At 34.0% G+C, this 72089-nt stretch overlaps 3 protein-coding genes, 1 long non-coding RNA gene, 2 other non-coding genes and 1 pseudogene across 7 annotated transcripts; 4 read left to right on the top strand and 3 right to left on the bottom strand.

The window, feature by feature from the left end:
• The first annotated feature begins 31555 nt into the window (after positions 1-31555).
• LD (Homeodomain-like superfamily protein) lies at positions 31556-43784 on the top strand. 2 transcript variants are annotated; one of them, XM_039020826.2, is made up of 13 exons: positions 31556-31902; positions 32903-32930; positions 33020-33150; positions 33507-33955; positions 34073-34166; positions 34597-34690; positions 35439-35568; positions 35650-35701; positions 35790-35830; positions 35911-35999; positions 37452-37883; positions 41380-41909; positions 42412-43784. In XM_039020826.2, the coding sequence occupies exons 1-13, from the start codon at positions 31729-31731 to the stop codon at positions 43363-43365; spliced, it is 3198 nt and encodes a 1065-aa protein (XP_038876754.1). In that variant the 5' UTR covers positions 31556-31728; the 3' UTR covers positions 43366-43784. The 2 variants fall into 2 exon arrangements, with proteins under 2 accessions (XP_038876754.1, XP_090174421.1); XM_090318295.1 differs by having other exon boundaries at positions 31650-31902; positions 33006-33150.
• A 1300-nt stretch (positions 43785-45084) lies between these two features.
• On the top strand, positions 45085-50470 carry LOC120069124 (Cation efflux family protein). Its single transcript, XM_039020810.2, has 12 exons — positions 45085-45687; positions 45845-45914; positions 46571-46668; positions 46899-47059; positions 47455-47570; positions 48191-48287; positions 48678-48762; positions 48979-49041; positions 49133-49238; positions 49360-49505; positions 49641-49732; positions 50089-50470. Exons 1-12 carry the CDS (start codon positions 45319-45321, stop codon positions 50204-50206), a joined length of 1521 nt encoding a protein of 506 aa, XP_038876738.1. The 5' UTR covers positions 45085-45318; the 3' UTR covers positions 50207-50470.
• Positions 50471-51569: 1099 nt separating this feature from the next.
• Positions 51570-51645, bottom strand: LOC120069150 (small nucleolar RNA Z155). Its single transcript, XR_005479456.1, has one exon. It is a non-coding gene; the product is annotated as a small nucleolar RNA Z155 (small nucleolar RNA).
• Positions 51646-51708: 63 nt separating this feature from the next.
• LOC120069149 (small nucleolar RNA R41) lies at positions 51709-51802 on the bottom strand. The gene has a single exon (XR_005479455.1). It is a non-coding gene; the product is annotated as a small nucleolar RNA R41 (small nucleolar RNA).
• Positions 51803-53116: 1314 nt separating this feature from the next.
• Positions 53117-54901, top strand: LOC120069144 (uncharacterized). Its single transcript, XR_005479454.2, has 4 exons — positions 53117-53521; positions 53625-53696; positions 53785-53850; positions 54658-54901. It is a non-coding gene; the product is annotated as an uncharacterized LOC120069144 (long non-coding RNA).
• A 1775-nt stretch (positions 54902-56676) lies between these two features.
• On the bottom strand, positions 56677-59379 carry LOC120069139 (uncharacterized). The gene is made up of 3 exons (XM_039020823.2): positions 58987-59379; positions 57981-58368; positions 56677-57140 (listed from the first exon to the last, which is right to left on the bottom strand). Exons 1-3 carry the CDS (start codon positions 59340-59342, stop codon positions 56679-56681), a joined length of 1206 nt encoding a protein of 401 aa, XP_038876751.2. The 5' UTR covers positions 59343-59379; the 3' UTR covers positions 56677-56678.
• A 10897-nt stretch (positions 59380-70276) lies between these two features.
• On the top strand, positions 70277-71152 carry LOC150033685 (uncharacterized; annotated as a pseudogene).
• Positions 71153-72089: the final 937 nt, after the last annotated feature.

Raw genomic sequence — 72089 nt, 5'->3', positions numbered from 1 at the left:
TTAAGAATATTTAGATGAAAAATATGTATGTAATTGAAAAGTATGTAACATATAACAAAAAAAAAAAACATAAATGAAGATTTTTTTTCCTGGAACATTTTTTAGCAAAAATCTGTGAAAAATGAAGATTTGTTCTCTGATGATTCTCCAAATTTGGAGGACTCGAAAGTGAAATTATTGAAAAATTTGTTGACATTTCATTGGTTGCTAAGATGATGGGGGAGATTCAATTGAAAAAATTGATGACAGAGTAAAAATATAGAGCAACAATAGAAAGAAGAAGAAAAAGAAGAAGATGATCATGAAATTCATGGGAAAAAATTAGGAATAAGAAATTTGGGCAATTGCAGCTTTAATAGAAAAAATAAAAATTGAGTGTGTGTCCCTAGGTTTTGCTTTTTTGCAAATATGTAAAAAAATTTCTGCTTGAAGTTTGATTGCTATCTGATTTCTATGTGATTGTCACACTTGCAATTACAAAAAAAAAAAAAAAAAAAAAAAAAAGCAAAAAAAAAAAAGAAAAAAAGAAAAGTTGAAGTCATGATTTTGATTTCTTAAAATGTATTTGACATACAATGCAATTTTCCTAAAAAAAAATTGATTGTTCTTTGGTTTTTCATTTTATTTAACCGTGTTTCTTCAAGAAATGTAACAAGTTAATTGTTGTTCATTACCCAAAAAAGAAAGAAAGAAAGAAAAGCTTTGAAAATTAAAAGAAAAAATTGCAACCCATATTTTATTCAAACAAAGATTGGTAGAATTATTGAATAAAAAACTTTCAAAACAAAAATAGTAATCATGAAAGCAGATTATTTAGAGTTTAGAAAACTACACCAGATACCCCAGACATATGAACTAACTCTGTACCCCAAACACAGACATGAACTCAAATCAAATAACTCTACACCCCAAACACAGATATATAAACTCTATAGATATATGAATTCCAAACATCCTATCACAACTCAGCACCTAAAACAGGTCCTAAGTAAGACTAGAATCAAGAATTTAAGATTCAAGATTCATGGAATTATACGAGATAAACAAAGAAAAGGCAAATAACTAGACAAAATCGATAACAAAGAAGCAAAGAAATATGAATCAATAATATAAAGCCTAATTTGTTTCAAACTCTAAATTGAGAAGATTTAACATTTTTAGAACCCAAGAAATTGAGTTTTAAAACTTGAACATGAAATTTGAAGCAAAGAAATTTGGAAAAATCTACCACTTTTTTGGAAAACTCTACCACTTTATGATTCACAAGGTGATTGCTTCAATCTAATTGGATCCACTAACAAAGTTCAATGCCTTCCGCTATCCAATCCCACCGACTACAAGATTCCAAAAAAAAAAAAAAAAATCATCTTTTTTTCTAAGCGGCCACACTTTCCAAAAAAATTTCTTTCCTCAATTTTACTGCAATCAAACTTCATGCTCACCACCAATTCTCTTTTTTTTTTCCCCCAAAATTTTCTTTTCAATTTTTCTTTTCTATTGCTTAAAATCGATTTATTCCTCTCTTTTTTAACAAAAAAAAAAAAAAAGACGTTCTCTGTCAGTCCGAATTAATTTTTTTCAATCTCCAACATACAGTTTTTCAATTGTTTTTCTCAACAAAAATCAAAACAGAACAAGGATTCAAAAAATCAATTAAACAAAATTTTCAATGTAATTTTCCCCCAAAACAATAAAAATAAAAAGCAAAATTTAAAATGAAATTTCTAAACTCAATCAAATAAAAAAAAAAATACTCATAACAATATATTCGATTGAGAGTACCTAGACTCTAATACTAAATGATACGAAAACCCTAGCGAGTTGGATTTAGGAACTCTTTGGTTATTTGAACTAATAACAAATTCTAAAACTTCTAGAATCAATCAGCACAATCCAAAGAGAGTTAGAAAAAAGTTACCTTGTGATCGAAGACCATGAAGCAAGAAGAACTACTTTCCTACCCACAGTTTGAACACTCCACAGGAAAATTGATCAATCTTACCTAAATGCTCAATCATGCTGTAGGAATTGAATTCCTCGTGGAAGTATGTAAACACCATACAATTTGAAATTCAATTTGACAATAGTAAAATGTAGAGAAGTTACAAATTAAATTGTCACAGAACAAACATCTTTAACCTAAGCATGCAATCTAAAGAGAGTTTAGAGAAGAGAAGATTAACACTTAATGGAAAACCTCTTCACGCAATTCCTCTCTCAAGATCACGAACTCCAATGCTTTTGTACTCGAACAAAGTAGGTTGCAACCCAATCTTGATAACACAACCACTCAATCACCTCGTTATTCTTTGGAACAAGGAATTGGATGTGTGAGCTCCAAAATGTTTTGGTAGAGGGAATTTTTATAGGAAAGAGTTCTTGGAATTTTTATATGAGAGAGTTCTTGGAATTTTTCAGAGGGATCTTTTTTTTTTTTTCACAATGTGTTCCTCTTTTTCTGCGTTTTCCAAAAGGAAGATAAAGGAGAAGAGTGAGGGACAAGGAATCACAATAACTTCCTTTCATATCCTGCAGAATAACCCCCTTGTCATGGGGAGTTATAACTATATTATTAAAATATTAATAATATAATATTTATATTATATGGTTAGATAATGATTAAAAAAATCATATAATATGCATTATAATCAAATTAAAATGCAACTCTCTCTTATAATCAATAGCTTTAATACGAATCATATTCACATTAAATTTTAACCTATAGTATTTATATAAATCATATTTAAATCTCGCTCAAATATTTATCTCTCGCATATTATATAGTTTTACTTATAAATCATATTTTTAATTAACTAAACTATTTCCATATTTTTTGTAGGGAGATGCTGAAGCATGGCTTGACTTGTTACCTCCCGACTCCACTACCACATTGGATAACCTTGTGGATGAGTTTCTAGGAAAATACTTCCTGCCTGACAAGAATGCCAAATACAGAGGCGATATCATAGCCTTCAGGCAATCTCCATCTAAGTACGTCGATGGAGCATGGATTAGATTCCAATAGTTGACGAAAATACCCACATCATGAACTTTCAACATGCATTGTGATGGAGCAATTCTACAATGGGTTGAACCAAGCCTAAAAAACAATGGTGAACACATCCGTGGGAAGATCTTTGCTTAAAAAGTCCGTAAACGAAGCTCAATAAATTATGGATATGATGGCGAACAATAACTAGGATTGGGGAGATACAGAACACACTCCAACCACAAAAACAGTAGCTGAAATACAAGAAGTTGATACACTCGCATCCATGAGCCAACAATTGACAGCCATAGGAAATATGATTCAAAATTTTGTGTTGGGACCATATAAAAATGGCAGTTGTTCAAGCAGAACCTTAAGCTCAAACTTTTGAATTATGTACTGTTAATCATTTATCCAGTGACTATATGTCTAACCCTCATTCGGTGTGTTAAGTAGGTTATCAAAAGGTGCAAGAACATTGTGGTCCTTATTCCAATACTTATAACCCAAGGTGGAGATCACACTCAAACTTTGTTTGGGCAAATCCTGGTAACAGTGCAAGTACATCTCAGCAAAACACGAGAATAACTCCATTAGGATTCCTTAAAGCACCGCGACAATAGTAATGGGCACAACCTCTAACATCTCCTCCTGAGAAAAGCCTTGCAATGGTAGATCTACTAAAAGAGGTATATGGTGAGAAATGATGCTGCTCTTTGTAACTTGGAGATGAAAGTCAGGAAACTGGCCAAGAAGATCCAACGTATACCTTCGAGGGCTTTTCCTAGTAGCATAGAAGCTCCAAAAATGAAAAAGTACAGTGCAAGGCTGTCACACCTAGAAGTGGACTAGAATATGAAGGACAAAAAATGCCTGGTGAGCAACAATAGAGCTGTGAGAAAGGATCAACAAGTGTCAAATCTAAGGAAGAGATGATCCCAAAAGTTACTGATAAGAAGAAAATATATGAAAAAGACAAAAAGAAAGATGAAAGCAAAACATTGGCAGTTGTAAAAGAAAAGGATACAGTACCACTATATAAATCATCGATACCCTTCCCTTACAAACTTTGGAAGGTAAACCAAGACACTCAGTTCAAGAAGTTCTTGGATATACTGAAGCAATTACATATCAACATTCCATTAGTTGAAGTATTAGAGGAAATGCCCAACTACGTGAAATTTCTAAAGGACATCCTATCCAAGAAGAGAAAACTTCCAGGGCACGAAATAGTTGCAACCGAGTATTATAATTGGTCAATAGAAAGATCCCGCCAAAGCTAAAAGATCTTAAAAGCTTTACCACCATGTGTGGAGGGCAAAGTTTAGGTAAAGCCTGTGTGATTTGGGAGCAAGTATAATTTGATGCCTTATTCAATTTTTGCTCAACTAAGAATTGAGGAAGTAAAACCGACTAGTGTGACCTTTCAGTTAGCTGAAAGATTAACTACCAAAACCAATCGGGAAGATTGAAGACATATTGGTTAAAGTAGATAAGTATGGGTTTCTCGAATGCTCCATAATTTTGGATTGCAACGCTGATAAAGAAGTACCAATAATTTTGGGATGACCATTTTTAGCGATAGGAAGAACTCTGATTGATGTGTAGAAAGGAGAACTGACTATACAAGTCAACGATCAGAACATCACATTTAATGTGTTGAATGCATTAAAATTTCCAGGGATATGGATGAGTGTTCATTTATCGAGGATATTGTCGTTCTGTTTTCAGATGTGCAGGATTTATTACTTGAGAAGTTCTGAAGAAACTGAAGAGAAGATAGAATAGGTTGTTGTGGTAGCAGTAACACCTAGCATAACAGCAAAGCACGAAGGATCAAAGCCATTGAAGCCATCGATAATTGAACCATTCAAGCTCGAGTTAAAACCATTGTCGTCACAAAAATATACATATCTTGGTCAGAACAACACATTGAAAGTAATCATTGCTACAGAGTTGACAGAACAAAATGAGCAGTTATTGCTGTAAATTCTAGGAAGACATAAGCAAGCAATTGGCTAGAAAATCGCTAACATGAGGGAAATTAACCCTACATGTTGCATGCATCCTATCAACCTTAAAGAAAGAACAAATAACTTAGTTGAAACTCAAAGGTGATTGAGTCCAAAAATATGAAAGAAGTTACGCGTAAGAAGATCATCAAATGGTTAGATGCCGAAGTAATCTTCCCCATTGCTGACAGCTCATGGGTTAGTCCAGTCTAGTGTGTGCTTAAGAAAGGGGGTATGACAATAGTAACTAACGAGAAGAATGAATTGATCCTGACAATTACAGTGACTAGATGGTGCATTTTCATGGATTGTCAAAAGCTCAATAAAGCCACAAAGAAGGATCACTTCCCATTACCGTTTATTGATTAGATATTTGACAGATTGGCAGGAAAGAAGTATTACTACTTCTAGATGGATACTCGGGTTACAACCAAATCACTATTGTACCAAAGATCAAAGCAAATCAACATTCACATGCCCCTGCAACACTTTGGTTTCCAGGCAAATGCCATTTGGGTTGTGCAATGCTCCAGCCACATTTCGAAGGTGTATGATGGAAATATTTTCAGATCTGGTAGAGCGAACAGTAGAAATATTCATGGACGACTTCTCAGTGGATGGAGTGTTAGGGTTGATGCCCTAAACTCTCGTAGGGTCCTGTAGTTTGTAAACACATGTATGAACAAACACTTGTGATGTAATAATATGAGATTTTTCGTCACTATTGTCTATGAAATATGAGATATTTTATTTGCATTTACCACAAACCAATAAACTAAGATTCCTGGTTGTCGTTGTAACTTAAGCATGTATGTGGAGACATACAAGTGGATCATGCCTTAAGTGATAACCTAAATGGTCTGTAGTATATGGATATAGGAGGAAAACTTTATCTTGGTGACACTACGGATACGACCCGCTTTGTAGATAGTTACAAGTGTTATGACGTGTTACAGATGGTCTGATCCTGATCATTCATGTGGAGACATGCGAGCGAGGGTGTCCTATACAAAGGAATTTGTATAAGACCGGACCATGAAGTGTTTAGTCTCGTTATATAACGCCTAGAAAGCACTGATACTTCTAATTATGCAGAGAATCGGTATCAGATACGTCCAGATATGTGGTAGATACGTGTCTGATACGTGATTTGAAGTATTTGATTTTTTTATTTTTATTTTTAATTTTCAGATATGCGTATCTGCTTCCAGATACGTGAAGGGGATATATGGGTCAATTTTTTTTTCATATTTAAGCCCAACCCACGACCCATTTTATTTTTATGCATGTTTAGGAATGATATTAAAATCGTCAAATATCACTTTTTTCATTTTTAAAATCATTCGAAAACACACTTTTAATTACTCAAGATTAATTTAGTTTTCAATTTTACACTTTTAAATGCAATTTTCATAACATCAAAATTAGTTTTGAAGAATTAACATGTTTCACGGTGATTTTGAAAATGAAAAAAGTGATTTCAACCATTTTAAAATCACTTCCAAACATAAAAGTCCACTTAAATTGAGCAATCTAAAACAAAATAAATTAAAATTGATAAAACATAATTTTCTTTAAAAAAAAAAAACGAAACGTAATTAAATTTTCATTCTTCCTTTCTCTCTCACTATTTAAATCATGATTTACATCCCCTTCATCCTCAACTTCATTCTCCAATCTTCATCTTCTACTTCTTTCCTACCATCTACTATAGTCGCTCAACAAACACTCGATGTTACTAGATTTTTTTTAAGTTTTCACTCTCTTCTTGAATCTATTTTAATCTAACTTAAAATAAGTATTATAGCAATTAATTAGACGTTATATATACATATAACGTATCTTCAACGTATCCGTATCTTAGTTTTTTAAAAATTAACGTATCGTCGTATCATATCATATCCATATCATGTATCTCTATCTGTGTTTATGCTTCTTAGTATAACGTCGTTCATGACAAAGACTTCATTTCACTAAGATGACCATAGGTAACATGACCTTAATCCTGAGTGAGTTGGAAACTCCTGCCTGTGAGGGCGGTCCTTTGATTTGCATGGCTGCGAGTGGTCGGATTGCTGATTCAAACCTACCACTTTGGGGATCCGTCTGATTTAGGAGTTAGGAGCTCAGCTACACAAGATGGAATTCACTCCTTCCCTGAAGATGGGGTAAGTAGATAGATTGCTCCCTTAAGGTCTAATTCCAAGGCTTGAACGATGTGGCATCACACATCTTCTCATGGCCCGAGAGGTGTCCACTCATAGTAAGACTATGATGTATTATTCATTAGAGGGATCAGTGGTACTTAAGGAGTTAGATGTAACTACAGGGGCAAAACGTAAATTTGCTCAACTGTACTTACGAGCATTTGTGAAGGGTTATCGTACTGTTAACTGGTTATATTCGATGGACACAGAAATATATCTGTAGTGAGAAGAGTGTAGCTATCGATCTTTAGTGGAGTGCCCGACAGTTAAAGAATGGTGGATCTCGTGACAAAAGAGTTTATAGTCAGCTATTCACGTACTATTGGAGCCTCAAGCTACATGTTCATAATTGACAATAGGGAGTTTGATTATATATGATATGATTAAAATGGTTCAATTATATGTGATATAATTGATATGATGTATGAGATACATTAATAGGAGGAATTTGATATAAATATGATTTATATCAAGTAAAGGAGAAAAGGACTATGGTCTAAATGCTACATATGATGTGATATTATATAGGTTATAAATATAATATGATAAGTTAGTTATTATATTTATTTATAATTAAACAATTATGAGATAATTTTGGGTGGTTTCTCCTTTAACCAAGCGTGAAAGTGGGAGGTTGTATTCAGTTTTCATAACTCAAGGATAAAATGAAAAATATTTTCATTTTGAAAAGAATCGCTTCATTAAGTACACTGCTAATCGTTTAACTCACGAGAGACTACACGAAAACCTTCAAATGTTTTTCTAAACGATCGTGTACACGTGTCATTCTCTAAATGATCGTGTAGCATTTTTCTAAATGATCGCGTGGTAAGCGAAATTCACTAAATGATCGTGTAAACAATCAACCTTGTTTTTCTAAACGATCGTGTAGTTGCTGAGATTTACGAAACGATCAAGCACACAAAGTCTATACGATAGGCAGTTCATTCTCTCATTTGCTTGGTTGTATAATGTGATCGTAGTTTTCTCCAACCCTCTACCAAATTCAAAACAAAGCCCACACCTCCTAGATTCTCACTCTGAGAATACCAAGGTTACTGAATGGTGGTGTCTGAGAGGTTGCCTGTTCGTGATCTAAGCGCCAGCGAGAGATTTGGGTAGACGATTGCAGCGACAACAATAAGTCGTTGTTCTAGACTTCATGAGAGCGAGAGAAATTCAGAAGCAGAGTTCTTCAAACGTATGTCTCTCGTTCCTTTTATTTTGTATTTCTAAAGCATGTCATAATTTGTTAGAAAATGCGTAACTAGTTTGTATGTTTGTGAATGCTTGTAATTCTGTTATAATGAATTTTGATTGATCGTGCTTCTGCTCATGGGTTCTTTTTTTATAAAGGTTCCTTCCATTGGTATTAGAGTCAGGTTCTGATATTCCAAATCCATTGTTGTATAGAATAGCATTTACTGTTTTAGTGGGTGTAAGCATGTCTACATTCTGTTTAAGTGTTATATAAGTTTGTGGATGTGGATAAATGGAATTTATGGGATGGTTGTCTCTGGTTATTAAGTTCTTTTACATTCAAAGTTAATTATAAGGGCCCCTGTGTTTTTGGGCATATTAACTTGCTATCGAGTCTGTAATTCAAAGTGTTTGAGTTAGTTTGAGTCGCTCGTGATGAAGCTTCGAGGCATGGTGATGCGCATTACTTTGAGGAAAAAGAACACCAAGTGTTGGTCAGATCGTGTAAACGATGGGGTAAGTGATCGTTGAGTATGGGATACTCAGCAGCAAGATGGACACGCACGCACTAAACGATCGTGTAGCTTAGCAATCTTCATCTCTTAGTCACTAACTACACGATCACATGGTAAAAGTTACTTAGCGCTTGTTCTATGGTCGTCTAGACGATCGGGCTTCACAGCAACGTAGTCGTCTAACTGATCGTTTAGACTTGTGTTGTTTTTAATTAGTGCGCTAAACGATTGAAGGGCCTCTGCTTCATTGCATTGTAAATGGTACTCGATCGTAGCTAAGCGATCGTGGTTACTCGTCCAATTTACTAAACGATCAGGGAAGACTTCGGCTGGGCAGTTCAAGACTCGGTTCGCTTATGAACCAGTTAGCTCGATGGTTTTATGTAATAGATAGAATTTATTTTCGATTTTTTAGGCTAATCATCCCAATCCATTAGTTTTATGAATCTACATAAGATGCATGTTTTATTATATGTCATATGGTATGCCATATAGTTGAAATCCCATCTTAGGTTATGCATTGGTCATGCATCATCTCTATATTGTAAGTGTTATGATATAGTAGTTTGCATGATTTAAATTACTTCAAGAGCATGCTCATACATCATATAATATACGAGTTATATTTATGCATGCATTAAGCATATTCATGTATCATCTTTATATTATAAGTGATATAGTATAAGAGTGTATGGAAACATATGTGCTTAGCTCATTACTAGGTATATAAGATTTATAGATAATAATGAATGGACATTGCCTAAAGCATGACACATAGGTTAAATTTATAAAAGTTATAAATACCTAGTTATGCATAGCAATGTGAATGGTTTTGGTTGTTTTTTTTTTTTGCAGGTGTTATAAGGGAAATTAGAATTAAAATCAATAAGAAAAACATGCATGCGAACTTAGGCTTGAATCATGTTTTCAAAAGAATTTTAAAACTTGATGGAGATAGACCTAAGATCACGGTTCTAATGAGATTAGCAACCTAATGTTTAATCTTTTAATCAGTTTAATAGGATTAAATTGACTAATAAAAGATTAAATATGTAGTAAATCTATCATATAAGGGAACTTTTGTCTAAGGCGGGTTCTGTCTAGGTTGGGGTACTTAAGCTGACGGAAACGTAACACCCCTACCTGGGAACCTATAACGACCCGACCCCCTAGGACTCAAGTTAGGCTATTACTAAATACATACATGCATGGAACTTAAAACGACACCCTTTTATAATGAAATAAATGTTAAATAAATAAGGTAAATTCAAAAGTCCTTCATTAAATTTAAATATTAAAACAAACAATGGGGTACCCATAAATCATAAATGGTAATAAATAAGTCTAAAAACAATTCTTAATAATAAGTTTGAAACATAAAAACTGAAAGTTGAAAAAAAAAAACATGAAAAGAAATCTAAATATCATGAGCGGAAGCATAAAACTGGTCCTAGTGGCTCGATCACGGATTCCACTTGTCAATCCCGGTGCATCTCCACCTTTACCTGAAACAACAACATGAGAAAAGGGTGAGTATAAAATACTCAGTAAGTAACTCCACTACTGGGTCAGGCTAGGCATCTATATCCTCTAGATGTCTACCTCTAGTTGAATATATAAACTTCTCTAGTCCTCATGGAACACATACATACATGAAAAGCTGATTTTTATCCTACTATAGTTAAGTAGCCCACTACCTCTGGTGAATCTCAAAGGAAACACAACCCTTGGAGAAAACAAAATATCTGGTGAATCCAGAAGGAAACACAATATATGGTGAATCCCGAAGGAGGCACAATATCTGGTGAATCCCAAAGGAAACACAATATCTGGTGAATCCCGAAGGAAACACAATATCTGGTGAATCCCGAAGGAAACACGATATCTAGTGAATCCCGAAGGCAACATAATCTGGTGAATCTTGAAGGAAACACAATATCTAATGGGCATCTAACTAATCATGAACAAGCCAAATCATAAATCGAAATTCAATAGTTTTCAGAACCTCCAAGAAACACATAAAAAGTAGCATAACCTTACCTAAGGCCCAAAATTCTGGCAACTGGCCATGGGTTCCGGTTGTTGTGATGGGTTGAAGAAGAGATCGTCAGTCGAACGTGATGAGCGAAGCGAGGACGGCTAGATGGCGGTGTGCTTCGGCAGAGACGGCGAAGACTGACAACGTCGCGCGGTGAGGTGGGGATTGCGTGGCTGGGGCTGGAGCAGATCTGGGCAGCGGCTTCGGTGGTCGATCAACAAGTGCGAACGGACGACCCAGTCGGTGGTTAGATCTCGCAAGGACAGACAAGCGTCGAAGGTCTCTTGCGCGACGTGACTAGATAGATGAAACGGCGCGGACGTGAGCGATTCGGTGTCACGGTTATGCAGACGCGAGCGGCTGTGTTTCTGAAGAGGCGCGGTGCGTGGAGAACTTCGGCTTCTGATTTGGGCGACAGATAGGGTCTCGATTGGAGGGAAAACACAAGGGGGAGATCAGGGAACACGAAACATACGTAGCGGAATAAGGATCTAATTACACTCTAATTGCTTTTAATTAAAAGAAAATTAGCATGCAAATGAAGGAAAAAACAGTAAATTAATAGGGATAGAACATATCCTTTGTGGCTCCCAAAAAGCGCTTTTCCTCCTTGAATCTCGATCCGAACTCTTCCGAACCACCACAAGAGCTGACCTACTATCCTCTGAACTCAGAACCGGGTTGTAGGACCTGATGGATGAAGAAACCGAGAAAGAGAAAGAGATGGAATTTTTGGTTTTTGGGTTTTTATTTTTCCAGCAAAATTTTGAAAACTAAAATTGGCAAATAGTCAAAAAATTTTAATCCAAATTGAAAGCCCATATTTATAGAAAAGTACCATGCAAAAATTGCATGAAACCAATTCATAAAAACCCAACACCTAGAATCCACTATCTAAGTGGGTTTAATATTTCCACTATAAGCCAACACCTAGTCCACTATCTTGTTAGTGGAATTATCCAACAAAAATTTGGATTTTTCCACTAACTTTAGTTAAAAGGCAAAATAGTCATTTTGTCAAAGTCAAACTTTGACCTAAAAGTCAACATTTTGACTTTTTATGATTTTTTCCGTGTTGACTAATATTGACATCTCGAGCTTGAATCCGCATTTATTTTCTCGATATTCAAATCACATTTGAATATAAGGTCGGTCAAAGTTTGACTTTTCAAAGTCAAAAGTCAACTCTTTGACTTTTTACATCTTTGACCATTTTCATTATTTTCGAGCTGCCGAATATGAACGTATTCATATTCTTGATATTCAAATCATATTTAAATATTAAAGCTGTATCTCTAAACTGAAAAACCGACCACTATATCACATATACTGGTTTCTCTCTCTTCACCTAATTCAAACAATTCGAATTATTCTATCATACTATTCTAAGTTTATTCCATATGAGCTAGTAGGGGAACCTAATTAACCTATAGATCATTGGCTCCAATGATTCGAGTTAGCTGGCTAAACTCTTTAGACGGAGCTAATCAACATTCGTTAACTCACGGGTCATTCCACTATAGTCCCATAGTTGCACTCCCCTCACTATAGATATATTTGTGTCCATATGATATAACCATGATTAGTAAGCTAATCTTTCACAGGTTGTTCGTAATCTCGGCTGGGTCATAAAAATCGTTTTACCCCCAAGACTACATCTTGTTCCTTAAGTTTCATTGATCCTCTAATGAACAATTGGTTTAAGGTCCAACTTATAAATCGAACCCCTCTCGGGCCAAGGAGAGGGTGGGGCCCCTTGTTCAAGACCTGGATTTAGTACTAAAGAGAATAACCTATCTACTATCCTATAACGGGTAGAAGTGAATTTCGTCTTGCACCCTATGTTCCCAGCTATCCACCTGATCTTACCCCTGAAATGGGAGGCTTATTGGGCCAGCGATAATGAGTTGCCCTCACCTATGCAAATCTTAGGATAATTCCGAGTGAACAAGAGTCCATAGTTAACTCAGGATTAAGATTAAGTTACCTAGGTCATCAATTAACGAAATAGTCAGTTTTATACATAAAACGGCGTTTAAAACATAAAAAGTGACTATTTCATGGTTCAATCTTATGTAAACTCTTTACATAGGATGCTCCCACTTTCATGTCTCCACATGAATGATTTAGGTACACATCGTTTGTACTAACTACAAAATGGGCCGCATCCATAGTGTCCCCAGAATAAGGCGCCCAACCTTATTCATATACTATAAACCATTTTGACTATATATTTGAACTTGATCCACATTTATGTCACTACATAAAGTTCAAACTACATTAAATAGCCTCAGGACCTTAGTTTATTAGATTCAAGAATACAATTTCAATAACAATTTATCGAAAAACAAAATAGAATATGTTTATTAATTTACAAACTACGAGTTTTAGGACATAAAATCCAACAGGAGAGGGTTTCAGCAGAAAAAGAAAGGGGAAATGGATGAGAAAATAAAATATAAATAAATAAAATAAAACATTTATTTTATTTTATTCTATTGTATTGTATTTTATGTTATTTTATTTCTCCCCTTCAACACTTATTCCCTTTTTTTTCCCAACAATTTCCAATTCAAAACTCAGCCGCTATTCCCGAAAACGACTTCAATTTTCAACAATAACTCCAAAATTAAATTCAGGTGACAAAAAGTCCAAATTCCACGATTTTCTCTAATTAAAAAATTAAATTGAAACATCCCTTTATTAGTAATTATAACTCAGTAATCCAATTAAATTTCCAAAATTCCAAAAATGTTCTTGAATATACAAAATACTGAAATTACATTACGAACAAAATTCGGGATGTTACAGAACCTACCTGGAAATGTGAATTAGATAGATTTTTTATGCATGTAGGTTTTTACTGAAGATTCATCAAGAACTTTTCACACATCTCAAGATCCTTGTGCAGGTTATTGAAAGTTGATAGGCTAATTGTTTTTTTTATCAAAAGTGTGAAGAAACATTTGAAAAGCTTAAAGTAGCGCTGACAACCACAACCATCATGGCAGAGCTCGTTGGTCATCACCATTTGAGCTAATGTGTGATGTCAGTGACTTTATGATTGGAGCAGTGCTAACCCAAAAGAAGGATAAGGTTATCCACCTAATTTATTATTCCAGCAAAACGATGAATGATCTAGGAAAATTATACAACAACCGAAAAAAAACTACGTATAATAGTGTTCAGTATTGAGAAATTCAGGTCCTATCTGTTAAGGACCAAAAGTCATTGTCCACACTGATCATTCCGTATTAAAGTATTTGCTCACAAAGAAGGATGCAAAGCTGAGGCTGATCAGATGGATTCTGCTCTTACAAGAATTCAACTTGGAAATTGTGGACAGAAAAGGAATTGAAAATCAAGTAGTCGATCACTTGTCGCAACTAAAAAGAAAGATGGATGAATCAAATAAATTCAGAGATGCCTTTATCAATGAAAAATTGCTAGTTATTGACAACATTCAGTGGTACGTTGATTTCACCATAGTCAAAAATTGAAAAACTTTTTCCATGATCTCAAATACTATTACTTGTGTTGGGGTTGATGCCCTAAATCTTGTAGAGTCCTGTAGTTTTTAATTGTATTGTACAAATATTTTATTTATTTAATAAAATATGAGATGGTTTATTTGACATTTAGTAGCATTAAACCCATAAACCAAAACTAACACCCAAAGTTATCATCTGTAATTCAAAACATGTATGTAGAGACATACAGGGGGATCATATTTAAGTGATAACCTAAATGGTCTGTAGTAGATGGATAAGGCTAGATACTTTATTCTCGTGACACTACAAGTACAACCCGCTTTGAAGATGTTACAATTGTTGTAAAGTGCTACAAATGATCTGATATTGATCATTCATGAGGAGACATGTGAACAGGGGTATTCTATACAATGGATTTTGTATAAGACCAGACCATGAAATGACTAGTCTCATTATATAACGTCGTTTATAACAAAGACTTACATTTCACCAGCATAACCATAGGTGACATGACCTGAATCCTGAGTGAGTTATGAACTCATGCCTATGAAGGTGGTTTTTTGATTTGTATGGTTGAGAGTGGCCCAATTGTCGACTCAACAAGCCTACCATTTTGGGGATTCGTCTGATTAGGGAGCTGAAAACACAACTACACAAGACGAAATTTACTCCTTCCCCGAGGTCGGGGTAAGTAGATAAATTGCTCCCTTAAAGGTTGATTCTGAGGCTATAACAATGTGATGCCACACCCTCTCCTGACTCGAGAAGGGCTCGATCATAGTTGGACTATGACTTATTGTTCATTAGAGGGATCAATAGTACTTAAGAAGTTATATATAACTACAGGGGAAAAAAGGTAATTTCGGCATAGTTGTACATACGAGCAATTTGTGAAGGGTCATCGCACTGGTGACTGACTATATCCAATGGACACAGAAATATATCTGTAGTGCGAGAGGGATTGGTCAACTGTCGACAGTTAATGGATGTTGAATAATTTAAATAAAAGAGTTTAATTAATTATTCAAGTATCATTAGAACTTCAAGTATAGGTCCATGAGATCCCCTTTGTAGCTCAACAGGGACTAAATGAGAATCAATTTTGAATTAATTTGAATCGCTCAAATTAATTGAGGAAATTAATTATATGTGATATAATTAATTTAATTTACGTATATATGATATAATTGTTATAATATATTTGATACATTATAATATAAAGTTTATTTGAGAGAAAATACATATTTGAATATGATTCAAATAATAATTATGTGAATTGGTTTCATATAATTAAATTTAGTATAAATGGGATTTATATTATCACGTGCATTTATGAGAGAAAGAAAACTATAGGTTATATTGTATTTGATACAATATTAAATATAGGTTATATGTTATATTTGATATAATATATAGTTTAATATATATTATAAGATAAAGTGGTTATCATATAATTATATATTGATGTTTTATTAAAATAAATTTTCTTTAATTTATTTTAATTTTTCAAAAAATTATTTAACTCCCTTCCGCTTTTTCTCTCTACTACGTGAAAGTGAGAAAGTGCAAATGGTAACTATTATCTTCTTCGCCATTTGAATTTTACAGAGAACAATAATTCTTGGGTTCTCGGGTTCTCACTCTCTTTCCTCTAAAAAATAATTCTCTTTCCCTCTCCAAAAATCACAGAGCCCACAATCTCTTGTGATTCTCATCCTAGAGAATGCAGAAGCTCTAATTGGTGGTGTTCAAATTAGTGTTTCATGTTTGTGATATTTTTGGAGAAGGAATTATGTGAAGAAGATCGCTCTTCAAGGGTTAGTATTTCTTTTTCTTTTTTCTCAATTTCTTAATAAGTATGTTGTAGTCAATTTAAAGGCATAATGTCTCTATATGATTCCGTAAATTTGTAATGTTCTATAAAATTGGGATTTGAGACCGATCCCCACTTTCGATTTAAACCTTCATCGATTCCTTTCAATTGGGATGACCCCTACTTTTTTGAATTGGCATCGGACTAAATCTGGAGACGTTATGCTGCAGAAAAATAAGTAGTTGTTGTTTTCGAGGCATGTCACAAAGCTCCATACAAAGGCCACTTTGCAGGAACGAAATACTGTAGCCAAGGTGCTACAATGTGGATACTTTTGGTTGACACTATTTAAAAATGCCCATAAGTTTGCTTAAGAATGTGACAAGTGCCAGAGTATAGAAAATTTGACAACTCACAGCGAATTGTCGATGAATTGAATCCTTGAGGTCGAGATCTTCAATGTATAGGGAATTGACTTTATGGGGCAATTTCCACCATTGTGAGGGAATTCTTATATTCTTTTAGTGGTAGATTATGTTTCAAAGTGGATTGAAGCAGTGGTAACTGCATCTAATGATGCTAAGATCGTGAAGAAACTCCTCCTAAAGAGCATCTTTTACATATACGGAACACCAAGAGCCCTAATTAGTGATGAAGGAACCCACTTCATCAACAGAACTATGGCAAGTCTATTGCAGAAATACAACGTAAAGCATCAGATCACCACAGCGTATCATCTGCAGACCAATGGTCTGCTGAACTTTCAAACTGGGAGATAAAAAATATTATGGAGAAGACAGTAGATCCATCAAGGAAATTATGGTCGCTAAGGCTAGATGAGGCACTATAGGCTCATAAAACCGCTTTTAAGGCTCCATTGGGAATGTCGCCATAGTGCATAATATTCAGTAAAGCATGTCATTTTTCGTTAGAATTATAGCATAAGGCATATTGGGCGAATAAAAAGTTAAATCCAAATTTGGGACAAGCTAAGAATAAAAGGATGTTGTAGTTGAATGAGCTAGAAGAGCTTTGCTATCAAACCTACGAGAACACCAAACTAAGTAAAAGGAAAATGAAGAGGTACCATGATCAGAGGATTAGACCATTTAAGTTCGAGGATGGGCAGCAAGTGCTGTTATTTAACACCAGAGTAAGGTTCTTTCTAGGAAAACTGAAATTAAGATAGTCGAGACCGTTTGTAATCCATAAGATTTACCTACATGGTGCTATTGAACTAAGAGATAAAAATAATAATGTCTTCAAGGTCAATAAACAAAGGGTGAAAACATACTGGGGTAAGACGATGGACAAGGAAAAGCCTCGATTTTCCTAGTGGAGTTGGAGTAAGTGGTGATTCCTTAATGTATAGGTACATTATTTTCTTTATTAGTCTATTATTTTATTTTAAAAAAAAGTTATAAGTTCTTTTGAATTATCTGCTAAATAAATCAACTCCGTTTAGGCTGGTTTTGTCTAAGGAATAGGTATTTAAAATGACCATAAGGAACACCTCGACCTATAAACCTACCTGGAAGTTTATTTAGTGGTATGCACGTTTTAATTTTTCACTTAGGTGTGCAGATAAGAAATAGGAAAAGAGAAGGACAATGCGCCCGCATCAGAGAAAAATTCTAGATAATGCTAACATCACTTAAAAAAGGGTGGGCTAGGCCTATCTATAAATATGTTGACTTGCCTTCATTCAATTCGCACCTGACTTTTGACCTACCTCCAAAGGAAATCCACTCTCACTTTCTTAGGTCATCGATGATTGTACGTGAAAAGGAAGTTCATCTTCTCGATTTTCTCACCCGTTCTCCATAAGGGAAACTTTTCTTTTCTAGATAAAGACTAACCTCAGTTCATCCTCACGAGATCAAGTACATTCAACAGGCCGGACGTACCTTTGAAAGAGGGATCGACGAGCATTTAAGGGTGCAATGCCGACTCCCGAAGCTACCCAAAGATCGATGGAACAAATGTCGCCTCTACCTGTTCTAGCCTTGTTTGAACACCTTTAGAGGGGGACAAATTCAAGTAGGATCCAATTAGTTGAAAAATCGATAGGGCCTAATGGGATGCCTGAATCCCACCCGACCATGCATGGTCCTCAAGGACCTAAGGTTCGCTCACAAGCTTGGTGGAAGGACATAAAGAAGATGGAGGATTAGAGGAGACAAATTCTTGAGGAAGAAGTCAAGAAGGATGTGTTGTCGGAGTCCTTGCTTCAGCCAAACAAGATACAAACCCATACTCTTCTTCCCCTTTCCCCCCCCCCCCCCCCCTCCAACTTCATTTGATACACTAGGTACCAGGGGTGCTTCTTCTAACAATCTATTTTCTAAAGAAGTTTGAAGGGAGGTAATGAAGCAGGCTATCAATATTGCGAATGAGTGGAATCATCAGTATTGGGGAAACAAGAGATATAAAGAGGCTAAGAGAGTGCTAGAAAGGACCCTTGTGAGAGACGCGGAAATCAAAAGAAAAGAGAAAGAAGCTAAGAGGGAAGAAGATGAGGAGGAAGATGAAGAAATTAGGAAGGACATGGAATAAGCAGCCATCGAGCGGGAAAGAAAAACGAAACACGATGCTGGAGGATTTCGAGTTAGATAGAAAAATAAAGAAGAAAGGGAACATCAGCAGCAATAGGACTCTGATACTACCGCATTAGTCCTACCACAACAAAGAAAAGAGGTTGTAGCTTATGAGCAACATCAAGAATTTGATGCGGCCGTAAAACCCTTTCAGAAAAGAGAGGAAAAGGCCATGTTAAGAAAGATGAGGGTTTTGAAGACCTTTTCACCTACAAGGTTAGAGATCCAACATTTGAGATGAGTTCTTCAGGAGAAGATGATTTAGAGGAATTTGAAGAAGTGGTGGGAGCCATTGAAAATATACCTAAGCATGTGACCTCAAAACGGGTTAGACAGTCTTAAAGTAAGAAAAAGGCTAAAAAATAAGGGTCAGTGAATAGAAAGGGGAAGAAGTTCGACGCATGAATTATAATCTCATCATCCAGTGATGAAGATGATGAAGAAAATAGGGAAAGAAAGATGGAAGTGTTGGGGTTGATGCCCTAAACCTCGTGGGTCCCGTAGTTTGTAATTGTATTGTATAAATAGTTTATTTATTTATAAAATCTTAGGTATTTTATTCGACATTTAGTAGTATTAACCCACAAAACTAATAAACAAACATCCAAGGTTATCTTCTGTAACTTAAACATGTATGTAGAGACATACATGTGGATTGTATTTAAGTGATAACATAAATGGTCTGTAGTAGATGAATAAGGCTGGGTACCTTATCCTGGTGTCGACCCGCTTTGTAAATGTTACAATTGTTGTAAAGTTCTACAAATGATCTGATCTTGATTATTCATGTAGAGATATGTGAGCAGGTGTTCTATATAAAAGGGCTTGTATAAGATCAAACCACGAAATGAATAGTCTCATTATATAACACTGTTAATAGTAGAGATTTACATTTCACCAGGATGACCATATATGACATGACTTGAATCCTGAGTGAGTTGTGAACTCCTGCCTATGAAGGCAATCTTTTGATTTGCATGGATGAGAGTAGTCAGTTCGTCCACTCAATATGCCTACCATTTTGGGGATTCGTTTGATTAGGGAGTTGAGAACATAGCTATACAAGACAAAATTCATTTCTTCCCTAACGTTGGGGTAAGTAGATAAATTTCTTTCTTAAAGGCTGCTTTCGGGCCTTAAACAATGTGATGCCACACCCTCTCTTGGCTCGAGAGGAGTTTGGTCATAGTTGGACTATGACTTATTGTACAATAGAGGGATCAATGGTACTTAAGAAGTTAGAGATAACTACAGAGGTAAAACGATAATTTTGGCCCAACTGTACTTACGAGCAATTTGTGAAGGGTCATCGCACTATTAACTGGTTACATCCAATGGACACAGAAATATATCTATAGTGCGAAAAGTGTAGCTGTCGTTCTTTAGTGGAGTGACGGGCAGTTAATGGAAGTCGATTAATTTAATTAAAGGGGTTTAATTAATTGATCAAGTACCATTGAAGCTTAAATCTACAGGTCCATAGGGTCCCCACTATAACTCAATTGGGATTCTTGAGAATTAATTTTGGATTAATTTAAATTGTTCAAATTAATTGAGGGAATTAATTATATATGATATAATTAATATAATGTTTTTGATACATTAGAATATAAAGTTTTATGTGGGAAGAAATAAATATTTGAATTTGATTCAAATATTAATTATATGAATTTGATTCAAATATTAATTATATGAATTTGATTCATATAAAAACTATAAGTTGAAATTTAATATGAATTTAATTTGTATTAAACACTATAGGTTATATGAGAGATTAATAAACAATAGGTTATATATACGATATAATAAACTATAGATTATATGTTATATGAGATATAACATATAGTTTTAATTATATTAAAATTGTTTTGATATAATTATATATATTAAATGGATTAGTTATTTGGTTTTAAAAATTTTAAAATTTTGAAAAGGGAGTTACTCCCACTATTCCCTTTTTTTATCTCTTTATTGGAACAACCAACTGGTAGTTTCGGACGTGAGAGATACAGAGGGATTTGGTTCTTCTTTCAAAAAACTTACAATCTTAGAAAAATTCAAAAGTTTTATGGTTTTTTGAATTCTCTATAATTTCCTTCCATCCCTCTTCCAAAATTGAAGCAAAAACTACACCTCTTGCTAATTCTCATCCGTATAGAGAATACAGAGGTTTCTCTATTGGTGGTGTTCAATCAATTGGTATTGGAGTGCAATGTTTTCTATGATCGATTACCAAGGACGGTTCGTGACCAATAGGAGAGGAATTCGTGAAGACTAAATTCTTTAAGAGGTCAGTAAACTAAACCTAAATCTCTTCTCTGTATTCTTATCATACTGTAATTTGCTAAAAATGCATAATAGGTTTAGAATTTTATCTCTTCTATATAAATTTGAAAATTGGAAAACGCTCTCGCTTCCATCTGTGGTTTTCACAAACCATCATGTGGTATCATAGCAGCGTTTTTGGTTCCCAATTTTAAAATTTTGAAACTAAAATTCGTTTATGGTTGGTATTGTATTTTTCTTGATGATGAATGGTTATTATTTGCAATTGTGGATGTTTTGGGATTGGTCTTTAGATTTACTACTTTCTTTACAAATTTTATTTGTAAGGGCCTAGTGTTTTTGGTATAATTTATGCAATCGAGTTTGTATTTGTTGTGTCCTGTGTCGACCATGACTTTTCCAGCGAAGATCTAGAGAAAACAAGGCCCAATTTGGAGCAAAATCGAAGGAGAAAGCTTCTGTACAGCAGAGTCGCAACGTTGTGCCCTAAAGTTGCGACGTTGGGACGTGAGACGCACAAAAAAAATTTCATAGCATCACAATGCTAGAGCACAACATTGTAATACTCGTAGATGGAAAATTGACATGCTTATATATATATAAATTATTTAATTTATTTTTTTGAATTAAATTAAATGAGGGAGTCATCAGAATATCTCTCTCCGTACTTTTCCTCTCTTTCACACGATGGGGTTAAGGGGTTATGTGAGAGTTGGTCTCACACTGGCTTCTCTCTTCCTAGAAAATTATAGAGAAGAAAAACTTCTTCTCCTACCTCCTCTCATCCTCTCTTCCCTCTCTTGAATTCAAGCAAAGCCCACAACTCTTGCTTGAATTCTTAATCCTAAGAGAATATAGAGGGTTCTCAAGGTGGTGGTGTCTTGGCTTGGAGATCAAGATCTAGAACGAAGGGTTTGTGATTCGGATCAAGGGATTTCGTGAAGGTTATTTGACTTCAAGGGTAAGTCAATTTTTTCCCTCATTTCTATTCCCAAAAAGCATGTTGTAATTTTAGTTTGTTAATGCATAATATGTATCTGTTTTGTAAATTAAAGTTCTGTGAAAAATAAAATTGGGACTGATCTCTACGTTTTCACACAAAGACCTTCATTGGTTCCCTTCAGTAGGTCTACTAAATGAAATTAAAAATTGACTAGTGACCCAATTCCAAATAAAAGATTTGGGAGAGACGCAGTTTTTTTTGGGCATTCAGATCTTTAGGGATCGAAAGAACAAAACGTTGGCCTTATCTCAGACATCATACATTGACAAGTTGCTTGTCAAGTTTTCGATGTAGAACTCCAAGAGAGGTTTGCTCCCTTTCAGGCATTGAGTTATTTTGTCTAAGAAACAGTGTCTTAAGACACCTCAAGAGGTTGAGGAAATGAGACGGATCCCATATGCATCGACTGTTGGTAGCCTAATGTATGTGATGTTATGTGCTAGACCTGACATATATTATGCAATGAGGATATTCAATAGATATCAGTCTAATCCAGGAGTTGATCACTGAACTGTCATTAAGAACATCCTCAAGTATCTTTTGAGAATAAGGGACTACATGCTCGTGTATGGTTCAAAAGATTTGATCCTTACAAAATACACAGACTCTGATTTTTAGGCTGATAATGATTCTAGGAAATCCACTTCAGGATTAGTGTTCACTCTTAATGGAGGGATTGTAGTTTGAAGGAGCGCCAAGCAGAGGTGCATTGCTGACTCTACTATGAAGGTTGAGTATGTAGCAATTTGTGAAGCCATAAAGGAAGCTGTATGGCTCAGGAAATTCCTGACTGGTCTGAAAGTGGTTCCAGACATGTCAAAGCCCATCACCCTCTATTGTGGTAATAGTGGTGTTGTGTTAATTCCCAAGAGCCTAGGAGTCACGAATGCAGGAAGCACACAGAATAGGATTATCATCTCATTTGAGAGATTGTGTATCGAAGGGACGTGATCATCATGCAGATAGCTTCAGCGCGCAACATTGCTGATCAATTTACGAAGACTCTCACAGTTAAGGTGTTTGAGGGTCACTTGCAGAGTATGGGTCTAAAGACATACAACATCTTGTCTAGGATAAGTGGGAGATTTTGTACTGAGCGCGTATTATGCCCTAATTTCTTGTTTTGTGTACTTTTTTTTTTATTAATATGACTTTTATGATATATACCCCACTAACTTTAGGGAAAATGGAAGATTGTTGGGTTGATGCCCTAAATCTCATGGGTCTTGTAGTTTGTAATTATATTGTATAAACAGTTTATTTATTTAATAAAATCTTAGGTATTTTATTCGACATTTAGTAGCATTAACCCACAAAATCAATAAATAAACATCTAAGGTTATCTTCTGTAACTTAAACATGTATGTAAAGACATACAAGTGGATTATGCTTAAGTGATAACATGAATGGTCTATAGTCGATGGATAAGGTTGAGTACCTTATCCTGGTGATACTACGAATACGACCCGCTTTGTAAATGTTACAATTGTTATAAAGTTTTACAAATGATCTGATCCTAATTATTCATGTAGAGATATGCGAGCAGGGGTGTTCTATACAGAAGGGTTTATATAAGATCGGACCACGAAATGAATAATCTCATTATATAATATCGTTAATAGTAGAGACTTATATTTCACAAATATGACCATAGATGACATGATTTGAATCTTGAGTGAGTTGTGAACTTCTACCTATGAGGGCGATAATTTGATTTGCATGGGTGAGAGTGGCCAGTTCGTCAACTCAATATGTCTACCATTTTGGGGATTTGTCTGATTGAGGAGCTAGGAACATAGCTGCACAAGACAGAATTCACTCATTCCTTAACGTCGAAGTAAGTAGATAAATTGCTCCCCTAAGGATTAGTTTTGAGGCTTGAACAATGTGGCGGTACACCCTCTCTTGGCCCGAGAGGGGTTTGGTCATAGTTGGACTATAACTTATTGTTCATTAGAGGGTTTAGTGGTACTTAAGGAGTTAGATGTAACTACAAGGGCAAAACGGTAATTTTAGCCCAACTGTACTTACCAACAGTTTTTGAAGGGTCATCGAACTGTTGATTGGTTATATTCAATGGACACAGAAATGTATCTGTAGTTCGAAGAGTGCAACTATTGGTCATTAGTGGAGCGACCATAGTTAATGGAAATTGATTAATTTAATTAAAAGAGTTTAATTAATTGATCAAGTACCATTGGAGCTTTAATCTACAGGTTTGTAAGGTCCCCTCTATAGCTCAATAGAATTATTGAGAATTAATTTTGGATTAATTTGAATTGAGAGAATTAATTACATATGATATAATTAATATAATATATTTGATACATTATAATATAAAATTTTATTTGAAAGTAAATAAATATTTGAATTTGATTCAAATATTAATTATATGAATTTGATTCATAAAAAAGCTATGGGTTAAAATTTCATATGAATTTAATTTATATTAAATACTATAGGTTATATGAGAGATTAATAAACTATATGTTATATTATATGTGATATAATAAATTATAGGTTATATGTTATATGGGATATAACATATAGTTTTAATTGTATTCAAATTTTTTAATGTAAATTATATATATTAAAGGGATTAGTTATTTGGTTTTAAAAATTTGAAAATTTTGAAAAGGGAGTTATTCCCACTGCTTTTTTTTTTTTTTTAATCTCTCTATTGGAATAACCAACTGGTGGTTTTGAACATAAGAGGTACAATGGGATCTGATTCTTCTTTAAAAAATTTGACAATCTCATAAGAATTCAGAAGTGTTTTGGTTTTTTGAATTCTCTCTAATTTCCTTCCATCTCTCTGCCAAAATTGAAGCAAAGTTCACTCCTCTTGCTAATTTTCATCCCTATAGAGAATACAAAGATTTCTTAGTTGGTGGTGTTCAACTAATTGGTTTTGGAGTGTGGTGTTTTCTGTGATCGTTACCAAGGAGGGTTCGTAACCAATATGAGAGGAATTCGTGAAGACTAATTTCTTCAAGAGGTCAGTAACCAAACCTAAATCTCTTATCTATATTTTTAGCATACTGTAATCTGTTAATAATGCATAATAGGTTTAGAATTTTATCTATCATGTATAAAATTTGAAAATTGGGAATTTTCTCGCTTCCGTCTGTGGTTTTCATAAACCATCAGGAAGTACTCAGAGAGGGAGGTCTTTGAAGAAAATGGATTCTCCACCAAAGGAAGAGAGCTCATTCCCCATGTCACTCATGTGATAGGCCACTACAAATGGGAGTCTCTCTGCAAATAGCCTTCGATCATAAGTAGGGGTGGAAAGGTTCGGTTCGGTTCAGTTTGGTGGTCAAACCGAACCAAACCACATATATGCGGTTCGGTTCAGTTTCAAATTCAGTTTTGGCATTTTTAAAAAATCCATGTTATATTCTTTTTTAAATTAAAAAGGGTTCGGTTCGGTTTTAAATTCGGCTTTGTTCTTTAAATTAGAAGTGGTTCGATTTTAATTCGGTTTTACTCTTTTTTTAAATATATATATATATATATATATATATATATATATATATATATATATTAATTAAAAATGGTTCGGTTCGGTTTCAAATTCGGTTTTTGAAAGTGAAGCCGAACCAAACCGAATTTTTTGGTTTCATTGAGTTTTCGGTTCGGTTCGATTTGGTTTTTAGAAATGGTTCGATTTTTGCGGTTTGAATGACCACCCCTAGTCATAAGCATAGCACTTGTAAGGGATTTTTACAGAGGGATGCAAGCAAAGAAGGGCATTTTTGTGGTCCGAGGAGTGGAGCTGGACTTCTCAACTAGTGCCATCAATGTCGTGTACTCTGTACTAGATGATCATGAAGAGAAAAGCTTCATGAGAATGTACGCTTCGTCAAAGAAGCAGGTGAAGGATGCACTTGTTGGTGTTGATGCCCTAAAATCTCGTGTCCAGTAGTTTGTAAACACTTTGTATGAACGCTTGTGTTGTTAATATATGATATTTATTTCACATTTTGTTTTTTTACTCATTTGCTTGTTTTATTTGATTTACCACGAACCAATAAACATAAAATCCATGGTTATTTGTATGTGACTCAAGTATGTATGTGGTGACATACAAGTGGATCATGTCTTGAGTGATAACCAAAATGGTCTGTAGTATATGGATATAGGAAGGAAACTTTATCTTGGTAACGCTACAGATGCGACCCCTTTGTGAAATGGTCACAAGTGTTGTGATTTGTCACAGATGGTCTAATCCTGATCATTCGTGTTGGAGACATGCGAGCGGGGGCATCCTATACAAAGAGTTTGTATAAGACTTGACCATGAAGTGTCAACGTCTCGTTATATAACACCGTTCATGACAGAGACTTCACTTCACTAGGATGACCATAGATAACATGACCTCAATCATGAGTGAGTTGGGAACTCCTGCCATTGAGAGAGGTCCTTTGATTTGTATGGGTGCAAGTGGCTAGGTCGCTGATTCAAACCTACCATTTTGGGGATTCGTCTGATTTGGGAGCTGGGAACTCAGCTACACAAGATGGAATTCACTCCTTCCCCGAAGCAGAGGTAAGTAGATAGATAGCTCCCTTAAGGGCTGATTCCGGGGCTTGAACGATGTGGTGCCACACACCTTCTCTTGGCTCGAGAGGTGTTCACACATAGTTGGACTATGTTGTATTGTTCATTAGAGGAATCAGTGGTACTTAAGAAGTGAGATGTAACTACAGGGGCAAAACGACAATTTGGCCCAGCTGTATTTACGAGCATCTGTGAATGGTCATCGTACTCATGATTGGTTATATCCGATGGACACAGAAATATATCTGTGGTAAGAAGAGTTCAGCTGTTGGTCTTTAGTGGAATACTTGATAGTTAACGGATGGTGGATCTCGTGGCTAAAGAGTTTGGTAAGCTATTCACGGATCGTTGGAGCTTCGAGCCATAGGTCCATTAGGTTCCCTAGGTAGCTTGGATAAAGTCGAGAACCAGTGTTTGGGTTAATTTGAAATGTTCAAATTGACAAGAGAAAGTTCGATTATATATGATATAATTGGATTGATTAATTATATATGATATAATTGGCTAAATGTATGAGATACATTGTTTTGAAGGAAATTAGATATAAATATGATTTATATCAAGTAGAGGAGAAAATACTATAGTAGATATGTGATATCAAACTATAGGATAAAAATATAATATGATTATATTTATTAATTAATTATATGATAATTAATCCAAAAATTCACGTTCGAACATGGGTTAGTGGGGCAACGTCGGTTATTTTAACTAATGAATTAAAATGAAAAAAGTTTTCATTTTGATCGGAGGCTCGAAGAAAAAAAGAGGGCGCATTGTTGAGAATAGAAAACGATCACTTAAGAAAATCGAGAGCCTATACGATAGCACTCTCCGCCTAAATGATCGTCTTCCTCGCGCCTAAACGATCGCACACTGTCGCCTACACGATCACATAGCTTCTTTCAATGATCGTATAGTGTGCCAATTTTGCTAAACGATCGTATACCTTTTCCTAAACGATCATTCAATAAAACCTATACGATCGTGTAGCTCCTTCTAAACGATAAGCATTCTGCTATGCGATAGCGTCTTCTTCCCTCCCACTTGCTTATCGCCTACACGATCCGTGCTTCCTCTTTCCTTTACCAAATTCACCAAAGACCACGCTTTGGGTTTTCACTCTGAGAAATACCCCGAGCTCTTTACTGGTGGTGTCGTCCCCAAGATGTTCGTGTTTATGGTTGTTCGTGCTGCTGCAGTTGACCCTTCCGTTGGGCGTTGGTAGATCGCGTGGAGGTTTTCCGCTACTTTGAGTGATGAAGTTTGAAGAATGTCTTCAACTGGTATGGCACTCTTCCCCTTGTTACTTTGTTGTTCATAGCATGCCGATAATTAGTGTTTGTTTGCATAACTGTATGTTTTGAATGTATAATGTGTATTTTGGTGACGATGAGATCAGAGCGATCTAAACGCGCTCATGAAACTCTTCGGTAAGAGATCCTTCAGCACTGAGTATGGTAGGAGTGCCCAGGGCTAATGGATGATACCATCGATCAAGTGTCGCACTCTATGGCCAGAAGATATTAGATATCGCTTGGCTACATGACTCTACTTCTTCAAACATTGAGTCATGCCTACCACACACGACACAACCATCTCATTAGAGCGAGTTATGATCATATACAGTATCAGGAAGCAACTCCATATTAATTTGGGGGGAATTATTAATAAAAAGATGGTTGAGTGCGACCCAAGGACTAGGGGGCATTTGTTCTTCCCTTCACTTATTGGAAAATTGTGCGCAAGGGTGGTGGTGGTGGTGTTGGGATTGGTGTCCTAATTCTCCCTGAGTCTCATTGTTTTGTAAAGATACACATTGTTCAATGAATAAAATAAGTGTTATTTAATTCTGACATTTACTCATATCCAATAAACAAAGCTCTTTGGTTATCTTATGTGAACTTAAGCATGTATATGTGATATACAAGTGGATCATGCCTTAAGTGATAACCTAAATCGGTTTGTAGTATAAGGATTAAGGTGGGATACCTGATCCTGGTGATACTACGGATACGACCTGCTTTGTAGAGGTTTACAAGTGTTGTAAATTACTACATATGGTTGATCCTGACAATTCGTGTGGAGACGTGGAGCGGGGGTGTCCTATACAAAGGGTTTGTATAAGACCTAGACCACGAGATGACTAGACTCTGTATATAACGCCATTGATACTAGAGATTTGCATCTCACCTAAACGACCATAGGTCACACGACCTCAATCCTGAGTGTTTTGTGAACTTCTGCCTTTGAAGGTGGTCCTTTTATTAGTATGGGTGAAAGTGGTCAGATTGCCAACTCAACATGCCTATCTTTTTAGGGACTTGTCTGATATGGGAGTTGGGAACTCAATCCACGATATGGAATTCACTCCTTTCTCGAAGTAGGAATAAGTAGAGAGATTGCTCCCTTAAGGGTTGATTCTAGGGCTTGAACATAGTGGCCACAGCTTCTCTTTGGAAGAGAAGACTCAGTCATAGTAGGACTATGATTTATGTTCATTAAAGGGATCAATGGTACTTAAGGAGACAGATGTAACTACAAGGGCATAGCGGTTATTGGCCTAGTTGTACTTACGAGCAATCTGTGAAGGGTTGTCGCACTGTTGATTGGTTAAGATGGACACATAATATATTTATAGTGAGGGGAGTTTAATTGTTGGTCTTTAGTGGAGTGCCTGGCAGTTAAGTGGATCACGTGATTAAAGAGTTTAGTAAGTTATTCACGTACTGTTAGAGCTCCGGATCTACAGGTCCATGAGGTCCCCTTGGTAGCGTGGATTCATAAGTTCTTGGTATTGATTTGAAATGTTCAAATTGACAAGAGGTATTTTGATTATATATGATATAATCAGTATGATGTATAAGATATAGTGGAGAATTGATGTAAATGAGATTTACATTAAGTACCATGAAATAGGAAAATAACTATGGGTTATATGTTTCATGAGATGAAATATTAAAACTATAGGTTATAAATATAGTATGATAAGTTGGTTATCATTTGTGTTTATAATAATATTAACCATTAGATAATTAATACTTTTTCTTTTAAATAACCAATGTAGTGGGTGGTTATTGGTCATGGTAACCGTGAGTTTAAAAGAAAATCAGTTTCCTATTTTGAAAGAAGAAGAAGAAAAAAAAAGGTTTTTACAAAAGTTTGAAAATTTTTGAGTTTTCTCTATGGCGAAAAGAAACTCACGGAAGTCATCAAGTAAATACAAATTTAATAAACGATCATGTAGGTGTTAGTTAAACGATCGTGCAGTGTTTACTAAACGATCGCATAGCTTTGGTAGATGATTGCTGGCCCAAGGTAAACGATCGTGTAGAATCAACCGAGCTAAACGATTGCATAGTTTTATCATAACGATTGGGCATCGACCTATACGATAGGTCTTCGACTTCTCCCACTTGCCTAGTCGTGTACGCGATCGTTCTTTCCTCCGCTCGTCTGCCTCACACCAAGTCCAAACAGAGCCCACCCTCTGGATTCTCACACCGAGAATACCAAGGTCGCCTTGTTGGTGGTGTCAGACTCAACTTGACATCGTCGAGGTTTTCCGAAGGCCATTAGTGGTGCTGCATAGGTCGTTCGCTGTTGCAGAGGAGATCGTGACCGAGGAGATCGTTGAGGATGAGCGCGAAGTGTTCGTGCTGTCTTCGTGCGGTGTTGCGGTCGTATAGATCGGGCGCTCGTGGTTGCTATTGATCGATCAGAGTGCGCATCGGAGCGTAGAGACGCTTCTGCCTTTGTTAATACAGTTTTTCCCTCTGTACATTTGATACTCATGCTGTAATTTCTCGATATATTTGCATAACCGTTTGTGTTCAAGTCAACTGTAAATGTATTGTTGATTCATGATTGTAATTTGGAATAGTCTTGCTTCCACTGCTCATGGAAATCCCGATTCCGATTTCCTTCAGGTGGTGGTAGAGGAATGCTTCAAGATTAAGCTGGCCATATATAATGACCTAATTAGAGGATTACAATGAAATTTGGCCACCCAAAAAGGGAAGGCAACAAAGTCTTTATCGACAGCTTCCTCTCCTTGGCAACTCTAGCTAAGAGCTCAGTGCAGACCCCTCTGAATGATGATTCTAAATTTCAATTTAAATATCTATTTTTTAAAATGTATTTGAAAATATATTTAGTTACTCACTAAATACTAGGTGAAATATAAACTATTGCTAACTAATTTATGAACTTGTTTTATGTTGAAATTTTTATATAATTATTATTTTGTAATATTATATATACATATAATATATGATATATTTTAAGTTAACAAAAATAATTGAATTTATAACATGAAATACTGTATTTGTTATTGTTCTAATCATTTTTAATATATATATGGGGTAGGAAGATTCAAACCACGTACCTCTTAGTTTTTAGTACGATGCTAATTGAGCTATGCTTGCTTTGACTTTTTAATATAACTTTGTATTTTAAATTTTGAATTCAAAATCTGGATATACAGAAAATATAAAAAATTATTTTCAAAATTTTCACTGTTTAGGTCATAAAATTCAAAAACAGTTTTTGAAATCAAAATTCAAACTGCCAACCAAATGTATATTCGTTCAATTAAGTGAATTTGAAAACATAAAAGAGAATCTAAGTTGCAACCAAATAGATCCTAAGGTATCATTTTGAAACCTAAAAGTCAAATGAAAATTAGGAAAAAAAACAAATTTTCAAAAAAAAAAAAAAAAAACCTAGACTATTAAACAAAACAAAAAAAAAAACGCGCGAAAAAAATTACAAAGCGTGTGATTTGTTCCCACGTGTGGGGGAATTGGGGTGTAATTTGCTGCTCCGTTAGTAGAGTAGTTATATACGCAATCCTCTTTCTCTCTCTCAAACCCTTCTTCTCTTTCGTTAAGCTCTCTTATTTATCAAATGCCTTTTTACCTCGTTTCAGGCCCTAATTTATCCTTCGCTTTCAGGTTTTAATGCTTATTTTTTGTTCAATTTCGATTCAGAAATTCGAGATTTCTGGTCGGCAATGGAGGTTTTGAAGGATGATTTCTCCAATTTGGAGATTGGGACTTCGGTCGACTCGTTCCACAGGTTTTTGGACTCCCAAAAGGATCTCTTTCGCTCCCAGGTCGATCAGCTCCAGACAATTGTCGTCACGCAGTGCAAACTCACTGGCGTCAACCCGCTTTCTCAAGAGATGGTGCGTTTTTTTCTTTATATTCAATTTACCCTTCAAATTCGATCTTCAAATCCAAGTCTAAATGGGTTTCCATTTTAGGGATAATGGTTATGAACTCTTGTACAGTTTTCTTTGCATAATCATAGTTTTTGTTTGTTTTGTTCTTTTCGTGCTATCGTATAGAAGGTGATGGCGAGAAGAATTTGGATTTCAACTTAAGGTCTTATTGCTCTGTTGTTCATTATCATTGTGCTTTCTTTCTTTATGGGGTATGCAAAATTGTCCTCGTTCGCTGTTGCCAGTAATGGCATGCGTGTCTATAGTTTCTGTGTTATTGGTTTCTTAACTTAACTGTTATCAGATGATGTTAACAATATCTAGTGGAATGATGGATGGGAGGTCTTGTTGGCAAGTTGGTTGCAATATTAGTCTACTAGTTCACTGTGGAAGACGCTATGTATTGAATTTATTTGAAATGTTTTCTGAGTATCATGTGTCGCTGTATTTTGTATGAAAGGTGGGATTTTTGAAGTGCTTTCCTGTTGGTGGTTGAAAGAAGAAGCTAAATTTCCTTTGGAAGTGTGCCATTAAAGTTTTTTTTTTGGCCTCTTTGGTTATGAAAGTGTCCTTGAAGACAATGGGAATTCTTTTGATAGTTTTTGCGGCCTCTTTGGAGTGTTCTATACAAATTTATATTTTTTGGAAAATCATCCTTTTTTGGTTGACCTAGATTGGAAGTTGTTCTATTAATAGTTGCTTTTGGTGAAGGTTCCGTCGACCACTGGCCTCTGAGTTGTTCTACTTTATTAATTTTCTGAATGTTTAGTTTCTTATTAAAAAAACCTTGGCCCATTGTCTCAATTTATCTTTTACATCTCCCACAATGCAATTTGACATGGTTACGATTCTTTAAAACTTAAAACATAGGTTTCATGGTCATCTTTTAGGTGCATAATAATTCTATTTGATTACTGACTTTCATGCCTTTTTTGTTGTTGTTGTATTTGTTGTCTAAATGCAGGCTGCCGGGGCTTTGTCAATTACAATTGGTAAGTCCTGACGCTGAACTGTTGTTCACTTTGCAAGGATGTCTTTTTTTACTCACTCACATAATAAGAGTCAAGTTTTCCACTTTCAGGAAAAAGACCTCGAGACCTTCTCAACCCGAAGGCTGTAAAGTATATGCAAACTGTTTTTTCTATTAAAGATGCACTTAGTAAGAAAGAATCCCGAGAAATCAGTGCCTTATTTGGTGTCAAAGTTACACAGGTTTGATATGCTTCTTGTTTTTAAATTGCCAATAATTTAGTCCGATAGTTTTGTTTTGTTTGAGTTTACATGGTTTCCTTTTCTTTTTAATAAGAGACAACTTTAATTAAGAAGGAGAGAAAACTACAGCAGGTGATTCAACCCAAAAGAGCCAAAGATTATAGAAATTTCATTAATTGGCCAATAAAAAATAAAGTAACAAACCATAGTTACAGAAAGAGAAGAAATATTAGAGAGCTCCAACGGGAGACTTAAAAATGAAATATGACCATCCTTCTCTATTATATCTAAAGATGTTCATTGAATGTATTATGTATATATATATATATACATATTCTGTGTTTGCTGGTTGTTAGGTCCGTGATTTTTTTAATAGCCAACGTTCAAGGGTGAGGAAACTAGTTCGCGTGTCACGGGAAAAAGCCATCCAATCTAATTCTTGCAAACAACTTGAAGTTGGAGGGGTTGCAACAAACAATGACCCCAGTATGCCAATTGATGCAGTTCCCTTGAACTCTGATGCAGTGTTTCCTTTGAACTCTGATGTACCAATACCATTGAACTCTGAAGCTCCAGTTCCGTTAAATTTTGATGCACCAGTTCCCTTAAACACGATTGATCCCAGTAATGTTGATAATGGACCATCCTGTTCAACACAGGATAGTGAACTATCTGGAATAGATGGTGTAGATAAAGATTTTGTTCAAACTATATTCAGTATGATGCAGAAAGAAGAAACATTTTCTGGTCAGGTTAAATTGATGGAGTGGATCTTGCAGATACAAAATTCTTCAGTACTATGTTGGTATTATTCAAATTACTAATTTGATTGGGCATCTGTTTTTTGTTTGTTCGTTTTATTTTTCACTTCGTGTTTTGATATCCAGTTTCTTCATCCTGCTATCTGTTTGGATTGTGTTAGGTTTTTGACTAAAGGTGGTGCTATTATTTTAGCAACTTGGTTAAGTCAAGCTGCTGCTGAAGAACAAACAAGTCTCCTTCATGTAATCCTTGAGGTAAGTGGAGCTTATTTGTACATCTCCTGTTTGGACAGAATTTTGTCTAACATGTAGCTGCATTTTAGCCATTTGATGGACAAATCATAGTTTTTGGCTGACTTGCGTTTGTCATCTTCATTTAGCTTTTGTATTATTATGTATAGCTAACTTTTGAATTGTACATCACCTTAACGTGGCTTGTTTATTCATAAGTAACATCATTATTCAAGTTTCAACAATTTTTGCTTTCCCAAGTTGAAGAATTGTTACTTGTAAATACTTTTAGATGGATCTTGGTTCTCGGCTCCTTCATTTAAATTCTCTTCCCCTTGGATTAGAAAGTAGCTTGTAGCTTCCAGCCCATTGACCATGAAGACATTAAGGGAATTTTGTATTTAAATAAAGAAGCTCTGCATGACAAAGAATTGATTTTTATTATTATTTGCAGGTTTTTTGTCATTTGCCTTTACACAAGGCTCTTCCTGTACATATTTCACCGATACTTCAAAGTGTTAATTACTTGCGATTTTACAGAACTTCAGGTACGATTTTGTTGTCTGGTGTTTCTTTTGTGCATCTCCTCTGTTATTTGTTGGGCAGTATCATTTTTTGAACTACAAGTAGATATGATCATACTTCAAACGCTTCAATTGGCACCTTCATGTGCACGTTAATTGCCTATTTCTCATTACGATTTTGTTGTCTTGTGTTTCTTTTGTGCATCTCCTCTGTTATTTGTTGGGCAGTATCATTTTTTGAACTACAAGTAGATATGATCATACTTCAAACGCTTCAATTGGCACCTTCATGTGCACGTTAATTGCCTATTTCTCATTACGATTTTGTTGTCTTGTGTTTCTTTTGTGCATCTCCTCTGTTATTTGTTGGGCAGTATCATTTTTTGAACTACAAGTAGATATGATCATACTTCAAAAGCTCCAATTGGCACCTTCATGTGCACGTTTATTGCCTATTTCTCATCAAGGCATATATCTTTTCCTTAATTGCTCACTTACATCTTAAATTACTTTGTGTGGCCATTTGCTCATGTATTGAGTTTGTAGCCTTTTTACTTTTTATTGTAGGAGATAGGGGAGTTCCCTTGGAAATATTTGTTGCTTTATTGCAATTCTTTTTTTGGTTGTTAATGAACTGACAATTTTGCTTGATATGGAAAATTTCCGAATCTGTGAGCTTTGGAATTCCTGTTTGTCCATGGAAAATCTGTTTGTATATATCTATTATGCTCCCGTGAAATTTTTGAGTCTCATTTTCTGACTTGAAGATCAGACATATCAAACAGGGCAAGGTTTTTATTGTCAAGATGGAGCAAATTGTTGGCAAGATCCCAAGCATTAAAGAAACCCAATGGCGTGAAACTTTTGACCAATTCACATACAGATATGATTCTGAAACAGAGGCAAGTACATATCTTTAACTTATCTATATGTTCGTGGATATTAGTAGCATTTATCTCATCGTGTAGTCGTATTCTTTGCAGTATTGGAGACATCATGTCTGATGAATCATGGAAATCGAATATTGACATGCCTGTAAGTTACTTATTTGGGCGAGCTAGATTTTATTGTCTTAGAACTTTTATAATGTTTTGGAATCTCAACAACTTTTTCTGCTGTACAGGAAAATTTTGTCACTTCAAACGTAAATGTAGATAACATGAGGTATGAATTTGATTAAATAGCCTTTAAATCCTCCAAAGTTATTGTTTTCTGCTGGCTACCGATTCTATTTTCTCCTTTAGGAAACCAGAATCTCATCAAGCATTGAAACTTTTGCCGGCCTCTTCAGATGATTTGAATCGGAAGAATGTACTAGGCTTATCTTCATCCAGTATCCTTGGAACAGGCTGTGTGACTTTTTAATATTAGTTCCTTCTTTTTGTTTATTTATTTATTATTTTTTTCTTTTATGAATTACATTGGCCAATCTGAGTATAGTTGAAGTGTGTTTTTCCTTGCTAATGTTGAACCTTTCCATTTTGATTGATAACAGGTTCAACGACCGGTTGAAAATGAAATATTCTTCGCATGAATGTAAAGTCAAATACAGTTATTTGAAAGAAGAAACAAACTCAGAAATTTTAAATCAAACTATGGATACAAAGGGGATCATCCCCACAGGCCGCAACAAACTAAACCAATTTGAATTAGTAGAGCCCTTACACGACCAAAACTCATCAAAAAGCACTCCACTTAGATTGATAACGAAAGGAGTATAATTAAATAAACATTTAGTAAGAGAACAGAATGAACCTTTATCCAACTTAAAGTCCTCTTCCCATCCCAACTCTCCAATCACCAAGCCGGATAGTGTTGCCCACTAATTCTGTCTTTCCCAGAACCTTTGACCACACAATAACTGTTAAATATGGCTTTCACCCTCTTCACCAAAGGCCCAGAGTACCTGAAATTGTTAAAAAAAAGGGTTCAAATGAAAGAACAGAAAAATAAAAGGGTTGTTTGGATGTATTTATTACAAACGATTTTGCAGGCCATATATATATATACATATGTATGTATATATATGTTAACTCTTTTCTTCTAGTTCCAATTTGAAGATCACTTTTTTCCAAGGGTAAATATACCATTCCCCAACTTTGTGGACTGTTTGAATAGACTTTTTGAATGTTTCTTATAAAATGACCCAAAGAAGAGAAACCACCCACTCCCCAACTAACTAGACTGCTAATATTTTTATCTTTTTCTTCGTCCCGAATATGGTCTCTTGACTTTCTTTTAAAGTTTAACACTATCGTCCTTGGGATACGAAAAAAGGACATTCATGAGTTGACTAGTTGGGAAACTAGGAAGTACTGGATTAGCCAAAGCCAGGCAATCCTTTTTTTGAAATATTGAAATTCTTCCAGTTCTCCAATCTCAAACTTTTTGTTCAATTCATTTCCACTTTGGAATCAACCCACTTCTGGGTCATGGATTTGTATACGCATGGAGGACATAATGTTTACCTCTTGTGAGTCAATGATTGGTTTCTGGTAGACATGTTTTGGGGGTTTTATTCATTATACTCTGTCATTAGTTCAATACAAAATCATGTGACTTTCATTTTATCATGTTGTGCTTGAATTTTCTTATTTACGCTGTCGCTGTTTGATTGTTTCAAAGTAATTCTGGGTATAGAATTTTCTTTGTTGCAGTATGGACATTATTGAATTATTTTTGACATAAATAATTAAAACTTCAACTAACTAATAACATTTTTGCATTGATCAATCCGTTTTGGTAACTGGAGAGTTTAAAGTTAATTTCCTTAGCTGGTTAATAGGATTCAGAGAACGCAGAAAAGTTCAGATGGTAGAACAGCCGGACCAGAAAATTGCTGGCAGAAATTCGCAGGTTCCAAGAACTTCTCCTGCCAGTCAAGGTCGGCCAATGTCTACTGATGATATTCAAAAAGCAAAAATGCGAGCACAATTCATGCAGAGCAAGTATGGGAAGACCGGTTCATCTAATGGACGTCCGAATGTGAAGTCTGCGAATGTAAATAAACCATTACATTTAGTTTCCGCTGCCTTGCCTCCAGCATCTAAAGTCTCTCTTCTTCCCAATTTTGAAGACCAGAAAAAAGCTGTGGCGCTCTTTCCAAAGTTCAGTAATAAGGTTGAAACCCCACTTCGTTCAAAGATTGAAACAGAATTCAAGGATTCGCTTGGAGAGAAATGTAAAAGGGTCCAGATCCAATGGCGGATGCCACCAGGTTCATTTTCTTCAACACTATGCTTCCTTTAATAGTATATATTTAATTTTAAAACGATAGCATAGACATGGACCATGGTTGAATGGGTTAAAAACTTGGAGATGCCACTTAGATAGAAGCAATTATATCCACTCGATAAATAAATGTTGACGTTTTCCAGTAAACGGGACACAATCTGGGTATGTTGGCAACAATATATATATATTTTTAAACATTTCAATTTTGTCACATAACGAGTGATCGTATATGTAAATGACAAGGAGTAAAAGATAAAAAAGACCATCGTTGATCCAGGGATCTTCCGAAAGATGCACCAACTCCTGCACCAACTGAGAGTTCATGAAGTTGAGGAAAAGAATCAAACTTTGGGAAATAAGAGTTTTATGGGCTACTGTAGTAGACACCATTCAAAACCATATTGGAACCCACCTTTTGAAATGATGTCCGAACTTTTTCACAATAATCTTTTTCCACCGAACATCACATTGGACTTTAATGGAAAACATCACAAGGACATTCTTCTTGGAACCTATCTTTCCAACCCCGTTATACCTCCCTTTATACAGTCGGGAAGTATGATGTTGTACAGTTGGCTACAGAGGAAGGGTATTTGCGAAGAGAGGAAATTGGTCCAAGATCATGGTCAGGAGACATTTCTTAACAATGATGACATTGTAAATACAAATATTGTTCAAAATAGAAGATGCTACCCAAGCAGAAAAGTCCTGTCATTCATAAAAGTTAGTCTCCGTTCCTCACTTAAGGATAAATTAGCTATTTCCAACTACACTAACTCTCGAGCAAATTATGGGTCTTATTTTAAGAGTGTGTGTGGCTTCTCGTGAAAGAGAGAAAAAAAGTGTATCTTAGTGCCTGGATATCAACGAAGACTCTACGTTGTGCGGTTGTCTTGGTGTTCCCTTGTAGATTAGATTTACAAACGAGTTGGTTATGTATGAAGCCAATGCTGGGGCTCCAACTTTTTAGGTTCATATGATTGATTATAGATGGAGATATTCTGCCAAAGTCTAGACCCTTGTGGAGAAATTACCCTCCCCGAATTAGTTTCTGTGCAATCTTTGTTTATCTGAAAATTTGTTTTGAAGCTATTTCATTCTTTTCCAAGACATTTTCCAACGTTTCTTTGGTGGAGGCACCTATCTTGTCATTTTTTATTAGTTTATTTAGATCTTTAGTAGTTTTTTTAAATAAAAAATATTCGTATTTTAATAAATATTAGTCAGGATGCTTATAAAAAATAAATTTCGTATGTGATAGTTGAGTATTATCATTATTTTTATATCGCTATAGTGTTGCATAAAATGTTAAATTTTAAATTCTAATGAACAAATGGATCATTATTCTTGTTTCAATTAATAGGATTTTGGCGAACTAGTGCTGGTGTCATCTCTGTGTCCATCAACACAAGTATGATATGGAACATGATGGCATATTATTTTTAGATAAGGATATGGTTAGAAAACAATTCTTGAAATGTCATGTTTTAAATATATCCAAATAAGTTTCTAGAGAATATTTATACTTGATCTCACTGAAAGAGAATAGGCCTTCCCCACCACCCTTAGATTATACTAGTACACTCAGTTAACGAACTTCACAGTTTTCCATAAGAAAAAAAAAAGGGAAGAAATAGATTTTGTATTATGAACGATTTTTGTACATTATAATTAAATTCTTTGATGCACGTACTGCGGACATTTCTTTTTACCGTCAATCTGTTTTGAATTTCTCGTTGAATCAACAAAATTTGCATCTAATAAACCGTCCAGTGTGGGTATCCGCATTTAAAACACGTATGAATGGAACATGAGACATGTGACATCCACTTCATTCCATCAGATTTAGATGACAGCTGCAAGCTAATGGTATAAAAGAACTGCAAAACTAATTCTAATGCATGAATATTTTCATTTTGCTTTCCTTTTTCTTTCCCTCACTGAAATTATAGAAGGGTCTTTTTCACTACACTGGACCCTCACTCGGCATCCTTGCACATTTCCTTGCAAATGGGCAGACCAGATTTCCAACCTCGTAAACGACCAAGGAAATAAAAAAGCTACGGTGGTTGAAATCCTTAAACAGTAAACCGGAACGTTAACTGGAGTCATTTCTATACTGACGTTTCTCCCTCTATTTATATTTTCTAAGCTGGTGGCATTGGTTTCTGTAGAACTGTTTCTGTTAGTGGTTCAATACAGAAGTTAATGTAGCATTTTGGACATATCTTCGTTATTTGGTGTTTGAGAACATTCGCATTATCTGCAGGAAGTTGTATCAAGTTTCTTCTGTGATGGAAATTTTAATTTATTTATTTTTGAGAGTCTACAACTTTTATTTTCTTATTTCAAGGACCCCAAAAGTGATGCAGATGTGATTCGTTTAGAAGCAAAATAGGAAAAAAAATACTGCTTTATTCTATTGATCGTAGTGTAACAAAAAAAAAAAGTACACGTACATTACTTTTGTCGAGCAACTCAGGATCTCATTTTATGCAGGAGTGGTTGTCTTTGAGTTTTTCTCCTAGCTGTCCAAATTGTTTACGGTCATCAGGTACATGGTTCACTTGTCTGTAATAGTCAGGGGGTGTGGTTTGATGTGTGCATGGATGGAAGGTATTGTTATAAGCCAAATCTGCTAATGTGGAGGAGTATAATTTTGTTACACTCAGTAATGGAAAGTCTTAACGGTATCCCTAGATCTTGGCTATGGCATCTTCAACAACCAGCTGATTAATCTCAACCCCTCCCCCGTAAAAAAGGAAGACAACAACACAAAAAAAAAGAAATCAAGCCCTCCCTTGTAACAAGGAAGACAACAAGAAGAAAAAATCAATCACATTTTGTTAGTACAATGGTTTATGTATAATAAGCTAGTTTCCTGCCTTAATTTTGAAAATTTAGCGTGATTGAAACATACCTTGTACTTAAGTTTGAACTGTCTTATTTTGGAGCTGAGGTTTCTAATTGTGTGACCAATTCAATGTAGTACCATACTGAATGAACAGAGCAGTGAAATAAGCAAGAGAATTGCAAAATAGAGTTTTACTTTGGCAAAAACTGGAACTCAATACAGGAAAATATGTGAAGTGGCCTTAACGTCTACACAACAATATTATGTTGACTGCAGTTGAGCTTCAATGGCAGTATATTGAGAATAATAAATCTGAGTAACGGCTGTTTTGTCTGCTCTTCTGAACGTGTGCATGCGAAGAACATTCTGTCCATTAACAAACCATCAAATGAAATGAACCACAGTTTTTTCTGTTTAGTAAAAGAAGTTAAAAACAGATTCAATTGTACTTCGAAGGGTTATTTCAATTCACCAGTTATGTGCGATAATAGTTCGATCTGCATTCTTCATTCTGTATGTATAACGTTTAACAACATTCTCCTCATTCTGTGTAAGTTCATAATTAACGTCTATCTGTTTTGCTTATAAATTCACAGATAGCCTCATTTTATTTCTATATATGCAGAAATGAAACTCAATGATCTCTGGAGAGTAGGTGGTGGTGAGAATAGTAAAGAAGCTGGATTCCAAAAAAATAGGAACTCTAGAGAAAAGGAGACTTTCTACCAGACCATCCTTGACATACCATCAAATCCCAAGGAGCCATGGGACGTAGAAATGGACTATGATGACTCTTTGACTCCTGAAATTCTGACTGAGCAATTGCCTGACAATGAAAGTTCAGAAGCTGAGGTTCGTAACCATGTGGTGGATGCTGCTGTTCCATCAGAGGTGATCTCATCTCAAGATGTCAAGCCAAATGCAGCTGAGCCAGATCTTGAATTGCTTGCCGTACTTTTGAAAAATCCAGAATTAGTTTATGCTCTTACATCTAGCCAAGCTGGTAATTTGCCTACAGAGGAAACTGTAAAACTGTTGGATATGATTAAAGCAGGTGGGGCTAGTAATTTGGGCGGTGCTAACAGGATGGGAAAGACGGTGGAAAAAGTTGAAGTCTCTCTTCCATCTCCAACTCCTTCAAGTAATGCTGGAACGGTGCGTGACTTAGGCTCATTTTGCTGCTGTTGCAAACGTACATGCAAGAATGTTGCTTATATTTTGTGCTTAATCAGATTATTGTCCGTTTCATCAAGTCAAACTTGGGGGAGCAAATAGCACCTCTTTTTGTTTGTTTATTTGTTTCTGGCCCAATATTAATTTCAACTTCAACCTCACCCTTCGTATATGTGGTTGCTGAGTCACATCAATGATTGCTGGGTCTTCCTTAACCTCTTATTTTCAATAAATTGGGTATCGCTTGATCAAACTTATTAGAAGATTCTTATTTCTGAGTTTCCCACTCCATAGCATCACAGCTCTTGACAGGGATTCTGCTTTCTGAGCTTCTTCCCTCCCTCCATTGAACCTTAATGCTTGCCTTGAATGCAAGTTTTTGGAACAAATTTTATTCAGTTGAACATTGAGAATGCAAGCTAACTGAAAATTATTTGAAAATATAATCTTTGCTAATGATGGTTTTTTCCCCTTAAACTTACAGAGTGGATGGAAACCAGCAGTCTTGAGGAATCCTTTTTCACAGCGAGATTCCGTTGCAGAAAGCCGAGTTGCACTCTCTTCCCCACCAGTTGATACTTCAAGCATTGCAGTGTCGCGTATCGTTACACCGAACCAACAACACGGAGCTATGCCACCAGTGTCCCACCAAATTCCTGCATCAGTTTCTCAATTTTCACTTCCACAAACTATGATCAACGGATGCCAATCCCATCACGTAGTTCACTCTCACCAACAGGGCATCAACTCTCCAAACGTTCAATTACCGAACTCAGAAATAGCCCTGGCATCAAGGAGTTTCCCAATCACCAATCAACCCCTAATTAACCATATAACAGCAGCTGCCTCTTCAGCGAGGATTGAAGGTCGGAATATTGTAAAACCTGTCTCATTTACATCAAACACACCAGAGAGAATACCAATCTCATTCCAATCACCTCCTTCCCCAACCCCAACACAAATGCCTCCAATTCAGCAGCAAAGGCAACAGCCACAATTACAACCATTTCGATCGGAGCATCCGCATCTGCATCAAACTCGTGTAAATATCTCTTTACCACCCGCTGAGAAATCAGCCCCTAGTTTAGGTTCTTGGAGACCAAGGCAGCAGGATATTGGTTCTCAAACATCTTCTCATTACAACTCTGGAGCTAACCAAAATAATGACAGTAAATTTGTTGGAGGATCCATGGCGGCGGTAAGGGGAGGCCCTTCATGGGGGAGAAATGAATTTGAATCTTGGAGTCCTGAAAACAGTCCAGTAAGAACTCAAGAATACAATAGGCCTGATAAAAGCTTCATAGAGCCCAGAATCAACTCTGGAAGAAGCTATGGGCCTGTTGACCAGCAGCAGCAGAGACAAAGGAGTCCTTATGGATATAGAGAGCAAAACAGACATGGAAACAACAATAGAAGATGGCGTGATAGACAATATTGAAACTGTGAATTGTTGTTCGAGTAAGAAGGGGTTTTCCACTCATAAAGAAGGAGCTCAGAAATGCTTGGTTTTGGCTGTTAAAATGGGTTTAAAAGGCATTGAAAAAGAGTTCCTTCTTTGGGAATATGGGTTGAGATTGGTGTTCTTCTGTATTTTGCAAGTTTCTTTTATATTTTCAAGGCCCCCTCAAGAATGAAAATAACACAAATTCACAACACCTGACTGTTACCAGGAGCATCCTTCTTTCTTTCTTCTTTCTTTTCTTTTCTTTTCTTTTTTAATGGGGGGGCTTTGGCTTTTGACTTGTAAAATTTAGTTCGAGGAGCTTGGGGTTTGTAGGGGGGAAGGATTTCATTTTTCTTATCAATTATTATTAGTGTTATCCTCTCCTTGAAAGTGTTCTTTCAGGGACTTCTCCATTAGCTTGCTTCAGCTATTTAGTAATTTCTAATTCTTAACGTGAAACCTAATTTATCTTTTTACTAAAATATCAAAAAGTTTGAATATCACCTTCAAATGTTGGCTGGGTTAAAAACAATAACTAGAATAATATGAACTAAAATATTTATAAATAATAATAAATATCACCGTCTTTGTTATAAACAACGATAGATTAGTATGTCTATCTGTGTCATGATCATGATAGACATATATGGTAGTCTATTATTGTCTGTCGGAATCTATCACAGGTAGACTATGATATTTATAAATAAAAATTAGGGAGAAAAACCTATATTTATATTTACCAATTTTTTCCAATATGATATCTTTCTTTCAAGATTTATTATACACATACAATTAGAAGTTTATAGTCTTATTAAATAATTTAATTTGAAAATTGAAGAAATGAACTTACAATTTAACCCATTATTAATTAATGAGTAACAAAAGAAAGGAAAGGGAAAATTTAAGTGTAAATTGAAGTGACAATTGTGTACTAAAAAATGATTTAATGATGTCTTTTAAGATGAAACAAATTACAAACACCGATTTTAATATTCCATATTGAGTCATAATTCATATTTGAGGCATATCTTAAAATGCACCAATTTTTTTGCAATTTATTTCAATCACCGAACATAAAAAGATATATATATATATATATATTTAAAAAAAGAATAGTTTATCATATAGAAAATTGTGATTGAATAATTAGGTGAATTAGGATACATCACAGTATTTTTCTTCAAAATAATTGAAAAATAATATCACATACACTTTTAATTTTAAGACGTTAATTTTCATATTCAATTGTAACAATTTTTTAAAACAAGAAATGATATATACATATATTTTTGGACCAATTCAATGTAAAGAATATTTTTTTTGGAATGAAGATAAAAGTTCTTAGAGATAAATGAATTATTTTTCAACAAATTGAAACATTCCACAGTTTAGGTATAAATCTAGCTATTCGACTATTTTAGCGTGTACTTTGGATTTAATCAATTTTATTATCTATATTTTTAAATATCAATTTTAGTCTCTATATTTTTAATAAATTTTAAATTTATTTTTTAAAAAAATTATTGATTAAATAATTATTATAATTTTCATAAAAAAAATATTATATGAATATGCTTTCATAATTTACATTGGAAAAATCATGGATAATAAAAATTTTATAGGATAAATTTAATATTTATTGAAAATATAAAAACTAAAATTCAACCCGTTGTATGGAAATAAAATGATATTTTAATCATAATTTTATAATTTAAGGGGAAAAAAAAAGAACAAACAAACAAAAGCATGATCGATGGAGAGACGAAGGTTCTGAACAGAGGAACCGGATTCCCTTTCCTCGCAGATCTGTACAGAATCGGTGCTTCTGCTCTGTTCCATACAGTCTTTCTTTCATTTCTTCAACTTCCACTCATCAAATTCGGAAATTAAACATCAAATTTTACAATCCCAAAGCTTCTGATCATCCAAATCCACCACTTCCCCACCATGAACTCCATAAAAATGGGATATAGATTCCACCGTCTCAATCCCGTACTTCAATCTTTCTATACCAAGCTTTCCTCACCAACCCACAAAGAATTTCATGCAATTCCCTCAATCCAATCTCTCAATCTTCATCCCCAAACCACATTACTGGGAATTTATGATGATCCGACGAGCAAAATCTGCAGAAGGTGGCATTTGGGTCACTCCCACCGCCATGATGATGACCATCGATTTGGGCAAGAGGGTGAGAATATTTTCAAGCTGGGTCTCGGCGCTGACATTGGATTGGCTGCAGGGAAGGCTGTGACAGGGTATTTATCAGGAAGCACAGCTATAATCGCTGATGCGGCTCATTCGGTTTCTGATGTGGTAATTTTGGCTGTCTTCAGTTTTCTTTTTGGTTGAGTTCTTGAAGCCGTCGTTACTGCTCCAACCCTTTTGTTTGTTTTTCTGTTTTTGGTTTTCTATATATATTTGTTTGAAAAGATCCAAATATGTTTGATAACTATTTACATGTACATTTCAGGTTCTTAGTGGAATTGCTTTATGGTCATTTAAAGCTGGGCAAGCTCCCAAAGACAAGGAGCATCCATATGGTCACTCTTGATTTGTACCTACATGCTACTCCATTGTTCTCTCCATATATAATGAACTCTCTGCATAATGGTTTTATAGCCTTGGTTGTAATTTCAAACCTATGAGAAAAATATGAGCGTATGTTAATATTATCAAGTCATTTACTGCCCCCATCTTCTCTTTGGATTTGTTTCATCTCAATTTTAGGACTTCTGAGACTAAGCACTTTAAATTTGAATTGAGGAAAGTGATCACTCCAAGCATAATGAAAAAGTCTTTTGCTTATCCTTAGATCTAAGATCTTTCATGCTCTTGTTATATTTTCATATGGAAATAGTTGATCCTTGGGTTTATAAAATATGTATCTGTAGAGTAGACTCTTTGATAACTTGGATTTCATGAAATCATGATAAAAGCTGTATTTGTAAAACATGTAGTTATTACAGTAAAGTTTCTGACCGTCCAGTAATGCTATTTACCAAAAGGGCTAGGTGTTCTGCATGGTTATAATCCAATTCTGCATTGCCTTTTTTTGTTCAAATTTAAAAATTTACTGTATTTTCCCTGTCAAAGATAACTTTATCAAAGTGATATTCTTTGTCTGGAAATGATAATTTAGAGCTTTCTGTCCCTTTTACTTCTATTTTATGATGTTTTCTCTGTGATATATTCTCAGGACATGGTAAATTTGAGACTCTGGGAGCCCTTGGAATCTCTTCCATGCTTTTAGCAACTGCTGGTGGCATTGCTTGGCATGCTTCAGAACTTTTACTGGTATGCTTGATTATGAATTTGCTTCTGATTGATTTCAGAGGTTTAAGTAATAGATATGTCTTCTAACTCTTTAGACCTAGTGATTATACTTCCACAATCCCAATATTTTTAAGGTTTGAGGAATCTTGCATTGTAACTTGATGAGAAATTTAGTTCACCCAGTACCATTTTGGATTCTAATATCATGGCTTTACTGACTAGGCCTTCCTTCTCTGTTATCCTGCAAGCAGGGCTTGTTGTCAGCAGCTCCTGAAATAGTCAATCAGCCTTTTGGACATGAGAGTCTGCATAACCATAGCCATAATCATGGTGGACATCATCATGGAATCGACATGGATCATCCTATTCTAGCTTTGAATATGACTATTATATCAATATGTATCAAAGAAGGGTACTGAATATGTTCCTTTGTGGCCACCCCTTGTGTTAAGAACTAGGGGAGAATTAAAATACTTACATTACCTTGTTCCCCTATTCTAGTTGAGAAAACCGGAAAATAATCGAATAGGCTGCTTAGTTGACTGCTATTTCCCATCTTTACCTTCTAGGGTCAAATTTTTTTCAGCCATTAGTTTTCCATATAGCAAATTATTTCTCTACTGTCCATCTCTATTCAGAAAATCAGCCAACTTTAAGCTATGCTAATTCCTTGCCTTCTAAACTATATTAAAATGCTCATCTCTATGGCTGTATGCTGCCATATTTCTTCCCGACATATTGTTTGGTTTTCATGTCACATTTTCTCTCCCGATCTTTTATTTCCTCTGAATCTCTTGTTCTCAATAGGCTTTACTGGATGACGAAACGAGCCGGGGAAAAACAAGGAAGTGGACTTATGAAAGCAAATGCATGGCATCACCGTGCTGATGCGATATCATCTGTAGTTGCTCTCATTGGTGTAGGTAAGGAACTAGGTTCTTGTTCTTAACATTCGTTCCTATTATGGATGTATATATGGTTTCAGTATCTTGTAGTCTTAGTAACAAATAAATAAATAACTTCATTTCTTTATTGCTCTTCACTGTTTCTCAAGTTGTTCGGTGAAAACAAGTCATCTTCTTAAAATTTGTGTGAAGGAATAATTACCAATCATCATGTTTACAACCACAGCTAACCATTGGGTGAGCATGAATATAGCATAGAAAACCTTTCTAAGGATTTCAATAGTTCAAATGGGAAGATTGAGTGATATATTTCAAAAAATTTTCAAGGAAGAACTACAAAAGGAAGCATACCAAACCATACCAACCCAGAGAACCCTAGAATCCATACAATTCTCCTGAAAACTTCTGTTCAAATTTAATAATCCAAAGAATGCTGTCTGCATCAGACCAAAGAATGTCCGTTTTCTAGTTTGAAGCACATGTTATGTTCACAAGGTTTTTTCGGTTTCTAGCTCTTTGAGGTTTTAAATTATCAATTTTTGCTCTGGTATTTCTAGATTTTTGTGGAAGTGAAGAGTTTTAACTTTTAACTCCATTCTCCTAAATCCATCTGTGGATTAACATTCTTGGAATTTCAGGAGGTTCCATCCTTGGGGTGAAGTTTCTAGATCCCTTAGCAGGACTTGTTGTCTCAGGCATGATTCTAAAGGCTGGACTTGAAACTGGATACCAGAGGTATAATATTAAATTTTATTTTTTCACTTTTGCCTCAAAACTGCACCCAAGGATTTTTTTGTTGGGTAGTCCGAGTATGAATGTCGGATATGTGATATCTAAGAATGATTGTTTGTTACAGAACATTAAAGGGAGTTCTAATTTTGAAACACGACCAAACTTTTCATTTTAAGTTTCAATAAAAACGACCAACATGTATGAGACAACAAAAATACAAGTCTTCCTGAACTACTTCGAATGCATGACACTCTACTCAATTAAAATATATCCTCTAGGATTGTCTCTTTTGTTGGTGAAGCCTTTAACGTTTCATATTTCAAGTCACTCAAGCATAAAAGATTTGTTTGATTTCTATATTTCTAATTTTCTTCGTAATGTAATGCATTTTAGCATCTTGGAATTAGTGGATGCTGCAATCCCAGCAGATCAAATCAATCCTGTCAAACAAACAATACTGGAGGTTGAGGGTGTCAAGGTAATTAGAAGTTCTCTTAACGTGTAAACTTTAAGGATGATATGAAAGATAATATTTTGACTTTTGGGTGTCCGGTTCTTAGGGGAGGGTAGTTAAAGTATTATGGTATTGGGTGTTAAAAGGCCTGGTCTGACAAGTCCCCTATTGCCATGCTTGTCTTGTTCATTTTGAAAATAACTGCCTATAATCGTGCTAATGTTAGAAAACTGTCTTTAGGGCTGCCATCGCCTAAGAGGAAGGAGAGCTGGCTCTTCTTTGTATCTCGATGTGCATATCGAGGTTCGATCTCTGATTGAATTATGAACATTTTACTACCAGATTTGATTGGTAGACTCCAGTCTACTTTTATTTACTGTTCTTTTGCTTGCAGGTTGATCCTTTTTTGAGTGTTAGTGCTGCCCATTGTATTGGTGAAAATGTTCGTCAAAAGATTCATACATCTCATCCTGAAGTATCCGAAGTTTTTATACACATAGGTACACTGCTTGCTTCATTTCCCTTCTGCATTCATCCAAAATTCTTCTTAAACTGAGTTTTCAGACTCCTTTTATCTCTGGTTATTTTGCTACATGCCCTCATTATCAATCCCCTCTATAGATCCCTCCATTTCACATTTTCCACCCAAGTTATCGGACCAGCAAGCAGGTTCAACCGGAACTTCGAATCAAAATACAGACTTCCCTCTGATTGAGAAGAACATTGAAGCAATCGTTTCTGAAATCATCCTGTCGAAATTTCCTGAGGTGAACATCCTCCAACAGTTCTGATTTGTTCTTTAGAGTTATTAAGCTTGTTTTATGAACCCCTTCATTGAAGTGTTCTAGCCTTTTTATTGATTAAAACGACAGCTTTGATTCTCTGAGTGTGTTTATTTTCAGAACATGCTGGTTGAACGCATTACACCCCACTTGTTGCAAGGCAAGATTCTGCTCCAAATCGAGGTTTCGATGCCTCCCAACTTGCTAATTCGGTAAAACTACTAAGCCCAATAAATATTCATCCGTCTTAGAATCAAACTCTACATGATAAAAGTCGTTTTGTAAGACATAGGTTCAAGACGTAGGTAACAAGAAGAAGAAATTCCTTGAAAGTTGAGTCTTGAACTTTGAGAAGTGTTAGGTCCTTAAACATGTTTAATAGGTCACTTAATTTATAATTTTGCAACGAGTGAATTCATGATTGATAAAGAATTTTTAAGAACTAATTAGAGTGCAACCTCGAACTTCCGAGGGCTAAATATGTGATTTAACAAACATCAAACAAACCTACTTATTTGTTAAAATTGTCACTCTTTATTCTTACTGCAAAAATCTTGTTGGTATCCAGAAATGCAATGGAAATAGCAAAACAAGCAGAAATGGAGATCTTGAAGGCAGCCTCTAACATTGTTCATGTTAGCATTCAGCTTCGTTTGGGACATCAAATTCCACAGCTCACCCATTAATTGACATACCAAAATATAATGGAGACCTATATTTCATGTTTTATACCAATCAAATTTGTTCTTACCCTCATAAATTTTTGTCAAATCAGAGAGATTAAGAGAAGATCAAATTTCCTAATTTTTCAACCAATTAACTTGTTCCCTTCCAAGTAGACTCAGTTTTTAACTTGTTATTTTGATTCCGTTTTTAACTTGTTATTTTGATTCCACATACTAACTATTGAAATATTTATTTCATTTATTCGTATTGCCGTTGTTTAGTAATTGATATTGCTCTCCCTTTCCCTTTTTCTGTTACATTTTAAATATTCACATTCATTTTTATGCGTCTTTAGCCTTTGTTTTTAATTGGGAAATAGATTGTTAACTAACCTGGGGTTCAAGAACTAATTCATTATTAATCCCTATTTTTAAAAATTAAAATTCAACCCACAATTATATCCGTAATTTTCTTGCCATATTTATTGAACATAAACTTCAAATTCCAACCCAAAGTGAATTTAATAATTAAGGTATGGTAAGGATTTTCAGTTTTCACTTTTCATAAATAGCATTCTCTTGAAAATTTGTTAAAACTAATTTTCTCAATAACTTCAAAAACTTACTTTTTCTCACTAGAGATTCTTCGGAATGAAAAAAATATGAATCTTTCCTTTTCATTTCTATTTTCTACACTTCTAAATTTTCCAATTTTACTACACTACACAAAAACTAGTTTTTGATAAAATTGATATAAAATTTTGATGTTTGATGAGAATTGATATAAAATTTTGAAAGATTACATAATATTTAAAAACTCGATAAAATCTCAATATTAACATTTGGGTAGAAAGTCCAAAACATAAATAAATTAAAAAAAAGGTTAAATTTTGTGTAAATCCAATGATCGATCGGATAAAAAGAACTATAGAAAAGGGTGCTAAGGAAGCTATTTCTAACAATTTCCCTAGAAAAGTTTCTTACGTGTAGAACTCATCGAAGAAAAGGAAAATCATGTATCAAAATTGAAATTGATGCACTCCTTGAAAAACATTCATTTCAATTTGAATACATTTAAAGAATGTTTTTATTTATAAAAAATTCATAATCCTGGTGAAAAGAGAAATATTCATAATCAACGCATCATATACACACACACACACATAAATTTGAAATCATGAATATTATCATCTGGATGAAAATAAAAAGAAACTTTAAAATCCAATGCATAAAAACGAATATTTGAGGTTTCAAATTGAATAATACAAATTATACAAGAATTGAAAAAAAAAGGCAAGAAAAAATCATGTTCGGATTACAAGGTACGATAAAATCACGAAAAAAAAGGAAAAGGAATGGAAGACCGGTGTGCGATTAACGGAGCCATTGATCAGATAATTGTAGTCTGAATTTAGAAGTCAACAAGCATAGATTCAGAAAAGAGGATCATCATCTCAATAACTCCGGAAGAAATTTTGTAAAAGAATGAAAATTAATTCAAAAGAAAAAGGTGAGAGGAGAGTTTGGGGCTCAGAAGGATCAATTGGTGATTTTCATAATCACATGAAGATGAACTTCCTTCAGAAAATAGGTAGTTTTCAACATCATTGCCTCATAAAACTCCAAACCCTACAAACAGATTAAAAAAAGACGCCATAACCAGAACTCGAAGAAGGCAGAAACATAAAGAAACAGAGACGGAGCTGATGATCAAATTTCAGGGTTTAAGGTTCATTTATAGTGAAACTTTAGGGTTAGGGTTTTCGATTCGGATACGAAACGCTGCGTTTCAAACATTTGGGCCTCAACCTACTTTCTATAACCAGGCCCAATACATCAAATATGTTTGTTTGTTTTTTTTGAAAAAATAATCAAAATAATTAAAATTTCTTTTTGGGCTGTTTGGGATATTGAGTTGAGATAAGATGTCTGAAGTTTATATAATGTATATGTGTATTTGGGGTGCAGATGGGTGTTTGAAACTTTTTATTCAATAATTCTATCCATCTTTCTTTGGATAAAATATGGATGACAATTTTTTCTTTTAATTTTTAAAACTTTTCTTTCTTTCTTTATTTTTTTTTGGACAATAAACAATAATTAACTTACTACATTTTTTATAGAAATATGGTTAAATAAAATGAGAAACTAAAGCGAAATCAAAACTTTTGATTTTAGCTAATTTTTCTCCATGAATTTCATTATTATCTTCTTTTTTTTCTTCTTCTCTATATTTTTACTATGTCATGATTTTTTTAATTAAATCTCCCCCATCATCGTAACCGCCAATAGAACGTTACCATATTTCTTCAACAATTTCATTTTTATTTCCTCTAAATTTGGAGGATCATTAGAGAACAAATCTCTATTTTTTCACTAATTCTTGTTGGAAAATGTTTCAACAAAGAAAAAAATAATTAAATTTGATGGGTTTTTTTATTATATGTTACATACTTTTCAATTACATACATATTTTTCGTCTAAATATTTTTAACATTCATTTGGTATGTGAGTAACACCTCGAATTTTGTTCTTAATGCAATTTCAATATTTTTTAGTATTAAATGACATTTTTTTAATTTTGGAAATTTAAGTGTAATTATTGTGATTTGATTGCTAAGAAAAGGGTGATTCGTTTTAATCGTTTAATTAGAAGAAAATTGTGGAATTTGGATTATTTTTTGTCACCCAAATTTAATTTGAAATTGATGCCAAGAAAATTTTAAGGGAAAATAATTAAAAGCATGGTGTACTTCTCCTGTTTGAACCGGGGTTTTGAAACCAAACTTCTCAGGAGGATAGATGGGGCGATTCAGGTGAGATCTAATGTAGATCCAACTTTCTATTGACTCGTGGGATGGGAGAAAAAAAAAAGAAAGATAAAACATAATAGAATAAAATAAAATAAGATATTTTATTTTCTTTTATTATATTTTTATTTCTTTATTATTATTTTTTCCTTTTCCTTTTTTTTTTTTTTTTTTCTTTTTCTTCCCCTCCCTCCCCCCTTCTCCCTCGTTGAATGCCCTCCCTTCGCGCCAGATCAAGAATTCGCCAGCCCCGACTTCAGTGCCAACCACCCCCTCGCCCAGCCTCATTCGTCGTTCACTGTCCAGCCTCGGTCGTCGCTCGTCGTCGATCGAAGCTCGCCAAGCCAGCCGTCTTTCCTAGTTGCGCCGCGCGAGATTCTCCCTTCGCCGCCCGTTTCGCCTGTTGTCGCTGGTTCGCTCCTCTAACCGTCCGCTCGTGCTGATCGTCGGTTGAGCCAGCCGACCTTCTTCATCTAAAGCATTGCCCAGCCCCCGTTGATGGCTTTACTACCGGATCTGTTGTTGGGTAAGTTGTTTGACATCTTGGTTGTTTTAGAGTGCCCATCGATTTGGTGAGAGTTTTGGGTCATGATTTAGTTTGCCTTTATTTGTTTGTTTTGGATTCCTAGCCGCCGTCCATTGGGAGAAGGATATGACTGAAGAGAGATTTTGGAGATTGGAATCTTGAGGGTGGTCGTTGGGTAAGTTGATTGGTGATAATTGAATTAGATTTTGTAGGTTTGGGTTATCGCTTCAAAGGTTGAAATTAATATTATGTTTTGTGTTAAGGAAATTGAATTCAAGGATTGGTTGATGGAGACTATTGTTGGGATTAATATCTGAAGTTAGCTTGAGGTAACTAATCTTACTATTGGAACTGCCCTCGTGCTAGGCAATGTAGTTATGATTTACTGAGGATTTGTTGATGGTTTGATGTTTATGTATGCCTTGCTGACATGAGGATTTAAAAGACTAGATGCACATAGAGATATTTGAATGCTAGCATGATTTGAGTATATTATTATTTTTGGAGATTTTGCTGAATCTGACGATGATGAGATGTATATGTATGTTATAAAACTATGATGACAAAATTTATATGTATGTTATAAAACCATGATGAGATGTATATGTATGTTATAGAACCATGTTATGATACTTGTGATGTTGAGATCGTGATAGTGTCCTCACTGATTAGTTAGATGCCCACTAAAGGTTGTGTGTCCTTCGAGATTCACTAGAGGTGATGCTTTCCTTTGGGATTCACCAGAGGTTGTGTGTCTTTCAGGATTCACTAGAGGTAGTGGTTTCATTCGGGATCCACCAGACGTTATGTTTCCTTCGGGATTCACTAGAGATGGTGCTTTCCTTCGGAATTCACCAGAGGTTGTGTTTCCTTCGGGATTCACTAGAGGTGGTGTCTCCTTTGGGGTTCACCAGAGGTTGTGGGTCCTACGTGACTTACTAGAGGTAGTAGGTATACTTAATTATAGTAGGATGAAATTCAGTATACATGTATGTATGTGTCCCATGAGGACTAAGAGACTGCTTACATTCCACTAGAGGTAGACATCTAGAGGACATAGATGCCTAGCCTGACCCCAGTAGTGGGGTTACTTATTGAGTATTTTATACTCACCCTTTCTCATGTTTATGTTTCAGGTGAGGGTAGGGACATGTCGGCGAATGACAAGAGGAATCCATGAACGAGCCACCGGGGACCAGTTTTATGCTTCTGCTCATGATATTTAGATTTCTTTTCATGTTTTTTACTTTCAGTTTTGATGTTTGAAACTTACTGTTAAGATTTGTTTTCAGACCTATTTATTATCATTTATGATTTATGAGTACCCTATCATTTGTTTTTAATATTCGAATTTAATGAAGGTATTTTGAATTTACCTTATTTATTTAGCATTTATTTCATTATAAAGGGGTGTTGTTTTAAGTTCCATGCATGCATGTGTTTAGTAACGGCTTAGCTTGAGTCCTAGGGGGTTGGGTCGTTACAATAATATTTTTTATATAACAACCCTACAACAGTTACTAGTCTTATAGTAGTTAGAAGTGGTTTCGAAGTTGATTATCGAAGATGATTTTTGCTACAGTTTGTAGTCAAAGATGATTGTTAGAGCCTGAAGTTGGTTGCATGAAGGTGTATTAGAGTTGGTTGTCGAAGTTTGTCATTAGAGATGATTTTCGAATCCCGGAGTTGGTCAGGTGAAAGTGGTCGTCGAAGATGATTTTCTTTGGAGATTGTAGTCGAAGGTGACTATTGGAGTCCGAACTAGTCGCATGAAGGTGGTATTAGAGTTAGTTATCGAGTTTGTCGTTGAAGGGGTTGTCGAAGCCTCGAGTTGGTCGTCGGAGTTGCTCATTCAAAGGTGATTATCGAATGTGATTTTCATCAGAGTTTGTAGTTAGAGGTGGTTGTTGGAGCCTAGGAAGATGGTTGTCGGAGTTGGGTCACCGGAAGTGATTGTTGGAGGTCAAAATTGGTTGTCGGAGTTGGTCATTGGTTGCCAGAGCTGTCATCGGAGGTAGTTATCGGAATTCGGATTTCGTTGCCAGAATTTTCATCAAAGGTGGTTGTCGGAGCTCAGAGTTGTCATCAGAGGTGGTTGTCGAAACCTGGAGTTGGTTGCTAGAGTTGTCATCGGAGTGGTTGTCGGAGTTCGGAGTTAGTTCTAGGAATGCAACAAAGGTCGATTGGTGGAGCCATTGAAAACATGGGAAGAAGGGAGAATTGGGGCGAGTTGCTAAAATATACCAACTCAACTCCACCAACATTTAAAGTTGGTGGGCCAAATAATGAGTTGGTATATTATACCAACTCAACTCATGTTGGTGAGTCAAACATACCTTTTATTACTTTGTAACTTGTTCAATTTTAATCAATGCACTATCAAATGTCAAATTTTAGTCAATATATTTTTAGAAAATTTTTTATTATCCAATAACATTTTCACTATAGATTTTAGAAATGATCTAATGTATTTTCTTACTTGATAATAAAAAATTAATAAAAATTATTTAACTGATTTTTAATAAAATTTAACTTAGAGAGATTAAATTTAAAATTTATAAAAAGAATAGGAAATCAAGGAAGTGAATACACATTATACTCTCTAATCGATAAGGAAAAAATCTCTAAGTAGGATCAACAAGATACAACACACATTGCTTTACATAGAGCAATACATATTGCAAGATGTTCAAGTTTTGTTTATAACAAAATCAGTCAACCATTTTGCAGTAATAAGATAAGAGCAAACTATTGGTGAAGCTAGAGGGAGTGGATGCTTGAATAATAATGTGAATGGCTATTTAAAAAGATGCTTGACAATATTTTCATTTGAAGTGAGAATTGTGGAAAAATACAACTAAAGGTACAACATTGAGTTAGGAAAAAAGAGAAGATATCCACTATTACTCCACATGTTCGAGCCATGCCATTAATTTTGATTGCAAACCAAGAACAAAGCTCTATGAGACTTAATTATATCAAAAGTGGATAGTATCATACGATATTATATCACGTAAAGAGAGGTCTATTGTTACAAATTTTCAATAATATGATATAGTATATATATATATATATATATATATATATATATATATATATATATGTTAAGTATTAGATTTCACTAACAAGAGATAGCTTCATAAGCCAATCCTCTCCCTCAAAACTCAAATATGGATTTGTCAACGTTTGAATCCTTATGAAAGTTTTGCATCTCAAAATGTTTCATAATTGGCATCATCTCCTCGTGATGGTGGCTTTCATTTCCTTGCAATTGCCTCAGCCTCCACCCTCTTTCTCCCAACAAATCTAGAGTCATCATCTGACTCTCTTTGCTGTTGTTATCGCCACTTGAAAACCTCGATATCGGTTGCCATTGGCCCTTTTCATGGACGACAAAACTCGAGCTATTGCTAGTACAATTATCTTGTTCTTTCATCATCATCATATGTCCGTACATTTCCATATTCATCCCTACCATGTCTGGTTGATCAGAATGTGGCATTTCCAACAATGGTGACTTCAAAACACCAACAGAACTTGTAGTTGCTCCTATTTGTGCAGCTTTTTGTAACAAGGCGGTCGCAGATGTTACCAATGCTGTTGTCGCCAACCCAGAATCCTGGAGCAAGGACAGATCCAGAAATTTTCATAAATATAAAATTTTAGTTATAATTAACTTCTTATACATATAATCATTAAATTGATTTGAAAATTGAGAGTGAAATTATATATCTAAATTTATGTGACAAGACCATTTGTTAGATAGATTGGGTGGGTTGCACAAGATAGATACATCTCGGGATGCACCCAAGTAGTTTTAGAAACTTAGAGAATGAATGAGACTACCAAAAAGAATATTTATAATTCCTTCAAATTTCTAAAACAATAACAAAAAATTTGTCCTTTTTTCTTCTCTGAGATGGCTTAATATTTCTTGAAATATACACCAATCTAAGTGAACCATAATTTACCACGTGACAATTTTTTCTTTAAAAAACAAGATATTTTGTAAATATCTTTTTTCTTTTGTGATTAAAGAAGATACATGAAAATGGGTGCAACCATATTGCTCATATTTCTCCTCAAAATATTTAAAAATTTATCAAGTATTATGATACATAAGCTTACCACATTTAACACATATACTGACGAAAATGTATAATTACAAAACGTTAATATGTTATTGTAATATATTAATATTTTTGGTAAAAATAAATCTAGCTTAATTAATATAGTATTTGTATTGTCAACCTCGAAGTTAGAAATTTGATTCTCCACCCTATATATGGTAAAAAAACAAAAAAACATACTAGCATTTTAAATAACAGAGAAGAAATTGAAAAAGCATTCCAACATGTATTTAAGTTGATCATTAAGTATAGTTATTTATTTATTTATTTTTAATATAAAGACATTAAAAGAGAGACTATTATTCTTTCCTTCTTTGCTTCGCCCTTACCTGAAGGCAGCTGTTTTTGCTGTCATAAAGGCAACTAAAGCGCGAAGAGGTGGTGGAGCTGAGCTTAAGGCTTGAGAAAGAAGAAGAGTTGTTGCTGCTTCGAGGTCCGGCCATGAACAAGCCTCCAGGCGCACCGGTGGCCGGGGCAGGGAATGGTGGGGTCGAGTTGTTGAGTTCTTGAGGGAGGGATTTAAAAGGGTTTTTTTTATCATAAGGGTTGAATAATTCAGGTATGATTGATGTTCCAAAATGAGGGAGTTTTGGACTGGAGATAATTGAGATTGGTTCTATGTTATTATTGTTATTGTTGAGAGTTCCTTGCTTTAGTTTGTTGTTTTCTTCTGTTAATGCATTGCAAAAGGCTCTGTGGGTGATGAAACTGTCCCTTCTGCAAAGAAAGACCAACCACTACAAGAAAACTGAGATTGCATGACGTTTACAAACGGTTGTTAATACTTTTCGTGACAGTTAATTTTTCGATCGTAGAATCACATGCCAACGTAAGAATATTAATGACACTTTAAAAACTTCTCATAGTTAAATTTTCAATGAGAATATATTATTGTCAACAACAAACAATTTTTGACAATTATAAATTATCACTTTCAAGTGTACTATGAAATCTATAAAATTAAATAAATAGCTCAATTGACATATGAGTATTTTTTAGTAATAATGAAGTTTGTGGTTCTAATCTTCTTGCTCTCCGTTGTACTTGAAAAAACAAAATTGTAATCAAATCGTAAAAATTGAAAACTAACTTAAGCAAACCATCAATCTTAAAAATAATACCGAGTGTTTAATTTTGTTCACGAAGAGTGATAGCTAATATGTCGTCTTTTAAACAACAATCCATATAGTAAAAAAGATGTTAATTAACCTTACATAAATCTAAACATAAAAAAAATGCTCACATGTAAATATGAAGAAAAATTCAATGAGAAAAGATGAAGAAAAATAGTTTTCAATTGCATATATATAAAATGATGATGACTGAGTGTCAAACCTGGAAAAGAGAGTTCCACAATCACATTTGTATTCCCTAGTGCCACAAGTCTTTTGATGAGCCTTCAAATCAGACTGAACTGCATATTTCTTGGAGCATTTCTCACACTTCCATTTCTTCTCCCCATGCTTTCTACTAAAATGCTTCTTAATTCCGGTAAGATCGCCGAGAGCTCGAGCTGGGTTGTGATGAACGCACGTTGGTTCAGGGCACACATAGACCCTTTTCTTCACTTCGGCACCGGTTCGTTGCCGGAGTTTCCATGGAAGGTTGTGTCCTCTCCTATGTAATTGAAGGTTTTGATCTCTTTGAAACCCCTTGTTGCAAATCTCACACACAAACCTATTTCTAGCCATTAGGGTTGTTGGTGATAGAGCAATAACTTCAGCATTTGGATCTACAAAATAATTAAGAGATAATTGAAATTCAAACAGGAATTGACTATTATGATATCATGTTAAATCATTATATCGCAATTAACGAATTCTCGAGAAATAAAAGAATCGATGAATGGAATTTGCCTGGAGTGCCGGGAAGATTTCGCTTCTTCTTAACTCTTTGTTGGTGGTGATAAAGTGAATTGGATGAGCCATGGGAATTGGTTTGATCTCCATTGGGAGAGCCATAGAGGAAGTGATTAAGAAGTTGATGTTGATTATTATTGTTTTGTTCAACTTGTTGTAATTGATTTTCCACACTATTGGCTGAAGACAAGTTTGCATGATGATCTTCACCTGTAATGTTTGAGATTCCCATACATAAGAAACAAAACAAACAAGGTGAGGAATAAAATGGACAAATTAAAGTAAATTTTGTCTGATTTATTATTATTAATTTTTTCTCTTTTTCTAGTAAAATTTGGTTTTTCCTCACTAAATTTAAGGAACTTGGTTTTTTTCAACTCTCAACACAAAATAAGGAAATGTGTTTGGGTTATAGGAAGACAAAAAAGAGGGAAATTCTCCTTCATTTCTGATCATTCAACCAAAAGGAAGAAGTAAAAAAAACTGTGAAATAACATTGGGGATGCTGCTTTGTGAGTGGTTTGGCCATATATATATATATATATATTAGGCAAAGTTTTTTAAGTTGGCCATCCTTATTTTTCTTTCTTCATTACTTCTTTACAATATTTTTAGTGGTAAATAAGGTAAATAGTACAAGTTTTATATCAGTTGTGTTATGTTTGATCTCCTCATCTTTTTTTAATCTTTATTTTATAAAGAATTAATTCTTTTTACCTCATATGTATCGCAATTAGGTTGACATATATTTTCGTTCTGAAGCTTTTCTTTAACCTTCTTTTATCTGTATGGTTCTTTTGAACTCTTATCCAGCCCCCTACTGATATTTTATGAATGAAATCTTTAGGATTGGAATATGACGAGAGTGTTAAGAATGTGTCAACCTAGTCGAGATATTTTGATGTATCTTCTAATCCCATATCCTATTGTATATTTATCCAAAAAAAAATTATATATATATATATAGAGAAAGGTCAACAAGCCAATTTTAATCTTTAATCTTTAGTTTTCTTTTACATGCAATCGGAAATTTGAATGAGGTGAAGTATTTAAAATCGTTTGTGTACCAACCAAGAAAAATCATATAATTAGATTCAACCAACAAAACATTTTTATGTATAAAAAAATTAAAGCACCTGACTTTAATATAAAAAAATTATGGAAAATTGTGCTCAAACTCATAGTAAATTTGCTCAAGTGGACTAAAATACATTTTAATTTTATCATGACTAGAAAATTAAGAGTCTGTTTGGTAGATAATCTGAAAACAGAAATTTGAAAATAAAGAATTCAATGCAAATGAAGTTATATTTCATGTTTTCAGATATGTATTTGATAACAGATTCAAAAATTAAATTCCAATTTAAACAAATTTTCATTTAGTTATCGACTAAATATTAGGTTGAATATAAACTATTACTAAATAATTTTTGAACTTTTTTTATGTTAAAATTTTTGTATAATTATTATTTTGTAATATCATATAATATATATAATATATTACATATTTTAAATTTAACAAAAAATAATTGAGTTTATAATATGAAATTGTTTAATTATTGAAAAATTCTTATAAATAGAAAAATCCCAAAAATATTTACACTTTATATAAAAGGTTACAAAATAGCTTATACTTTTGGAACTTTTTGTTATAAAATGGAAATATTTTTAAATATTTTTTTTATATTTAAAAAGACCCCATAATTATTTTTGCTCTTTATCACTTTTAATATAATTCTGCATTTTAAAAGTTTGAATTCAAAATTTGGAAACACTGAAAACATAAAAAAATCGTTTTTAGAATTTATACTGTTTGGATCACAGAATCGAGAAACAGTTTTTGAAAATAGAATCCAGACTACCAACCAGACACATATTACTGAATTTAGTGAATCTGAAAACATAAAACAAAATTTGACTTGACTAACAAATAAGTCCTAAGTAACTCTTCAATTTTTACTCTTTTTTTCTTCTTCTGACAGAAGAGTATTTTTCATTTTTATTGTTTAAATTATTCAACATATTTTTCTTTATTTTTATAAATTTTGAAATTGAACCTTCGCCAAGATATCAATATGCATTTCAAGTAGCAACAAAAATAATGTTCAAATTTTATTTTGATTTTTGACCTTCATACTCCTCATCTATTCTATTTTTAGTTTTCGAATTTAAGATTAAAAAATTATTTTAAATGTATGAACTTCTTCGTTACTCAATGAACATTTTTATGATTATCTAATTGCTCTTAGTTACAAATTAGTTGTATATAAATTATATATGTTTTTTACTTTAACAAACGTGGGTGGAAGATCAATATTATTATTATTATTATTATTATTAAGGAAAAGGAATGAAACATTTTAAAATTAAGGAAAATTATTTCAAACGACAAAACTGTAAAAAATTATTTATAAATACAACAAAATATCACAATTTACATGATAGACCGCGATAGACTATATCTATCATGACACAGGTAGACACATATATTAGTCTATTGCACTCTATTGCAGATAACAAGTAAAATTTTACTATATTTGTAAATATTTTAGTTCATTTTCCTATATTTGAAAATAACCCCTTAATTAATTTAGCATAGAAGGTTGATATACCTACATTGGGATCTAATTTTCCCTCATTATTTGTGTCCTGTCGAAGTTCAAATTTTTAATTAAAAATGTTAGTCTCTTAAAAGTTAAAGCCTCTATTTACTTCAAAAATTTATGAAAAATTATACTCCATTTTTTTAAAAAAAAAAGAAATTGGAATGCAAGGAAAACAAAATATGTGCATGCGTATGTAATTTGATCCCAAATAAAATAATATTGTTTACTTATATTCATAATAATAGTTGAATTATTTCGATTCAACCAGAATTACTTTTAAATAGATATACTAGAATCAATATATTTTATTTAACCATTCACAATTTATTTACATTAGATTGTAAAATAAAATTAATATAGTTCAATTGATCATAATATATAGTTTATTATTCTCAAAATTAAAAGATTTAATTTAAATTCGGTCGAGTCGAATTTTTCAGATTGTCACACTAATACACACAATTAGTAGCCACAAGTTAAAAGGTAAACAACAATAAGCAAAGATATTAGAAATTAAAAAACAGAAAATGAGACAAAAATTGGAACACATAATAAACATTAAGGAATTAGTCATAAAAAAGAATGCTTAGTAATAAACGGCAATTATCGATATATTTGATGATGACAAACACAACTGTCCAACAAATTTCTTTATCAATGAACGAAAAAGAAAATAGTGTGTTAATTAATTAATTAGTATTAATATACTCTTAATTAATGCTTCAATAAAATTCCCCACTTGCTAGTCGACATGAGCTAAGGAATAACTTGGATGAATGCAATAAAAAAGACAAAAGGTGTTCCTTTGGCCAACTTGTATATTTTATTAATATATTAACTTTTTTAAAAAGATATTAAAATATGATGGGTTAACTTTTAGGAATAATATGTAGTTTAAGTATTTTTCTAGTACATTTCTAAAATCTAGTTTTTCTTATGCTAATGATAAAAATTGGTACAATTTTTTTTCTAGGCCAAGTACAATTTTAGTTCGATGAGAGAAGATTATGAAATAGTCAAATTCAATTGATCGGTTAAAATTTACTTACGTGGGTTAAAATATGCTAAAAATATCATTTTTTTGTCTTTATACTTTGAATCATTGATGCATTAGAGGTTTTTGTTGGGAGATAGAAATCAAACAAATCTAACAACACACTACTCCCTAACGTCTCATTAAGAATGAGGAGAATACTATCTGGAAAAACATCTTTTCAGATCAAAAGAGCAACTTAAAGAGGATGCTAAAACTACCAAAACATGAGCTGCTTTGTTCTCCTCATCAGGACCATGACAAAAGCATTTAGTGTTAACAAAGTTTCCACCACAAAGAATATTCTCAATGTGGACACCAACCTCAGATTAAGAGGGCACATCCCTATTAAGAAGCTTAATGACCTAGTGTATTGGACTCCACCTCTGTTGGGGGATTTGAGCCTAACCACCCTCCCTCAATCGCCTTCAAGCCCTCATCCACGACTTCGACTTTCAGCAGGCACATGTTTTGTCTTTTAGAAATGAATTTATAACCATCCAAGATAACGTAACCATTATGATTCCGAACAATCCACCCTAACCCAACCCTTCCTTTTTGGGGAGACTAGGTCGTATTCACATTCAACTTCCAAACTCCACCTTCAAAAAACAGAAGAACAAAGTCAATAGCAATTTCGATGGAAATAAAATCATGAACGCATTTTCTAAAACAAATCTAGTTCCTTCGGTTTCAAAGGCTTCACATGATTGAAAAAAATAAGGTAAATTGGCGAATAAAATTAATATAAAAAATATAAAATATGATTAAAAAAATCAAAATCAAACATTTGGGTTAAAAAATCTAATTTTTCTTTTTCTTTTTCAAATCCTTTCTATTTTTCCCTCCCATCCTCTCTTTCTTCTTCATCTTCCCCATCAAACTCCCTCTCTTCCCACACCCTTTTGTTTTTCCCTCGAAATTATACTCTTCTAACATTTTCAGTAGATGTTCGATAAGATTTGCTTTTCTGATCACCAAAATGAATGGCTTCATCGATACTTTCAATCCCAATCCCAGCTATATGATTTAAGTTATACCCAAATTACATAGGCATCCAAACCACCGAAATGGGTTCTAGGCATTTTATCTCTAGGTTTCTTGTGTTGGGTTTATTAATGGATATAAAAGAAATGAGCTAAAATCTACTTTATTAAAGCAAGCCTCCAGCTGAATCAGTTTGTTCCAGCTCACTTCACACTAGATAAACAAAACATTTATTAGAGAAGTCAGCTGAAAATAGAAAACAATTTCTCATAACTATTGTCCTTAACTGTTACTCTATATAAATGTATTCTGTAACAATAAATATAGTAGTAGGAGAGTGTTCGTGAAGGAGTGTGAATCTACAGAAGACAAATTGAGTGAAGATTTCAAAAGGCTTAAATAAAAGAACAAAGAACTTCACACCTTGAGAGTGGATGTAGGTCAAAATGACCGAACCACTATAATCACTGTGTAGATCTTCTTCTTCTCTACTCATTTCTCAAATTGCATGCTTGTTTCTTCGATTCTTCACTTAAAGATTTTGCACAAATTCATTAAGAAACAAAGAAGTATCAAAGAGAACGAGTTTGAATCTTAGAAAGAGAGAGAAAGTTTTTGTAAAATGAATACTGATTGAAAAGAGAAAAATTCTATCAGTTTTTTATGCTTCAACTATGTGGCAAATTGTTATCCATATTTGTCACCTACTATAATTTAATTGTACCTTTAAATTCTAAAGTAGATTTGTAATTGGGCTTAGTAAAATCTGAAGATACAAACTATCGACCCAAAAGGGGTTTGGGCTTAACAACTGGTATCAGAGCCTTTGATCTCCAAGAAAGCTCCAAGAACTCTTCAAGAAACCTGTCAAGAAACACAAAGAAAGTCAAGAATGGTAGTAGCTCGATATGAGGTGGAGAAATTTATAGAAATGAGGATTTTCAACTTTGGATGAAAAGAATTCAAGCTGTATTAGCTTTTTAGAAGGTTTTAAGGGCAATTGAGGATCCTAAAACCTTGCCCACAACTATCACTGATGAAGAAAAGCAGACTATGGAAGAAGTAGCTTATGGGACACTGATCTTGAACAGACAATACAGCTTAGGATCCTCAATTGCCCTTAAAACCTTCATAGGGTGTATTTTTATTGATGACCTGCCTACGTCAGTGATAGTTGTGCCTAATAAGCTCTATGTTAGAGAAAAATTGTTCTCATTTAAGATGAGTGCTTCAAAATCTTTGGATGCAAATCTTGATGAGTTCATGCTACAGAAAGAACCGAAGACAAGAAATAAGATTGCAGGTAGTTGAAATGTTGTCGACTTCTTTCTATTATGTTGTTGTAACCACCAGAGTTTCATTGTTGACCATTAAGCCTGTGTATATAAAGGAAAACGCATGTGAGAAAAACGTAAGAAGAAAAAGAGAGAGAACAAGGCATTCGTTACGTAATAACTTTGAAGAAGAAGTAATAAAAGAGACCCTCCTGATTTGCACAGTTTACGTAGGCCTTTGGCCGAATCACTTAAACTCTTGTGTTCTTTCTTTCTAACTCTACAATCGTCTAGCATTTACTTAAGTATCGTTTACACGATTGTGTAGTTCCTATCGCATCGTGTACACGATCGTTTAGCTCAGCATCCAATCATCTATACGATCATCTAGCTCTCCAGCTATCATCTATACGATCGTTTAGCTCCAATCAACTGTCGTCTACATGATCGTCTAGCGCTTCATTCTATCGTTTACATAATTGAACTATTGTCTAGTCTTGGATCTTTTTCTACACGATTGAGCACTCTAATTTATTAATTTTGACATAAACGGAAACATGCTTAAACAAAGTTTAATGGGTTTCAATACATACCTTTGAAGAACCGTTAAAATCTTGATTTCCAGTTGCAAAATCCTTCAAATCTTTGTGCAGACCACCACAAGATCTTCCCTACTATTCTCTTGATGCTTTAGATTAAGTTGTGGGACTCAAAATAAGCTGGAGTCAAAGGGAATTTGGAGAAAGCTCACTGCAACAACCCAAATGAAGAACACCTTCTTCAACCGAATTTTTCAGAAAAATTCATTCGGTTGCCTCAGTTGTATCATCTCAACTTCACTCCAATCTCTTCAATATATTGCAGACTATCATGCAAAGAGATTTGCTGCATGGGATGCAGTTCATGCTAGGAGTAAATGAAGGTTGAAAATGGTGGCTTTCATTGTGAGCAAGTTGAAGATGAAGATGAAAAATCTCATTTTTCATTTTGTGTAATTTTCTATTTCCAAAAACCAAAATTGATTTAAAAAATATATTTTATTTCTAAAATAAAAAATTTATTAATTTTACAAATTAATTTCATAAATTGATTTTCTAATAAAATTAATAAATAATTATTTAAATAATTTTAATAATTCTAATTAATTTAATATCCAATATTAAATTAATTTTACATAAATCCATCTTCATATATTTAAATCATATTTAAATATATATTCTCCAATTCCGTTTGATTCTAATTTGAACGTTTCAAATTAACTTATCACACTAGAGCTAATCCATTTCCAGGCTAGGACCAATCTAACCCCCATTCGTTAACTAATAGGCCACTCCACTAAAGCCCATAGTTGAACTCCCCTCACTGTAGATATATTATGTCCACTCGATATAGCCATGATTAGTAAGTCAATCCTTCAGGTTGTTCATAATAACAGCTGAGTCGAATCTTTATTTTACCCCCGAAATTACCTCTTGTTCCTTAAGATCCCACTGATCCCCTAATGAACAATTTTTTTGTGATCCAATCAACAAAACCGAGTCCTTCTCAGTCCAATGAGAGGGTGGGATCCCTTGTTCAAGACTCATAATCTGCACTTAAGGGAACAACCTCTCTACTATCCCTAAAAACGGGTAAGAGTGAATTTCATCTTGCACCCTATGTCCCCAGCTATCTATCCAGTCTTACCCTTGAAATGGGAGTCTTTTGATTTTGATTTTTTAAAATAATATTTAAAATTTTTTATATTATTTTTATTTGCCAACTCACCTTATCTTTAACAATAATTTAATAATAGGGACTATTTTTAAACTTTATTGAAAGTATAGAGACCAAAATCGAACAATTGAAAGTATAGGACTAAAAACGACCATCAAAGTTCGGGGGCCAAAATGATATTTTAACATTAATTTTTTGTTTGAGTCGCGTCTTTTGAAGAGATGCAATCAACAAGAATTACATGCTTTTTTTTCCTGTTAAATTGCATCTTGAACTTTTTTTTTAAAAAAATTAACACGCATTTAGGCTCGGGTTTGGTAACCATTTTATTTCTTTTTGTTTTGGACTTTTGAAAATTAAGCATATTTCCTCTCCATCTCTTACAATGATTTGCATATTTTTTAAGTACAATGATTGAATTCTTAGCCAAATTCTAAAAACAAAAACAAGTTTTTAAGACACCTTTTGTAACCATTTTATTTTTTGATTTTGTTATTGAAAAATAAATTTATAGACACTAATTTCACCTCCAAATTTCTTTATTGTTATCTATTTTTCACCAATGATTTAAAAAATCAAGCAAAATTTTGAAAACTAAAAAAGTAGCTTTTAAAAAGTTATTTTTGTTTTTGGAATTTGGCTAAGAATTTAACTAATGTATCTAAGAAAGATGCAAATCATTCTAAGATATGTGGTTGATATAAGTTTAATTTTAAAAAATTAAAAAAGAAAAATCAAATAATTATCAAATCGGATAATATTTTTTGTTTTCTAAAAAAGAATTATCTTGATAGGTTGCGTCTTTAGAAAAGGCCAAACTTTTGTAATATATATAATAGAAAAACAAAACAATTTTTTTTTTAGAACCTAATGGTGGATCTTTTAGATTTAAATTAAGATTACGCTTTTGAATTATTTGTCTAATCTCATCTTTGAAAAAAATTAATTAATTTTTTTAACGAAAAATTAATTTATTTTGAATCCTTAATTTTAGAAAATTAATTTGCATTTTTTTTCAAAATTTAAAATTTAGTAAATCCATAATTTTAGGTCTTAACTTAAAAATTCAAATTAAATTAGGTTAAAACATCATTTTAGTTCCTGTACTTTCAAATTTGTTCAATTTTAGTCTCTATACTTTTAAATATTTAAATTTAGTCTATGTACTTTCAAGAAATTTTAAATTTAGTACCTACTACTTATTTATTATTCATTCTTTTTCAAATTTTTTTTTTGTTATTTATTAGCATTTTCACTCTAAATTCTGAAAATATATTCAAATATTTATATTTCCTTGTATAAAAATTATTATTATTATATTTAATCAATTTCGATAAAAATTAACTTTAAATTACTAAATTTAAGATTTATTAAAAGTACAAAAATTAAAACTGAACATTTGAAAGTAAACGAACTAAAATTAAATAAATTTCAAATTATACGGAATAAAATGATATTTTTTATTTTCAAATGTTTGATCCTTGCAAGTTGTAATAAACTTGCTTAACCTTCAATCAATGAGTGGGCTCATTTCACATCTTTGTGGGCTTTTGATATATGATAGAAAAGAGTTGGGTTTTGAAATATTGGTCCATATTTGAGATTTTCCATTTTCCAATTTTCATGAACTTAGATGTAGCAATTACTTTAATCTTATAAATGAACTCTATTGAGAAGGATCTTGGTCAACTACACCTATAAATACATCATGATAGATTTAGGGAGACGTAAGTCTATTCAAATACTCAAACTCTCTATTTACTATACATATACACCTTTTGACTTAAGCATCGAAGCTTGTCTGACAAGCACCACACCAATGTACAAATGTTTATCATGCAGATCACATTTTTACTCGAATTATAAATTTACATGTGAAGGTCGTATACGCTTTTTTTTTTATCCAAATTTCGCCATCAATAGAGTTCATTGACTCATCTCAACAATATAGCTTTCAATATCATAATTAATATACAATTAAATTTGGATTTTAAGTAATTAAGAGTAATTGATAACTTATTGTTTTAGTTCCTTCTCTGTTTAAACTTATATAATTGTTTTTTTAATCGCCATAAACTTGATGAATAATTTATTATTGATGTTCTTGTTTTCTTTTTTAGAATCTATTCAAGAAATTGTTGTTAAAATTATTTTAGGAAAAGACATGTATGTTATGAAACTAATATATATTTTAAAAAATATGAAAATAAGAAAAACTATTTAAACAAGATGGTAAAATTTAATCTTCTTTGATAGAGGTTGATAAAGGCTGATAAAAGTCTATCGGTGTCTATCGGGGATAGAAACTGATAGAAGCATATCATTGATACTATGTTCAGTGTCTATTAGTGTTTTTTTTTCTATTTCTGTAAATAGTTTGACATTCTTTCTATTCGTGAAAATTTTCTATAAAAATATATATACTTTTTAAGAGTAATAGTTGAGCATATATAATTAATTTGATGCAATTTAGATTGTTCTAAATCAAATTTAAAAAACAAAAACACATTTTTGAAAACCATTTTTTCAAGTCTCATTTGATAATGATTTCATAACCTCATTTCACTACAAGAAAAATTAGCTTTCCCGACACCTAAATCGGTTGTCAGAAGACAAGGTGTCTCCTGATGCCGTAAAACATTATCGCGAGTTCCTTAGGAACTCTCGATCCTATAAAGGACCGTCGGGAGTTTCCAAGGAACTCTCGACGAGTAAAATAAGCGTCGAGAGTTCCTCTCCCGACGTCGAGATGGGATCTGGTAAAAAACCAGATCCCTTCTTTTTCATTTTTCTCATTCTTCTCTAAATTAAAACCCTAACGCCCTCCCAATTTTTTCCCTCTTCCCTGCCACTCCCTCTCCCAATTATGGATTATGGATGTTACAATTTATGTAATTTAGTGGATTATGAATGTTATAATTTACTTAATTTTGGACATAGTTTAAGAGCAAAAAAAATCAATAACATTAGGGGCAAAAAAAATCAAATCACCTTTTATAAATTATTTAAAATTTTAAACTCTCCGAACATACTTGGAAATATTTATTAAATTAATCAAAATTCATGCTTAATAAAGACTTTGTACTTTGTCCTCTAATCTAGGTTATTGTTTTGGATTATAAGTTGGTCAGAAAAGATTTATTTTTAAGGATGAATAAAGAATTGATTAAACTAAGGAATAAGTTATCAGTGGAGTATAGAGAAGGAGTATACCAGTTTTTAGATATGGCGAAGTTTCATGTTAATGATTCCAGACGAATAAGATGTCCATGCAAGAATTGTATGAATTCAATTTGGGAAAAAATAGATATCGTGGAACGACATCTATTAACGTATGGAATATCTCCCTTATACTGTGAATGGGCATATCATGGAGAGTCAGTAAACTTATCTAAAGGTTTTGAAAGTCATACAACTCATTCAATACAGAATGTTGAAGTAGATAATATAAAGGGTAATGTTGTCGAAGAAAATTAGATGTTGAATCTTATAAATAATTTACAAGTTCCAATTGAAAACGAAGATGCAAATGAAGAAAAGATTGATAATGAAATGTCCTCTAATGGTCAAGAAAGAGATACCACGAACTTATTCGAGAATTTAATGACCGAAACACGTAATGAATTATACCCTGGTTGTTCGCAATTTTCGCCCTTGAACTTTTTGGTGAAGTTGATGCATATCAAAGTTCTCAATGGCTGGAGTAAAAAATTGTTTGACATGTTGCTGGAATTGTTAAAAGCAGCGTTTCCCGCTGGCACCGCTATACCTACTTTCTTTTATGAAGCCAAGCGAAAATTGCGTGATTTAGGCCTAGGTTATAAGTCTATTCATGTGTGCAAATATGATTGTGTATTGTATTGGAAAGAGTTTGCAGATTTGCAACAATGCCCCATTTGTGGCAAGTCTCGGTACAAAGTTAATGATGGCAAGGTAAAAAAATATCACATAAGATATTGTGTCATTTTTCATTGTTACCGAGATTAAAAAAATTGTTTGCATCGAAAGAAGGCGCTTCTGACATGAGATGGCATGAAGATAAGCGAGTTGAAATGGAAGATGTATTGCGACATCCAGCTAATGTAGAGGGGTGGAAACATTTTGATCGTGAATTTCCTCATTTCGCTTTAGATCCCTGAAATGTTCATTTGGGATTAGCTTCAGATGGGTTCAATCCGTTTGGAAATATGAGCACTTCTTATAGTATATAGCATGTGGTGATAATTCCTTATAATTTTTCCCCTTGGAAATGCATGAAGGAAACAAACTTCTTCATGTCTTTACTCATACCTGGTCCGAAATCTCTTAGAAAGGAAATTGATGTTTACTTGCAACCGTTGATTGAAGAGTTGAAAGAGTTATGGACAATTGGTGTGCGAACTTATGATTCTGTTACTGGTGAGTTTTTTCAACTATATGCTACCTTATTACGGACGATAATGACTTCCCTGCATACGGTGACCTATCTGGGTGGAGTACAAAAATTTATCAAGCATGTCCAATATGCAAAGAAGATAGTTTGTCCTTTTGGATAAGAGGGAAAATATCATTTATGGGACATCGACGTTATCTTCCAGAGAATCATAGTTGGCGTCGAAGTAGAAACATGATGGAAAAGTTGAATGTAGACCTTCTTCAGTCGTAATGAATGGAGAAGAGATCTTACAACAAATAAATACGTTAGATTTTTCTGTGCTTAGCAAACATCCATCGAAGCCAGATAAAAAAAGAAAACGAATTCTAAATTGGACTAAGAAAAGTATTTTTTTTTCAACTTTCATATTGGTTCAGACTATTGTTATGACATAAATTGGATGTAATGCATATTGAAAAAAACATATGCGACAATTTGGTGGGCACATTGTTAAATATTAAAGGAAAGACAAAGGATACAATCAACGCTCGATTAGACTTACAAGATTTGAAGATAAGAAAGGACCTACACTTGATACAGGTTGATAAC

The sequence above is a fragment of the Benincasa hispida genome, chromosome 9, assembly GCF_027475165.1.
Source record: "Benincasa hispida cultivar pf3 chromosome 9, pf3_genome.v1.1, whole genome shotgun sequence".
NCBI classification, from domain to species: domain Eukaryota; kingdom Viridiplantae; phylum Streptophyta; class Magnoliopsida; order Cucurbitales; family Cucurbitaceae; genus Benincasa; species Benincasa hispida.
Note: the sequence above shows the minus strand (reverse complement) of the source record. Positions and strands in the feature narration are given on the sequence as shown.

Bases quoted from the DNA above. Each gene is read 5' to 3' on its own strand.
- LD (XM_039020826.2), top strand. From the start codon at position 31,729: ATGGAGGTTTTGAAGGATGATTTCTCCAATTTGGAGATTGGGACTTCG. The intron at 32,931-33,019 runs GTAAGTCCTGAC...TTCCACTTTCAG, and splicing joins GGCTTTGTCAATTACAATTG to GAAAAAGACCTCGAGACCTT. The intron at 35,702-35,789 runs GTAAGTTACTTA...TCTGCTGTACAG, and splicing joins AATCGAATATTGACATGCCT to GAAAATTTTGTCACTTCAAA.
- LOC120069124 (XM_039020810.2), top strand. From the start codon at position 45,319: ATGAACTCCATAAAAATGGGATATAGATTCCACCGTCTCAATCCCGTA. The intron at 45,688-45,844 runs GTAATTTTGGCT...TGTACATTTCAG, and splicing joins CTCATTCGGTTTCTGATGTG to GTTCTTAGTGGAATTGCTTT. The intron at 48,288-48,677 runs GTATAATATTAA...AATGCATTTTAG, and splicing joins CTTGAAACTGGATACCAGAG to CATCTTGGAATTAGTGGATG.
- LOC120069139 (XM_039020823.2), bottom strand. From the start codon at position 59,342: ATGGCTAGAAATAGGTTTGTGTGTGAGATTTGCAACAAGGGGTTTCAA. The intron at 58,369-58,986 runs GTTTGACACTCA...CTTTCTTTGCAG, and splicing joins TGTGGAACTCTCTTTTCCAG to AAGGGACAGTTTCATCACCC. The intron at 57,141-57,980 runs GTAAGGGCGAAG...TCCTTGCTCCAG, and splicing joins GCAAAAACAGCTGCCTTCAG to GATTCTGGGTTGGCGACAAC.